This window comes from Benincasa hispida, chromosome 7, assembly GCF_027475165.1.
Source record: "Benincasa hispida cultivar pf3 chromosome 7, pf3_genome.v1.1, whole genome shotgun sequence".
Classification (NCBI taxonomy): Eukaryota; Viridiplantae; Streptophyta; class Magnoliopsida; order Cucurbitales; family Cucurbitaceae; genus Benincasa; species Benincasa hispida.
Genome location: NC_143484.1, coordinates 14,243,787 through 14,315,875, shown reverse-complemented (window position 1 = coordinate 14,315,875; position 72,089 = coordinate 14,243,787). Strand labels below are relative to the sequence as shown.

Sequence of the window (72,089 nt, the reverse complement as noted above, 5' to 3'; positions counted from 1 at the left end):
TAGCACATGTGCTGGACAGCTCCAAATCTTGAAGTGGCGTAAAATACCTTTACGACCTCTCCACAACTAAAAAGGTATTTCAAAAACACTTTTCGTGGGAACACTGTTTAGGATATTGCAGTCTCCACTGCAAAACCCCAAAATGAGTCTAGAAGATGAGCATAACTCATCATAGACCGAACCATGTCCAACAAGGTTCTGTTTCTCCTTTTTGATACACCATTTTACTGAGGTGTACTAGGGACCAAGAGTTGGGACGCAATACTATGTTCTATCATATAGTTCTGGAATTGGAGGTCCATATACTCTTCACCACGATCAGATCATAGTGTTTTTATCTTCTTGCCTAACAAGTTTTCAACTTCAGCCTTATACTCCTTGAACGTGTCAAGGGCTTCAGACTTACGTTGCATTAGGTAGAGATACCCGAACCTTGAATAATCATCTATGAAAGAGATGAAATATTCATACCCACCTCGAGCTCTAATATTCATCGTACCATAGAGGTCTGAATGTATAAGCTCTAAGGCTTCCTCGGCTCTATAACCTTTTCCAGTAAAAGGTCGTTTGGTCATCTTGCCTTCGAGGCATGATTCACATATCGACAAGGAGTTTTCTTCTAAACTCTTTAGAAGTCCATTTTTTATCAACTTCTCAATCCTATTAATGTTTATGCGACCTAATCTTAGATGCCAAATATGAGCGTTTAGGAGAAACCATTGGGCTTTTAGCTGTTGTGGCCATACTGAACATTTCAGTATTAAACAAGGCTTTTATGACTAACGGCCTTAGTACATATAAGTTAATTTCCATTGAATCATAACCTATCTCCATTCCATTCTTGAAAATAAATACTTTATTCTTAGAAAAGGAGATGGTATACCCTTGTTCAATGAGACAAGAGACTGAGATTAAGTTCCTCTTACTATGAGGAACTACGAAAACATTATCCAGTAATAGATAATGTTTCTTGTCAGCAAATAACTTCAGCCTGCCTACGGCAACAGCTGAAACAACCTCACCAGTACCGACTCGTAGAATCATCTCTCCCTTTGGTAACGTTTGTCAGGAACTAAATCCTTGGTAAGAGGAACTGACATGATTGGTAGCACCAGAATCACTATTCTTTACCAAACACGTCTCCAAGACCAATAAATCAGATTTTCTGTCTTTCTTCCCCTTTGGGAGAGTAGTGGGATTAATGTTAGAACAACTGACAATACTAGTTTCGTCATCCATCCCTGTATGCTTGAAAAGTAAGAACTGACGTTCAAACAAACCTTGTAACGAGTCCATGATCTCGCGTTCAATGACCATGTTCTCAACCCTTTTGGCCAAAATATCAGGTATGTTAGCCAAAATGTGAAGTCAGGCCAATGAATTAGCCTTCATCCACACCTCATATACATTGCGAACACTTCGCAGTGCATCAAGGGTCGAGACTTGAGGACATTCCTCAACCATGAAAAATTTGAGGTCGTTTGCCACGAAATACGTTTCACATAATTCTTTCCACTGTATGTAGTCGGTCATATTAAAAGTACTAAATGGAAATACTAATGAGTTGCTGAAAAGAAAAACACATTGACCTACGTTAGGTTTTTAAGCAAATACCCGATGTAAAACAAAACAACATTCAATAAGGTTTTAGCAAAACTAATATAAACCCCGTGTGACATCTAGTTTCGCAATGACACTTCAAAGGTTTAGGACAAAAACCATTGAAGGGAGGTCAATTATCCCTCCTCTGAATTGAGAAGTTCTCAACCAGTCATTAATATCAGAAAAACTCTTGCTCCTATAACAACTAGCCATCATTGATTTGGTCAAGAGATTATTAACTTACTTAACAATCTTCTGTAAGTGTAACCCGCCATTTTAGGCCCTAAAGATCTGCCCCAATCAGCCAATCTCAACGATCGTTTACCTTAGATTTAACATTAGAGTAAATGATTTACCCAATCGTTTAGCATTAGCTAAACCATAGAGTAAACGATTTACCCCATCGTTTAGTAAATACTACATGATCGTATAGAAAAATCTATACGATTGTTTAGATAAATCCCAACAATCATTTACCTTAGGCTACACGATACGACCAATGCTTGGTATTCTTTTTTGTTGAGAACCGCATCTCCATGCATCGAAACTTCATCACAAACGACCCGACGAACTCAAACTCTTTGAACTACAGACTCGATTACAAGTTAATTATGCCTAAAAAATATAGGGGCCCTTACAAATTAATACTTTGTAATTAAAGAAAGCTTTTACTAAAGGTAATTAAACCCGAAACATTCATCAACTCCAACCACAAATGCACTTAACAATAAAATACAAATGCAGAAACCCATCGAGACTGTAAGAGAAGTTCAAAACAGACTTGTAATTTAGAATATCAGAACAACCTAGCTCTGATACCAATTGAAGAAAATCGAACATGGGGATTTCCATGAGCAGTGGAAAGATCCTTCCAAATTATAATCATATATGAACTTTACAATTACAGTCATAAACAGAAACATATAGTTATGCATTCACTATAGAAATTATAACATGATACTACAAATGATCAAGGAGAAACTCTACACATATTTGCAGACTCATCGGCAAGCTCCTTGATCACGAACGCTTGAACACAGCACCACAACAACCACGAACGTTCATCCAACACGACCGCAACACAGCACGATCACCGCTCACTCGAACTCAACGATCGCCTCGATCACGAACACCCTAACAGCACGAACAGCCTCCACAGAACCTCGATAGTGTCGAGTTGAGTATGACACCACCAAGAAGGCTACCTTTGTATTCTTGATGTAAGAATCCAGAGGGTGAGCTCTGTGTGGACTTGGTTTTAGGCAGAAGGAGGAGGAAACTGCAATCGTGTAAATGATTGAACAAGTGGGAGATGGCTGAACCTATTGTATAGGTCAATACCCAATCGTTTAGCAAAAATTAAGTGATCGTCTAGCAAGAGCTATGAGATCGTTTAGCTTGCTCCATGTTGTTGCTTAGTAAATCCTATTTACTTGACAACTTCCATGAGATTATTTTTTGAGAGAGAAAATCTCAAAAAAAAATTTGCATCATTACTAAAATTAGGAAAATAATTTTTCTTTTATCTCACGGTTACCAGAAACCACCAATAACCTCTTACTCAATTGATTATTAAAGAAAAAGAGTTTATTATCCAATAATTAATATTATTATAAATATAAATGATAACTAACTTATCATACTATATTTATAATCTATAGTTTTAATATTTCGTCTCATGAAACATATAAACCATAGCTCTTTTTCTATTCCATGGAACTTAATGCAAATATCATTTACATTAATCCTTCATTTGATGTATATCATACACCATACTGATCATATCATATACAATCGAAATACATCTTGTCAATTTGAACATTTCAAATCAACACCAAGAACTGATCCTCAACTGAATCCATTGAGTTACCGAGGGGACCTTATGGACCTATAGCTCAAAGCTCCAACGGTACGTGAATAACTGAATAAACACTTTAGTCATGGAATCCACCATCCATTAACTGCCAGGCACTTCACTAAAGATCGACAGTTGAACTCTCCTTACCATAGATGTAATATATGTCCATCATAACCAATCAATAGTGCGACAACCCTTCACAGATCGCTCGTAGGTATAGCTCGACTAATAACCGTTATGACCCTGTAGTTACATCTAACTCTTTAAGTACCACTGAATCCTCTAATGAACATAATTCATAGTCCTACTATTATCGAGTCCTCTCTTCCTAAGAGAAGTTGTGACCGCTATATTCAAACCCCAGAATCAGCCTTTAAGGGAGCAATCTCTCTACTTATCCCTACTTCGGGAAAGGAGTGAATTTCATCTTGTGAATTGTGTTCCTAGCTCCCAGATCAGACAACTCCAAAAAATGGTAAGCATGTTGAGTTAGCAATCTAGCCACGCTCATCCATTCTAATTAAAAGACCACCTTCAAAGGCAGAAGTTCCCAAAACACTCAAGATTGAGGTCGTGTCACCTATGGTCGTTTAGGAGAGCTGTAAGTTTCTAGTATCAATGGCATTATATATAGAGTCTAGTCATCTCGTGGTCCGGTCTTATACAAACTCTTTGTATAGGACAGCCCCGCTCACATGTCTCCACATGAATGGTCAGGATCTACCATCTGTTGTAGTTTACAACACTTTGTAAACTTGTACAAAACGGGCCGCATCCGTAGTGTCACCAGGATCAGGTATCCCACATTAATCCTTATACTACAGACCTATTTATGTTATCACTTAAGGTATGATCCACTTGTATATCATATATACATACTTAAGTTTACATAAAATAACCATGAAGCTTTTTTTTTTTTGGATATGAGTAGATGCCTGAATGAAATAACATTTATTTTATTTATAAAACAATATGCATCCTTACAAACAACGAGACGTCGGGAGAATTAGGAAACCAATCCCAACACAGTTTTATACAAACTCCTTTGTATAGGATACCCTCACTCGCATGTCTTCACATAAATGATTAGGATCAGACCATTTATAGCACTTTACAACACTTGTAACATTTACAAAGTGGGCCATATCTGTAGTGTCACCAGGATAAGGTTTCCCTCCTTTATCCATATATATAGACCATTTAGGTTATCGCTCAAGGCATGATCCATTGTATGTCTCCACATCATGCTTAATTTACAACGATAACCAGGATCTTAGTTTACGGTTTATGATTAATGCAAATAAAATATCTCATATTTCTTAGACAGTAGTGAATAAAATATCTCAAATTATTACATCCCAAATGTTTGTCATACGCGTGTTTACAAACTAAAGGACCCTACAAGATTTAAGGCATTAACCTCAACAATAATGTTGTTAGAGGGAATTATTTCTAGCCAATCCCTGGCATGATCCTACAAGAAAAATGAAACAATCTTAATTTTGTAGCATAATTAGTGACTCCATTAACTTTTACTATCTTACAGATTTCAATGAAGGATCAAATATGTTTGGGTGGATCTTCAATAAGACGTCCTTTGAAAGCATTCTCCCTCGTCATTTGGATCAACCCTGACTTCATTCAAAATTGTTTACATTTATAGGAGCATGTACTACCTCGAGTTGAGCTATTAGGGAATGACAATTGGAAATACTCCCTAATTGCCTTTTTCACTTCTTCAGCAATCTCTTCACTTGCTTCTTCTCTACTCTTTAGATTTTTCTGAAAGTTCATTCAATCTCAAGATGAAAAGGCAAGAGATTAGAATCTACCATACGGAGCATGCCCAAGAGTAAATCCAATAGGTTTTTCCAACAAAAATAAAAATAAATAAAATATACCTTATCTATAATATCTCCAACTCTAGAAGTATTGACCAAAATCAGTTATTGACCAAGATATAGTATAGTAAAACGGTCTTAAGGGGCTGAGTATCGTCCTCAAGAATCAAACTCTACATATTTGTTCAACTATTTAAAATTTTGTTGTCTAAGGAATGGAAACTAAGTGACTGATTCAAACTTTAAAAGTAAAAATAAAGTTAGAAAACAAGATGAAAATATCAGAGGTTAAAAGCATCTAGGGTGTTAATTTCATTAATTTGTTCATTATGTCATGCTTATGTTTTCATGAAATCTTGTGCAAACAATATGTTTAAGCCCAAAAACTATTATCTAAATTATTTTCTCTAAAAAACAGTTCTTTCTCATGCAACTTAATTGATTACTAATATTTTGAAACCAAATAAGAAACATAGTATTAAGCGACATCATTAGCAACTTTCTTTAATAACTTAACTGTTAGGATTCAATGTCATAGATCCGATTAAATATACAATCTCTCAATTATACATCTGACCTAATTGTTAGGATTTATGACCTAAAGTCTTGTAATTAATCAATTGATTCATTTAGTTATTAAATATATAATATTAGATTATCCATTAACAGTTAAGAATCCAAGGTATTATATGTAGTCTAGAACGAGTATGTAGTTGACATCTAGGCAGATCATGTTCTAGTAACAACCTAAAGATCTATAGTCTATGGATAAGATTGGGTGTCTTATCCTAGTGACACAATGGATACGGCTCACTTTGTAATAGTTACAAATGATTTGATCCAAATCGTTCATATGAAGACATGTAAGTGAGGTATCCTATACAAAGAGTTTGTATAAGATCGGACTATGAAATAATTAATCTCTCTTTGTAAATCCATTAATTGATGAGATTAATATTTCAAAGAATGATCATGTGTGAGTCGATCTTAATCATGAGTCAGTTATGAATTCCTGTTTGTGAGGGCTCGTCCTTTGATTTGCACGAGTGAGAGTGGCCGAATCGCCAATACAATATGCTTACTATTTTGGGGAATTGCTTGAATAAGAAGTTGAGAACATAAATTCACAAGATGGAATTCACTCCTCATACAAGGTAAGTAGATAAGTAGTTCCCTTAAGTGCTGACTCTGGGATTTGAACAAGGGGCCCCATCCTTTCACTGGCTCGAAAGGGACTTAGTTTATGGTTGAGCCATAAACAATTTATTCATTAGAGGATAAGTGGTACTTAAGAAAAATAGATAATTATAAGTGGTAAAACAGATATTTGATCAAGCTGTAATTATGAATAACTCGTGAAAGATCGACTTGCTTATATTGATTATATCCATGGACACAACTTGTCCTACAGTGCATAAGAGTTCAACTATAGAACTATAGTGTTTTGCCCTGCAGTTAATGAATGAAGATTAATTAATTAAAGAGTTTAGTTAACTAATCTTGGATAATTTGTACTTATAATCTGTAGGTCCAAATATGTTGAAATTAAATTTAAAACATTCAAATTTATGAGGAAAAATATTAATTGTATTGGATACAATTAAAATATAATTTACCATAAAGTTTTATTTGAATAGGATTCAAATTATATCTATATAAATTGAGAATTAATTTATTTGAATGAGATTCGAATAAATAAATCATTTAATTTGATGAGAGTCGAATTAAATTGATAATGGGAGAATTAATAAATATTGAGTGTGATATAAATATCTAAATCATTTTATTATAAGATATTAAATTGGATAATTATAATCATCTTTTGATATGAGACATTAGTAGATAATTATAATTAAATAAAGAGTTATCCTAATTGAATTAGAAGTAACCCCATTGAGTTCTATATAAAGGGCCCTAAGGAGCGGGACACACAATAACATAATCTCTACAACCATTCTACAGAGACTATCTCTAGAAAAACTTTTCCCAATTTTAGAGAAAGGTTCTTTAAAATTATCCTTCCCTACTCCCTTCACATCATTCAAGAGAGATTTCCACAAAAGTCATAGAAAGGAAGATCTCAAAAAGAAAAATATCGGTTCAAGGAGAAAATTTTGCTGTAGTTGCATATTGAAAAAATCATGGTGCTTAACCCCCTTTATGTTTGTGTATTTTTAATTCCTTCAAGACATCAAAGAACACAATTCCATCGTTTCCATTGTGGGATCTAAGCTTTTAATCTCTTCACTGACATGCATTGTTGGCTAATCAACAAGAACATAAGCAAAATAACATTGAAAAACATATTATTCAACAATATCCATGAAAGTAATAAACAATTGACTCAAATTCATAAATAAATTCATCAACATCATAAAACTAAATAGTCTAGTGACTCATAGCTATCAAACACATATTTGCACACATTTTGAAAAACATTTACAACAAAGAGAATGAACAAAACAAGAAAACACTACTGTCGAAGTGATTTCCTGTCGTTGAAGTCTGTCAACCTCGCCTTGATTTGCACCTCAGGATCTCAAATAGCCTCCACACTCTTTTCCTCACACTTACTACTCTCTTTTGCAGCAAAACTCACTTTAAGGCTTCTGAATTTTATGTGAGGCCGCCAAAAAATATTAAGATTTATTGAGAAATTTTTCCTAAACTGCACCAATTTTCAAAAAAGGAAAGCTAGTGTCGTGACGCTCTAAGGAAGCGTCGCAATGCTACTGCATTCCAATGCTTTTGCCTCTTTGTCTACCACGTTACTATATCGTGCTATGATAGAGTGTCATGACGCTCTTGCATAGTATTGCAACACTATGCATTACGTTGCACACTTCTTCAAAATCTTAACTACTAGAAATCGCGTCGAGTTCAGCATGTGGCACTGCCCTGTTTTCTTGGCAATTTGATTTTTTCTCTCTTTTTCTTAGAAATTTGGTCTGGTTTGGTTCTCTTGACTCTTGAAACATTTTCCTTTGCTAAATCTTTTAAAAACACTAGCAAATCCATTAAATCCAAAAAAAAAAAAAAAAAAAAAAAAAACTCTAAATAAGAAGCAAAAAAAGCACTTTTGAGTGCTTTTCAATAGTGAGTGGGGTATCCTTACAAAAAATTTGTATAAGACTGAATCACGAAATATTTATTCTCTCTTTATAAATTTGTTAATGATACGTGAAAATGCATGCGTCAATTAATAATACAGTTCAAACGGTCAAGAGACAGAGTTAACAATAAACATTTATTGACAATTAATACCTATCATAGTATTGTTTTATATAACAATTTTTTTTATTGTCAATAATTGTTTAAAAAGTTGACTTTTTCTATCTATTAAACATTTGTCTTGACAAAATTAAAAATTTGTCACAAAAAAATTAATAACGACACATTTACAATGTTGATAATGTCTTGATTGTGACATTATATAAACATCATAGAAATGTTGACATTTATTTATAGTCATTGCAATCTGATTGATGGCAATATTCCAATGTCATATAATTACATCTCATGACATTCATCAATTATAAAAAATACTTTTAATGATGGATAACTATTTGTTTCATACCTATTGTTATACCTATGTTTCCTCTAATTTCGGCATCAAATATATATACAAACATAAATATGAACTTTCATATATAACAATAGAGTTTGTAACGCTCATACAAGGCAAACTATAAACAATGAAACTTGTAACGACCCGAGTTTAGAAGGGGGACATGAATGAACCGAGACCACATCCAAATGAGAGGGATCTTGAGGACATGAAAGTATTAAGAAAGACTTAAAAGAATTGAAGTTACTACCTATATCAACAAAGTGCACCTTTCTTTTCGGTGACTTAATTATAGGAACTTCAAAGTTAAGTATGCTTAGCTTGGAGCAATCCTATGTTGAGTAACCTCCTAGAAATTTTCTTAGGATACATGTGAGTGAGGATAAAGTATGCTGAAAGGACGAGTGTTGGTTTGTAGGGACTTCATGTGAATGAGGACAAAACATCCTGAAAGGACGAATGTTAGTTTGTGAGGATAGTCTTCAATCTTGGAAGTACAAGAAGATAATGTGTCAGGTTATAGATAATGGTGGGAATGTCAGGGTAAATAAGGTGTCGAATTATGATCTGAATTCTGGGCCTAGGGGCACTACAAAACTGGTAACCTAACTTTGGTTAAGTTATTTACAAATCTAGTAATTACTACTAAACTGTTTGAATTATCAAAAAAAAAAAAAAAAAAAAAAAAAAACATGTATGAATAATTTGCTTGGTGGGGTTTCTTACTTCAACAGGCATGTGTAAATACTTATGTAATAAAACATTCATTTTAGAATTAACTCAGTACATAAATGTTAATAATAATAATAACAATATTAAGCTTGATCTTAATATTCACATTCTCTTTGTCATTTCGTTGACTACATTTATACTTAAAACCTCACTTTAATCATATAACTAAGCTTCAAATCAAACTTTAAAATAGAAACGATACATAGAGTCACAATATGACCACATGAATAGGCTCCAAATCAAACTTTATTAATATAAATAACCACCAATTTTTAAATCATTCTTTTTAACATTCCATCTTGACATAAAAACCATATAAGAATAAGATTAAATGAAACCTATTCGTTTGAAGGGGGAGGGGTTAACAAGTGAAACATATACTTGTTGAATATAAAAAGAGGTTTATCTCATAAAAAATCTTCTAAAACTCAAGCATATTAATCCAATATAGGCTTCCAAGTACAAAATTTAAATACTCACTGTAGTCTTACTATTTAGATATTAGGTCTATCAAAGTAAATCAATGCAAATAAGTATTTGAAAGATATTCTCATCATTATAAAAAAATTAATTCTACCGATATAAACTAATTCAAATAAACATGTAGTTCTAAGTTATATGATATATCTCGTATAAAAAAAAATAAAAAAGAAAAAAAAAAAGAGATTAGCTTCAAAAACTTGTACAAAAACTTTATAACTTGAGAGTGAGATCGAACTAACATCCAAAAACTTATATAACCCCAAGCTATTTGATTTATCTATCAGTTTGTATAAGTACCTATAATATTAATTAAACATTATATATTAATAAGTGTACATTTTTAATGCTACAAAAGTGTTATATCAACATCACTTGCAACATATATGCAGCAAGACAAGGACTGCATATTGGGCACATATGACAAAAATCTCGTAATACGTCAATCAAAATACTTCCACTGGTACAAATTATTCGAATTGGTGACTCGACATGTTCCAGCTCACGAAGTAAACAACGTAAAGCAATTAGTGAACTTTGAATGTGTCAATGACGAAAATCCAAAACCTTTGTTTGACATTTTATCATCCTTCTATCAACAAGTATCATGACATTAGAAATAATGTATCAATACAAAAGAAGTTGAAAAAATACTACCTTTTCGTTGTCAACTATTACAAGGTATCGTGGCCATAACAAGTGTGAACCTACTTCCTATGATAGAGTGTTGTCTTCTTCCTTTATTGGTACATGAATAGAACAATCACCATCCACAACTACGTCAATTGACACTCTCACATTGTCACCATTCATATCATAATCCAATACGGTCTCAATTGTGACGACATTAATTTCAAACCCAACTGTTGTAAACGATAGACGTTGCCAAGAGACTAAACGATAGAGGCAGGAGTCTACACGAAAGAGATGAGAGTGTAGACGATAGAGGCAGAAGACTACACGATAGAGTTGAGAGATAAAGGCAAGAAACTACATGACAGAGTCGAGAGAGTAAACGACAGAAGAAAGGAAAGAAATTTACTAAACGGTAGGCCTTCCGTGATGAATAGCGCCCATCGTGTAGTAGCTATTTATTAACGTATATATTGCCACATGACATAATAACACTGGTTTAATATAACAATCATGAGAGAGAAAAGAGAAAATAACAACCAAAATAGTGGAAAATGAATTATTGAAGGAAGGCAGAGGAAAATGAAGAGAAAAAGTTTGTTGTAATTAGCAGATGTGAGCGACTCTTTTATCATCCCCCCGCAAGCGAACGAGGAGCTACCGCGACTGTTAGCTTGGTCTTCATACTAAGAAAACGAGGACTTGGTAAAGCTTTTGTCATGATGTCAGCCAGTTGATCTTCGGAGGGAAGGAATCTGACTGAAAGTTGTTTGGAAGCAATCTTTTCTCTGAGAAAATGAAAATCAATCTCAAGATGTTTCGTCCGGTTGTGAAGCACATGATTGGCGGCCATGTATGTGGCGCTGAGGTTATCACAGAACAGTAGAGGGGTGGAGATGCGATTCATACCAATTTTAGTTAGGACTGATTGGATCCAGAGGACCTCAATGGCAGCATTAGACAGACCACGATATTCTGATTCAGCACTGGATCGAGAGACTACCTTTTGCTTGGAGGAGCTCCATGAGACAAGGTTGGAACCAAGAAAGACACAGAATCCACTTGTGTTTCGTCTGTCATCCGGGCAGCTGGCTCAATCGGCATCTGTATAGCAAGTTAAAGACAAAACAGAGGATTTGGTTAGAAGAATACTATGATTGACCATGCCTTTAAGGTACCGAAGGAGGCGTTTTGCTGCTTGAAGGTGTGAAGTTGTTGGGACGTGCATGAACTGACAGAGCTTATTGACACTGAAATTGATGTCTGATCTGGTCAGCGTACAATATTGGAGGGCTCCGACTAAACTTCTGTATTCAGAGGGGTTGTCCAATATTTGTCCATCATTGAGGGACAAGGAGGTGCCAACGGCCATTGAAGAGTAAATGGGCTTGCAATCAGTGAGTTGTGCACAATTAAGTAGGCTGTAGATGTACTTAGACTGAGATAAATGTAAATGATCTGATGAGTGAGCTACCTGAATACCAAGGAAAAAGGATAGATCACCGAGATCTTTAAGTGCAAATTGAGTGTTTAAATAGGTAATGAAGTTTTGGATGGTTGCATAACTATTTCCAGTTACAATAATGTCATCAACATAAATGAGCAAGATGATTAAAGTGTGTGAGTTGTAGAAAATGAACATGGACGTATCAGATTTCGCATTTCAGAAGCCCCATTGCATCAGACAAGTACTGCGCTTTGAAAACCATGCGCGAGGACTCTGTTTGAGACCATACAAAGCCTTGTGTAGAAGTAAGACATGATCGGGATGTTGGTCACTTATGAAACCAAGTGGTTGCTTGATATATACTTCCTTAGATAAGTCACCTTTGAGGAAGACATTGTGTACATCAACTTGCCGAATGATCCAATTATGAGATAAAGCAATGGATAGCACAAGTTGAATGGTAGTAGGCTTGACCACTGGATTGAAAGTCTCAAAGTAATCGATGCCATAATCTTGGTTGAATCCTTGAGCAACCAAACGAGCCTTGAAGCGAGCAATCTCACTTGATGGAGTCTATTTGAGTCTGAACACCCACTTACTGGCAATTACCTTGCGATCCTAAGGCAGAGGTGTGAGACACCATGTATTATTTCGTATGAGGGCTTCATATTCCTCAAGCATTGCTTGCTTCCATCTTGGATGAAGAAGAGCTTTCTTGTATGATCTTGGTTCTGTTTTGTCCAAGACAGTGACCACGGATAACCAAGCCTTTGGTTTAAAAATGTCCATTTTTTATCGTGTAATCATGGGATGGTTATTGGTTGTGAGAATGAGGGATTTTGGTAGGTCTGAAGTGGTGGGAAGGGTCAGGTGTGGGGAAGCAGAGGGAGTTGGGAAGGCAGAGTTGAGTGATGGTGAAGAAGAGGGAATGATGGAAGTTGGTGGACTTGTTGAGGATACAGGTAATTGAGGGAGATGGGTAGTAGGTTGGCTGGATGGTGTAGGTTGGGAGGATGGAGATGGGATGGAAGAAGGTAGAGGGGGGAATCATGGTGATGAACAATGTTGCTTTGAGAATTGGCAGCGGCCTTATGTATGGAGGAAGGGCTGAGGGGACTAATGGGACTAGGAATGGAAATGACAGGATAAGAAGAAGGTGGAGAAGAAGTGATTGGTTGATAGTTATCTAGGAAAGGAAAGGCAGTTTCATTAAATACTACATGCCTAGAAACATAAATGCGACCTGTTGTGCGAAGAAGACAGAGATATCCTTTGTGCAAAGAGGTATAGCCTAAAAAGATGCATTCATGAGTCCCGTATTAAAGTTTATGGTCATTAAACGGCCGAAGAAAGGGAAAACAGGTGCAGCCAAACACTTTAAGAAGCTGATAATCAGGAGATTTATAGTATAAGGTTTCATAGGGGGATTTGTTTGCAAGGAGAGGTGTGGGTAGCTGATTGATAAAGTAAGTGGCTGTGTGGAAGGCGAAAGGCCAGAAGGTTTGTGGAACAGAGGAATGGGCAAGCATGGCTAAACCGACTTCAACGACATGTCTGTTCTTTCGTTCGACAGTGTCGTTTTGTTGAGGTGTATAGGAACAAGATAGACGATGGATTATGTCAAGTTTGTCTAGAATAGGTGAGAGAGCTTTGAACTCTCTTCCTCTATCAGTTTGGATTGATTTAATAGTGGTGGAAAACTAATTTGATACCATTGTTTGAAACTTGAGGAAATGGGGAGAACTTCGAATTTCACTTTTATGGTATACATCTAAGTAAAATGCGAGAAAGCATCGATAAACCTAAAAAGTATTTGTCTCCATTTACTAAATTGATAGGGGAAGGACCCCATACATCGACATAAACAATATCAAAGGGAAAGGTTGGACGAGAATTTGAAGACTGAAAAGGAAAACGATGGATCTTTGCCATTTGACAGTGCATGCAGACTGATACATTTGTATTATTTTTGTACTTCAGTTTTCATTTTGAGAAAATAGATTGAACTACTGGAAGGGAGGGATGTCCTAAGTAACGATGCCATAAGGAAAAATCTTTGAGAGCTGAGATGAAGGCAGTTGGATGAGAGGAGGAAGTGGATAAGCGTGGAGTAAGTGGAGTGACAGAAAGCTTGTATAGGCCACGATCAAGTTTGCCCCGAAGGAGTGGACTCTTGGTTTGAAGATCCTTCACAACAAAGGAGTCATGGAAAAACTCAACATAAGCGTGATTATCATAACATAAACGAACGATGCTAATTAGATTCCGAGAGATTGAAGGTGTGTGAAGGACAGAGTGAAGATGAATTGAAGTATTAGATATAAAGGATTGAAAAGACGAAGAACTAGTGTGAAAGATGGGAAGAGACATACCATTTCCTATGACAACTTGTTCACCACCATAATATGGAGTAGGTTGTTGGATGTTGGGTAGGTCAGGTGTCATGTGATGCGTAGCTCCGGAGTTCATATACCAGCCTTCATCTGGATGATTTGATTTTGGAGTAGGCGAAGCAATGACATAGGATAAAGGTTGATTTGGGGTTGGTGTGGTTTGAGCAAAATGAGCTTAGGGAGGGTGAATGGTTTTGTATTTGGGGTTATCAATATTGTAGCAGGATAGGGCTATATGGCCAACTTTATTGCAAATTTGACATTATGGCCGATTGGAGGAGTGTGATGGTTGATGGGGGAGGGGGAGGGGTGGTCGTTGAGCTCGGGTAGGGGATCTTTGAAATGTATGATCAGTAGCATTCATACCAGAGAAAGGAAGGTTGGGAAGAATACCTGGAAGAGATGGAGGAGGTCTGATGGGTGATCTGGTAGTGTGTGGCCAGTGAGGACGTCAATGTTTTAGAGAGAGATAGGCAACATTGGCTTGGATTTGTTGAAGTTGATCCATGGCAGATTGTGTTTCCAGTCGAGAGTCATATGCAATGAGCAAAATGCGGACATCAGCGATGGAGGGGCGATCAGTTCTGTTCTGAATGGAAGTCACAAAGGGGTTGTACTCATTACTGAGACCTTCGAGAATGTATGCAAGATGATCACGGTAAGACAGAGCTTCCTCAATAGCAGCAAACTTATCCACAATGTCTTTAATCTTAGTGAGGTACTGAGACTGATGCCATCCTTTCTTATCTTTCGAAGTTGAGAGTGCAGTCCCAAAATCCGAGCTGTTGAAGATGATTCATAAACCGTTCGAAGCACTTCTCAAATCTCTAATGCTGATTCGTACCCGACTATTTCACCCATTTTATCTTCGTTGAGAGAAGAGTAAAAACAGCTCATAATAGTATGATTACACTTCTGCCAATAAGAGAAATGAGGATTGAATTGAGTCTGCTAAGGATCGAGGTATTTTGGTGGGTGGGGATAGGTTCCATCAATGAAACTTTCAAGGCCATAGCCCATGATTAGGTTGAGAAGCTGATATTTCCATAAAAGATAGTTTGAATCATTTAGCTTGATAGTAAGAGATTGAGACATATGAGGGAAGTTTGCTACGGGAGATTGCGGGGATGGGAGTTTGGAAAAAGGGTTGATCGGTACCTGATTTTGAAAGGAATGATGGGTGGAAAAACCAGCATACTGAGGGTGAAGGGGCGGTGGTGGAGGGCCATATTGAGGAGGGTAAAATGGGTTTCAAGTAGGGGGAGGGACACGTTGATTAGCAGGTGGGGTAAACGACGGAGATGATATAGAAATGTTGGTTGGAGGTGGAACAGTTGAATTAATACCTGGGTTTGATGTCACTGGTAGAGTGGAATTTTCTTCAGATGTTCCCGAGCTCGACCCCATGGAAAAGAACGTGATTCTTTAAATCTCTGATACCATGTAAACAATAGAGAGACGAAGGCTAAACAATCATTGCCGAGAGAGTAAACGACAGAGGCAGGAGTCTACACGACATAGATGAGAGTGTAGATGATAGAGGCAGAAGACTACACGATAGAGTCGAGAGTGTAAACGATAGAGGCAGGAGATTACACGATAAAGTTGAGAGAGTAAACGATAGAAGAAAAGAAAGAAATTTACTAAACAATCGGCCTTCTGCGATGAATAGTGCCCATCGTGTAGTAGCTATTTATTAACGTATATATTGCCATATGGCATAATAACACTGGTTTAATATAACAACCATGATAGAGAAAAGAGAAAATAACAACCAAAATAGTGGAAAATGAATTACTGAAGGAAGGCAGAGGAAAACGAAGGAAAAAGTTTGTTGTAATCAACAGACATGAGCGACTCTTTTATCAACTACCAACAAACAAGAAATTCTATCCTATTTTGAAGTTGTTGCAACACAAGGAAATCATTACTAAAATATATTGAGAAATATAAAATCAAAGACATGCAAACATCCTCTTTTTCTTCTTTTAATTTAACTTCTTCAAAATTCTTTTTTTGTTTCAATATTTTTTTTGCCTTCACTTAGAATAAAAAAATTGTTTCACAACACATTGTGGAAAACTAAGTAAAGATGAGTTGAACCACATTATTACCTTCTCATTTTTCCTTGCCATCCTCTCCTTATTTCATTTATTTTAGAGCAACATCACTTTTTTAAAGGAGTCCAAAACTTTGGAAAGAGGGGTATCGATGTGAGTGATAATTGGGACATGTTATCTATCTTGATTCATTTTAATGATATATTAATTAACAAAAAATAAAATAAAATATATGTAAACCTTAATCTCAATCAAGATCCATCCATCAACAATAAGATCCTCAAGCTTTATATATCGCATAGACATCTAAAGAAAGCTCTAACTTGTTGTAAACCAAATAAGACAATACATAGAACTAAGAATTTAAAACATGTTAATATCATAATCTTTTAAAATAATATTTAAATTTGAACTACACAATAATAAAAAAAATATATTTGTAAACAAATAAGATCACAAAGCAAAATCAATATGTAAAATTAGGGTATAATAACATTTGAAGTAAAAAACTCATATATGCAAAAACATGTCAATCTCTATCTATATATTTGATGCTATAACTTTGAAATTCGATACTTAGGACAGATTGAAAAGAGATTAGCACATTGATAGAGAAGAGAGATCAGAGACCGCAAAATGTTGTAAATAGAACAAAATTCTAATGACAAAATAAAATTTTTTAATCTAAAGATAAAATGTATAGCAATTTAGAAGTAAAAAAGGAAAAGAAAAGAAAAACAATTTTACCCATCTCTACCTCAAAGTACTTCATTATACAGGTAGATGGAAATCTTGCTGATCTTCTTCTTCATTGTAAAGGTCTTCTCTATCTCTAACTCAAAAATGAATTTAATTTTTCTTTGATATTTAAGAAATACACAATCTACACAAAAAAAGAAGAGTAAATAAACCATTACCAAAGAAAAGTAAATGTATTTAATTTGGATTTAATTTCTTAAATTAACTTAAAATTTGAAATAAATCCAAATCCTCCTTAATTTAAATTAAAATCTCCCAATATTCATCGAAACCAAATAGAATTTCAAATGCTAATTTTCTACTGAACTTAATTGGTGGTGTGTTCGACATTTACTTAGTTTGGTCGTCTTTGCCTATAAATAGGAGATGTGACCCCATATGTGAAGTAAGCAAAGAGAGGAAGAAAGAAAAGCTAGAGAGCTAGTAAAAAAGAAATTGAGCGAGTATCTTGAGAGTGAGAGTAATCTTTAAGGGTCATCCTTGTACATTTTAAATAAAAGTTTCTTTCTTCAAAAGAGATTGTTTCTCTTCCTTTTGTGCCAATTTCTTCAACAGGTGATATCAGTGCCAAGCTAGCATAGCTTGCTACGGTGGAGCTTTTGAAGGTAAAGTACAATTTGGCAATGTGAAGCTTATTGTCTGGGACATAACTACTCATAGAGTGCATTCATCACTACAAGATGATTGATGACCTTCAAGTTGTTGGAGGAATCAAGAAGCTCAACACTCAGAACTACATGCATGAACATGAAGTGGTATCTTCAAGGCCAAAACTTTTGGGATGTTGTTGGAGGCACAAAAGTCAGTCCTCTTGAGGATGCTGCCACTTTGATGAAATGGAATATCAAGGAAAGTAAGGCCACATTTGCAATTAAAACTACAGTTGATAAATAAATGTTGGAGCACATTAGTACAACAGAGATACCAAAGAGAGCATGGAATACGTTTGCCTCATTTTTCTCAAAGAAAAATGATGCAAGATTGTAGTTTCTAGAGAATAAGCACTTGTTAGTTACTCAAAGGGAGATGACTATCAACTAGTACTTCACCAAAGTAAGAACTTTATGTTGTGAAATCTCTAAATTAGATCCTACTTCTACTATTTCAGAATCAAGGACAAGGAGAATTATTATTCATGGACTTAAACCTGAATATAGAAGCTTTATTGTTGCTATTCAAGATTGGGCAGTCCAATCTTTTCTGATTGACCTAGAAAATATGCTTGCTAGTATAGAAGCATTGGCTAAGAAAACGTCGGAGGTCACAATAAAAAGCAATAATGAAGAAACACTCTTTATTGGCCAAAGAAAAGGTCAATCAAAATATCAAAAGAAAGTAAAATGAAAATGAGGTGAAGAAACTCCAAAACGCTCTTAAGTAGCGAGAGCTAGTAAAACTAATCAAAATCACAATTATAGAGAAAATGGTGAATGTTATATCTGTGGAAACAAAGATCATTATGTCAGAGAATATCGTCGAGAGGAAAAAACAGCAAAAAGCAACGCAGTCACCTTCCATGCTGAAAGCATTAGTGAAGAAGGATAGGATGGAGAGACATGCTTTGCAACAACAGATCCCAACCCTTAGTCTACACTAAATGTGGTGGAGAATGAAGTGTTGGCTCTCTATGCAGAAGAGGTAAATTATTAAAATGAGTGGATTATTCATTCAGGTTGATCTAACATCATGACAGAAGATAAGAAGAAGCTGCAAAACACATCAGAGTACAAAGGAAGCCGAGTTGTTGTAATTGCAAACAACTCAAAGTTGCCAATAGTCCACGTTGGCAAAATAATGATCATGTCTTGTTCCAATTCCAATCAAGCAGAGCTGGAGAGCGTATTTATGTGCCTAGAATGAAGAAGAATTTGATGTCATTATCTCAATTGATATCAACAGATAACTTCATCGTGTTTAGACCTGACGGTGTCAAGGTATATCGAGTTTTGGAAATCAATAGTATGCTATTGATGGAAGAACAAGTAATGAACTCTGTCTATGTCATGTTAGTAGAAAGCATCTACGTGAATGGTCAAGGCACCTAAGAACAAAGTGCATTGATTTTGTTAGTGAACAATTCTATAAATCAAGAAATATTACATTTTATGAAGCATCATCATGGTAGGCACCCGAATCATAAAAGACACCTAAGGATGAGAGGTCTTTCAAAGAAGGATCAAAAGAAGCGATAAGCCAAGTGCAACAAGCTCTAATAGAAAGATAAGAAGAAACAATGAAGGCGAAGAAGACCAATTAAGGACACAAAGTCATTGGAAAAGTGGAGTACACAATCAAGAGCCACAATTACGGAGATCAACCAGACAAAGAAAACAAAATTCCAGGTATGTGAATGCGTCATTAACAACATTTGAAAAGTTAGCAACATGCGAAGAAGTGTAAGAACATGACCAATGGAGAAAGGCCATGGAAGAAAAGGTGGATACACTGAGTAGACATCAAAGTTGGGACATAGTGCTGGAAGGCTAAGAGCATCCAAGCATGCAAGAGTTCCAACAAAAACTTGAGAGGATGGAGAGCTAGAATAATTACCGTTAAGGTGGAGTGTTGAAGTAAAAGCAACACTAACTATTCTAAAAGGTTCTTAAAGTATCAATCATATGACATAAATATGTAAATTAGACTTTTCTAGAATTATGCTAAAGTATGTAAATTAAATTATCAAATAAAAGATCTAGAAATATCCTAGGCTTTTCTTTCGGCTCAAAGGAATTCGAGAATTCCTTTAGATAAGGATAACCCAAGCAATTTAAACTTATAGAATTCAAAAAGAACTTAGAGGCTGTTTAGGGTGCTAAGTTGAGATAAGATGTCTGGAGTTCATACATCTGTGGAATTCATATATCTATGAAGTTCATATATATGTAAAGTTCATATGTTTGTGTTTCGGGTACAGAGTTATTTGGTCTAAGTTTATATGTTTGTGTTTGGGTGCAGAGTTGAGTTCATATGTCGGGGGTATCTGATGCAGTTTTATGCACTCTAAATAATCTGCTTTTATGATTATGTTGGGATTGGTATCTTAATTCTCCCGGAGTCTCGTAGTTTGTAAATAGTCTGTGCACATTGTTATTAATAAAATAAGAGTTATTTTATTTGCATTTACTCATATTCAATAAACTAAGATCCATGGTTATTTCAAGTAAACTTAAGCATGTATATGATGAAGGAACTCTTATCAAACAGAATCTATGAGCAGAAGCAAGATCGTTCAAAATTCATTGTGGTGGATTTCAAGCATTCACAAACATATAAACAGGTTATGCATTTTCTAACAAATTACAACATGCTTTCAAAATAAATAAAAAGGAACGAGAGACATACCTTTTGAAGAACTTTTCTTCTAACCTTCTCTCGCTCTCGTGGAAATTGGACCAGCACCTATCGTTGTTGCTTATAACACCAATCCAATCGTCTACAAAAATCTCTCGTTGTCGCTTAGCACACGAACAGTATTTTCCACAAACAAATAGCCTCTCGAACACCACCACTCAATGACCTTGATATTTGCGGAGTGAGAATCCAGAAGGTGTAGGCTCTATTGGATTTGGTAGAGGGAAGGAGGAAACCACGATCGTATTGAACGTCCAAGCAAGTGGGAGAAGGAAAGTGTCTATCATATAAACTTGTGCTTGATCATTTAGTAAAGGTACATGGTCATTTAGAAATTAGGTTTGATCGTTTAGAGAAGCTCGCTTAGGGACGCGATTGCTTAGTAAAAGCTATACAATCGTTTAGACAAATGCGTGTGTACACGATCATTTAGACAAACACTTTGAGCTATCGTGTAGTCTCTCGTGAGCTAAACGATAGGTAGTGTACTCTTATGAAGCGATGCAATGATTCTTTTCCAAAATGAAAACATTTTTCATTTTATCCTTTAGTTATGACAACTGAATACAACCTCCCACTATCACACACGGTTAAGGAGAAACAACAACCAATTATCTTATAATTGTTTTAATTATAAATAAATATAATAACTAACTTATCGTATTATATTTATAACCTATAGTTTGAAACCATAGTCTTCTTCTCCTTTTCTTGATATAAATCATATTATATCATTTTCCTCTAATTAATATATCTCATACATCATGTTAATTTTATCATATATAACTGAACAAGTTTAATGATATCATATAAAATCAAACTCCCTCTTGTCAATTTTAACACTTTAAACTGACCCAAAAACTGATTCTCAACTTGAATCCATCGAGCTACCAAGGGGACCTTATGGACCTGTAGCTTGAAGCTCCAACGGTACATGAATAGTTGACTAAACTTTTTAGTCATGAGATCCACCATCCGTTAACTGCTGGGCACTCCACTAAAGACCGACAGCTGCACTCTTCTCATCACAGATATATTTCTGTGTCCATCAGATATAACCAGTTAACAGTGCGATAACCCTTCGCAGATGCTCGTAAGTACAGCTAGGTCAATTTACCATTTTGCCCCTGTAGTTACATCAAACTTCTTAAGTACCACTGATCCCTCTAATGAACAATACATCATAGTCCTACTATTAGTGGACACATATCAAACCATGAGAAGGTGTGTGGCGCCAAATCGTTCAAGCCCCAGAATCAGCACTTAAGAAATAATCTATCTACTTACCCCTACATCGGGGAAGAAGTTAATTCCATCTTGTGTAGCTGAGTTTTCAACACTCCAATTAGACGAATCCCGAAAGTGGTAGGTTTGAGTCGGTGATCTGGCCACTCGCATCCATGTAAAGCAAAGAACCGCCTTCAAAGGCAAGAGTTCCAAACTCACTTAGGATTAAGGTCATGTTACCCACGGTCATTCTAGTAAAGTGAAGTCTCTGTCATAAACGATGTTATATAACAAAACTATACAATTCGTGGTCCGGTCTTATACAAAATCCTTTGTATAGAACACCCTCGCTCGTATGTCTCTATATGAATGATCAGGACAAGACCATCTGTACCACATCTCAACACTTGTAACTATCTACAAAATGAGCTGCATTCGTAGTGTCACAAGGATAATGTTTCCCTCCTATATCCATATACTACAGACCATTTTGGTTATCACTTAAGACATGATCCACCTGTATGTCTCCACATACATATTTAAGTTACAACAACAACCAAGAATCTTAGTTTATTGGTTTGTGGTAAAGCAAATAAAACATCTTATATTTCAACAGTGAAGAAAATATATTATATTATTACATCACAAGCGTTTGTTCAATACATGTGTTTACAAACTACAGGACCCAACGAGAGTTTAGGGTATCAATCCCAACAATCTCCCACTTGTCCTAAAGCGAGTGGGGTGTACATAATAACAAGTACAAAATAATGAACTAGGGCACTAAGGCCTAGTACAAAAAATCTTCCACTTGCCTTAGTCCAGCCACGGGCGGTCCCGTAGACCCATGCTTTGAAGGTGACGCTAAAAAACTATAGCCGTGAAAGCCTTCATAAATGTCAACAACGTTATGCTCCAAAGCGATCTTCTTGACTATCACGTTCCCTCGATGAACTATCTCGTGGATGAGATGATACTTTCGTTCTATATGTTTGCCACACTTGTGACTTCTAGGCTCCCTAGAGTTCACCACAGCACCACTATTATCACAATAAAGGGTGAAGGGCCTAGATATGTCTGGAACAACTTCCAGATCAATCAGGAACTTCCTGAGCCAAACGGCCTTCTTAGCAGCTTCACAAGCTGCTAATACTCGGCCTCCATCGTGGAGTCAATGATGCACCCCTTCTTAGTGCTTCGCCACACTACAGTTCCTCTGTTAAGAGTGAACACTGAGCCTAAAATGGATTTCCAAGAATCCTTATCAGTCTAAAAGTCAGGGTCTATGTGTCCAGTAATGATCAAATCCTTAGATCTATACACGAGCATGTAGTCCCTCATTCTCCGAAGATACTTGAGGATGTTCTTGACTGAGGTCTAGTGATTCTATCCTGGATTAGACTGATACCTACTGACAATCCCCACAGCGTAGCAGATATCTGATCTAGTACACAACATCACATACATCAAACTGCCAATGGCAGATGCATAGCGGACTCGTTTCATCTCCTCAACCTCTTGAGGTGTCTTAGGACACATTTCCTTAGACAATGTAACTCCATGCCTGAAAGGAAGTAGGCCCCTTTTGGAGTTTTGCATCGAGTACTTGAGCAACATCTTGTCAATGTACGATGCCTGAGACAACGCTAGCACTTTGTTCTTTCGATCTCAAAAGATCTGAAAACCAAGAACAAACTGAGCCTCTCCCAAATCTTTCATTTGGAAATAGGCCGCTAGCCAGTTCTTAACTAATGTCAGTAGACCTACATCATTCCCAATGAGTAGGATATCGTCTACATACAACACTAGGAAAACTAATGAACTTTTTATGATTTTCTTGTAGACACGAGGCTCATCAATGTTTTGGTCAAAGTAGTACGATTTGATCGCAATATCAAATTGAATGTTCCACGATCGAGACTCCTGTTTCAGCCCATAAATGGACAGACTAAGTTTGCAAACCTTTTACTCTTGACATTTGGCTATGAATCCCCCGGGCTGCACCATATAAATTGTCTTGATGTCCATTTGCAATATCTCATAGTCAAAATATGAGGCAATGGATAGGAGGACACAGATAGACTTCAACATGGCAATAGACAAGAAAGTCTCCCCATAGTCAACTCCCTCCACTTGGGTATAACCCTTTGTCACAAGTCTAGCTTTGAAGGTTTGCACCTTTCTATCGGCACCCTGTTTCCTCTTATAGATCCATTTGCAACCTATAGGTTTGCCCTGGTTGATCTACAAGATCCATATTGAGTTGAAGTACATCGACTCCATCTCGAGATCCATGACTTTGGCCCATTCATCCCGGTCAACATCCTCCACTGCCTTCTAATAAGACAACGGATCCTCAACCTCGCCATCGGCTACCATAGCCAGGATTTCAGTGAAACCCATATAGCGAACAGGTGGGTTGCAACCCTCCCACTATGTCGAGGTTCCTTCAACTCTTGAGGTAGAATAGACCTACTAGATGAACTTCCATCAACAACTCTTACTGATGGAGCAGAACCTTCAACAACTCTTGTTGAAGTTTCAATAGTTTCGATGGAAAGTTCACACAACACGATCTTACTACGTGGACTATGCTCCCTTATATGATCCTCTTCCAGGAGGTAGCGTTCGTAGACACAAACACTCTGTTATCCTTAGGATCATAAAACTAACCCCCTCATGTACCTTTGAGGTAGCCTACAAAAAGGCACAACCTCGAACGTGGTTCCAATTTCTTTGGATTAGCCTCAAGCATATGGGCTAGGCAACCCCATATGCAGAAGTGACGCAAAGTAGCTTTACGCCCATTCCACAACTCCAAAGGCGTTCTCACAACACTCTTGGAAGGAACACAGTTGAGGATATAAACTGTAATCTCCACTGTAAAACCCTAAAATGAGTTCGGTAAGGAAGCGTAACTCATCATCGACCGAACCATGTCCAAAAAGGTTCTGTTTCTCCTCTCCGCTACACCATTCTGCTGAGGTGTACCCAGCACTGAGAGTTGGGAAACAATTCCATATTTTATCATATAGTTATGGAACTCCGAATCCAAAAACTCTCCACCCTGATCCGATCAAAGTGTTTTAATCCATCTATCCAATGGGTTTTCAACTTCAGCCTCGAATTCTTTGAATTTTTCAAAGGATTCAACTTCTGTTGCATCAAATAAACATACCCATACCGAGAGTAACCACTAGTAAAAGTGATGAAATACTCATAGCCTCCCCTGGATCGCATATTCATCAGACCACAAAGGTCAGAATGCATTAACTCTAGAGGCTTTTTGGCTCGATAACCGTTTCCAGTAAAAGGCCTTTTAGCCACTTGCCTTCAAGGTAAGATTCGCACACTAGTAAAGAATTTTCCTCTAACTCATTTAGAAGTCCATTCTTCACTAACCTCTCAATCCTATTGAGATTGATGTGCCCTAATCGAAGGTGCCCAAGTTTGTAATTTTCTTTTGGAGAAACCTTTTGTCGTTTATTTTGAGTTACGACAGCTTTAAACATCTCTATGTTATGGAGAGAACTTGTTGCTAATGGTCTTAGCACATCCAAGTTGTTTTCCAGTTTTGCTGAACAAATCTCAACACTATCTTTATGAATAAACACTTTATTCAAATCAAAATGTAGAGTATATTTACATTGAATTAGAGACTTTATAGAAATTAAGTTCCACTTTAACTCGGGAACTACATAAACATCATTCAAAATGATAAACTTCTTCTGTAAAGTCAACTGAAGTCCTCCCACTACCATAGCTGAAACGATGTGGCCGGTGCCTACTCGCATCGTCATCTCTCCAGCCTCAAGCTGCCGCCAGGATCTAATTCCCAGAAAAGAAGAACAAACATGATTAGTGGCCCTAGAGTCAATAATCTAGGTAGAATCATAATTTTCCACTAAATAAGTTTCCAAAACTAGTAAATCATATTTACCTTGTTTTTCCTTGGCCTTAGCCTTCTTCTTCTCCTTAATCCAGCAAGGACAATTCCACTTCCAGTGCCCATCCTGGTTACAATGGAAACACTTTCCTTTGTCAACCGGCGCTAGTCGCTTACCCCACTGTATGACAGGCAGTGGGTTAGCAGGTGCCTTCCCTTTCCCCTTACCACCCTTCTTCTTCTTCCTCTTGGAAGTGTTAGAAGTAGAAGGTGCAGATTTAGTTCTTGAGGTCGAACCTTTATGGAACTTCTTTGATGATGAAGCAACATTTGCCTCACCAACCTTCTTCTCCTTACTTTTCAGTAAGGATTGAAATGTCTGCAATTCGTTAAGGAGAGTTGTAAGGGTCTAGTCCACTTTGTTCAGTATCACATTACTAACAAAGTGTAGAAAGCTATTTGGCAACAAGTGCAGAATGATGCTAACCTGGTTTCCCTCATCGATGCGTGACCCATTCATCTCCGCCACATTGAAGTGAACTATCATGTTCAGCACATGTTCACGAACAAAGGTGCCTTCCTCCATTTTGGAGTTGAAGATGCATTTGAGAGCTTCATGCTTGAGCTGTCCAGACGGTTGTCCAAACATTCCCCACAACTACATAAACCCATATATTTATGGGTTCCATTTCCATATAATCCTGTACCGTTGTAAAATAAAGGACTCCATGATCTCACGCACTGAGACCGTAGGCTCATGCTTCTTGGCCAAAACATCATTAAGACTAGCCAAGATGTAAGCTTGGGCCTTCTCATTTGCCTGTGTTCAACGATCATAAGCCTCTCGAACATTTTGAGTGGCGTTCTGAGGTGGAATAGGAGGACACTCCTTCGTAAGGACAAACCTCAGATCATCGATGATTAAAATAGTAGTGATTGTATGTTTCCAACTAGCATAATTCTTGCTAGTCAGTTTATCAGCACTTATAGACCTAATGTGGCTATAGCCATTCTAACGTTGCTGAAAAACAAACAAACTTAATGAGTCTATGCAATACCACATTTTAACACCAATTTTTAGTTTTAGCAAAATAGTTTCCATGCACCTTTAGTGAAAAGACATCTATTTTGCAATGATGCTCCACAGGACAAACGTCACCAGTGGGGCAATCAGATGCCCCTTCACTGGGATGCGACACTCTCAACCATTAGGCAAAAATAACTCTTGTAACTGACCTTAATAGTCACCATTTTTCGATCCAGAACTATTAACCTTTAACAATTCCTCGTAAGTGTAACCCCTCATCTTCAGCCCTAGAGTCCCACCTTAATGCGCCCACCCTAAGGAGAAAGCAAATTAGGACAAGAGACTAAAGCAACCTTATCTACATAGGAGATCAGATAAAGAGTCGTGCAAAACTGGCATACTATAGAGGGACACTCCCAGAGTGCCTCGAAGCGATGCACAGAAACATTATCCAACCTAATGAGAGAGACTATGGGATATGTTGTCGCACGTCCCGCTCCTACTTACTATGAACATTCTTTCCATTCACATTAGCATTGATCTACCCAAACACCATCCTTTAGAGGGACACTCCCAAGGTACCACGAGGCCGAGAATAGGTCTTATGGTGTGAACATAAAGGGAGAAACGTGAAGAGGTTTAAATGAAGTATCATACACCCCAAGTACCTCCCACTGAATGTTCTACCTAGGGATTCATTAACATAGATCATTCGGCTACTAATTTTATCTAAGTCAGTTTAATTTGCTAAAAAACAACTCTTTTCTTTGAAATTAAACAAGTTCAAGTCAAGTCCTCAAATTTGCATGCATACATCAAATCTATCTAATTCACCTTTTCAGGTAGGTTCCCAGGTAGGGATGTTCCATTTCCGTTAACTTAGGTACCCTAGCCTAGACCCAATTCACCTTAGACAAAAGGTCCTTATAGATAGATTTGCTACATATTTAATCTTTTATTAGTCCATAATCCTATTAAATTGATTAAAAGATTAAACCTTAGGTTGCTAATCTCATTAGAACCGTGATCTTAGGTTTATCGCCACCAAGTTTTAAAACTCTTTTAAAACCATGATTCAAGCCTCAGTTCGCATGCATGTATGTCTTATTGATTTTAGTTCTAATTTCCCTTATAACACTTATAAAAGAAACAACCAAAACCCATTCACATTGCCATGCACAACTAGGTATTTATAACTCTTATAAATTTAACCTATGTGTCATGCTTCATGCAATGTTCATTAATTACTATATATAACTCTTATATACTTGGTAATGAACTAAGCAAACATGCTTCCATACACTGTACTATAACACTTATAATATAAAGATGATGCATGTCTATACTTAATTCATGCATAAATATAACTTTTATATTATATGATGCATGAGCATGCTCTTCTGTAATTTAAATCATACAAACTACTATATCATAACACTTACAATATAGAGATGATGCATGACCAATGCATAACCTAAGGTGGGATTTCAACTATATGGCATAACATATGACATATAATAAAACATACATCTTATGTACATTCACCAAAGACTAATGGACCGGGATGATTAGACTAAAAAACCAGAAAATAAATTCTATCTATTACATAAATCCATCGAGCAAACCGGTTCACAAGCGAACCGGGCCTTGAAACGCCTGGGCAAAGCCTCCCTGATCATTTAGTAAACTGTCCGAGTAACCATTTACAATTCAATGAAGCATGAGGCTACTCGATCGTTTAGCGCACTAATATTAAATGCGCAAGTCTAAACGATCGCTTATACGATGATGTTACTGTGAAGCACGATCATCTAGACAATCATAGAGCAAGTGCTTAAGTAACTTTTACTACGCGATCGTGTAGTCAGTGACTAAGCGATGAAGCTTGCTGGGCTACATAATTGTTTAGTGTGCGTGCATCTACCTTGCTGCCGAGTATCACATACTCAACGATCGCTTATCCCATGGTTTACATAATCTGACCAACATTTGGTCTTCTTCTTTCTTCAAGTACAGTGCAACTCCTTGCCTTGAAGTTTCATCACGAGCGACTCACAATGACTCAAACACTTTGAATTATAGACTCGATAGCAAGTTAATATACCTAAAAACATCGGGGTCCTTACAATTAAATTTTAAATGTAAAAGAATTAAATAACCAGAGGCAACCATCCTAGAAAACTCCATTAATCCACATCAACAAACATATTACACACTTAAACAGAATGTAGATATGCTTTCACCCACCAAGAATATAAATATCGTTCTATACATTAATGGATTTGGAATATCAGAACCTGGCTCTAATGCCGATTGAAGGAACTCTTACCAAAGAGAACCTATGAGTGGAAGCATTACAAGCAATCATAAACACACAAACAAGTTATGCATTTTCTAACAAATTACGGCATCCTTTCAAAATATATATAAAGGAACGAGAGTTATACTTATGAAGAACTCTTCTTCTAACCTTCTCTCGCTTTCGTCGAAATTGGACCAGCACCTCTCATTGTCGCTAAGAACACCAATCTAATCGTCTACCCAAATCTTTCATAGTCGCTTAGCATACAAACAGTCTTCTCCACGAACAAGCAGCCTCTCGGACACCACCACTCAGTGACCTTGGTATTCTTGGAGTGAGAATCCAAGAGATGTGGGCTCTGTTGGATTTGGTAGATGGAAGGAGGAAACAACAATCACATTGAATAACCAAGCAAGTGGGAGAAGGAAAGTGTCTATCATGTAGACTTATGCTTGATTGTTTAGTAAAGGTACATGGTCATTTAGGAAATCAGGTTTGATCGTTTAGACGATTGTTTAGAGAAGCTCGCTTAGGCCCGCGATTGCTTAATAAAAGCTATACGATCGTTTAGAGAAATGTGTGTATACACGATCGTTTAGACAAACACTTTGAGCTATCGTGTAGTCTCTCCTAAGCTAAACGATAGGTAGTGTACTCTTATGAAGCAATGCAATGATTCCTTTCCAAAATGAAATATTTTTCATTTTATCCTTCAGTTATGAAAACTGAATACAACCTCCCACTATCACGCACGGTTGAGAAGAAACCACCAATAATTATCTCAATTGTTTTAATTATAAATAAATATAATAAACTTATCATATTATATTTATAACCTATAGTTTGAAAGCATAGTCCTTTTCTCCTTTACTTGATATAAATCATACTTATATCATTTTTCTCCAATTAATGTATCTCATACATCATATCAATTATATCATATATAACTGAACCAGTTTAATCATATCATATATAATCAAACTGCCTCTTGTCAATTTTAACACTTTAAACTTACCCAAAAATTGATTCTCATCTTGAATCCATTGAGCTATCAAGGGGACCTTATAGACCTATAGCTTGAAGCCCCAACAGTACGTGAATAGCTAACTAAATTCTTTAATCACGAGATTCACATCCATTAATTGTTGGGCACTTCACTATAGACAGACAGTTGCACTCTTCTCACCATAGATATATTTCTGTGGCCATCAGATATATCCAGTCAACAGTACAATAACCCTTCACAGATGCTCGTATACAGCTGGGCAAATTGACCTTTTTTTCCTGTAGTTATATCTAATTCCTTAAGTACCACTGATCCCTCTAATTAACATTACATCATAGTCCTAATATGAGTAGACACCTCTCGGAACTATGATGAATTAAGACATCTCCTATCCTTAAGTACCACTGATTCCTTAAGTACCACTGGTGCCACATTGTTTAAGTCCCGGAATCAGCCCTAAGGGAGCAACCTATCTACTTACCCCTGCATCAAGGAATGAGTGAATTTCATCTTGTGTAGATGAGTTCCCAACTCCCCAATAAGAGAATCCCCAAAGTAGTAGGTTTGAGTCGGCGACTTGGCCACTTTCACTTATGCAAATCAAAGGACCACCCTCAAAGGCAAGAGTTCTCAACTCACTCTGGCTTAAGGTCATGTTACCTATGGTCATCCTAGTGAAGTGAAGTCTCTGTCATGAACGACGTTATATAATGAGACTATACACTTCGTGGTCTGGTCTTATACAAACTCCTTTGTATAGGACATCTCCACCCGCATATCTCTACGTGAATGGTCAGGATCAGACCATCTGTAGCATGTCATAACACTTGTAACTATCTACAAAGTGGGCCGCATCCGTAGTGTCATAAGGATAATGTTTCCCTCCTATATCTATATACTATGGACCATTTTGGTTATCACTTAAGGCATGATCCACCTATATATCTCCACATACATGTTTAAAATACAACGAAAATTAGGGATCGTAGTTTACTAGTTTGTGGTAAAGCAAATAAAACAACTCATTTTTCATAGACAACCGTGAAGAAAATATGTCATATTATTACATCACAAGCGTTTGTTCAATACAAGTGTTTACAAACTATAGAACCCAACGAGAGTTTAGGGTATCAACCCCAATATTTGAGACATATAAGTGGATCATGCCTTAAGTAATAATCTAAATGATTTGTAGTATAAGGATAAATGAGGGATACCTTATCCTGGTAACACTACGGATACGACCCACTTTGTAGATATTTACAAGTGTTGTAAAGTGCTACAGATGGTCTGATCCTGACCATTCATGTGGAGACATGTGAGCGAGGATGTCCTATACAAAGAGTTTATATAAGATCGGACCACGAGATGATTAGTCTCTTTATATAATGCCGTTGATAATTGAGACTTACATTTCACTAAAATGACCATAGGTGACATGACCTTAATCCTTAGTGTTTTGGGAATTTCTGCCTATGAGGGTGGTCTTTTGATTAGTATGGGTGAGAGTGGCAAGATTTCCAACTCAACAAGTCTACCTTTTGGGGGTCTTTTGATTATTCCATTAAAAGTTGTAGTTCTTGAAACCCTTTCTCTGAAAATTTTGTTTCAATGCTTGTTTTAAACTCAAATTAAGTGTAATTAGAGTGCTTAATGATTTTGATTTCTTCCAATGTATGTTAGTTTACTCTATCAAAATTTTGCCAGAATTTGTAGTCAGAGGTGGTTATCGGAGCCCAAAGTTAACAAAGTTGGTATTAGAATTGGTTGTTGGAGTTTGTAGTTGGAGGTGGTTGTCGAAGCCACGAGTTGGTCGTTTGAGTTGCTCTCTCAAAGGTGGTCATCAAAGGTGATTTTCATCGTAGTTTGTAGTCGGAGGCGGTTGTCAAAGCATACAAAAATGGTTTTCGGAGTTAGTTATTGAAGTTAGTTATCGAAGTTTGTTGTCGAAGCCTAACATTGGTCGTCGAAGTTGGGTCATCGAAGGTGGTTGCTGGTGCTCGAAATTGGTTGTTAGAGTTGGTTGCGCAAAAGTTGTCCCAGCTCAGAGTTGGTCGCCAGAGATGTCATCGGAAGTGGTTATCGGAGCCGAATTTCGTGGTCAGAGTTGTCATTCGAGATGGTTGTTGGAGTTGGGAGTTGGTTGTCGGAGTTTTCATCAGAAGTGGTTGTCAAAGCTCGGAGTTAGTTCCACAGTGTCACAGTAGTCGATGGGTGGACCATTGAAAACATTGGAAGAAGGGACAGTTAGGGTGAATTGGTAAAATATATCAACTCAACTTGAATATTTAAAATTGGTGGGCCAAACAATGAGTTGGTATATTATATACCAACTCAACTCAACTCATGTTGGTGAGACAAATACCTCTTATAGAGATTTTTTACTTGGGCTCCAAAGATCTCATGCCTATAAATAGGAGATGTAACCCCATATGTAAAGCAGAGAAAGAGAGGAAGAAAGAAAAACTAGAGAGCAAGTAAAGAAAAGTGAGTGAGTGTCCTGAGAGTAATAGTAATCTAAGTTTCATCCTTGTACATTCTAAATAAAAGTTTTTTTCTTCAAAAGAGATTATCTCTCATCCTTTTGTGTCAATTTTTTCAATACATTCGGATGCCAATTGAATTATGCTCGGTTTGACTTCTTAGAAGTTATTACCTTATTAATTTATTGAAATTATTAACTGAGAACTTAAGGGCAAGCCGAGAACGAGAAAATTAAATTAGTAATGTAGAGAGGCATTAATTTATGACGTATTAATTTATAAGTTCAACTTATACATATATATCTCGTAAAAAATGACATTTTGATGGAAGCAATTTAGTATTGTTGGAATCATCAATTAATTTTGTTTGTTATTATATAAATTGAAACCAAAACCACCACCATTATTTGTTTTTGTTTCTTATCATTTAAATTTAAACAAATTTTGTCTACATGCCAATAATTTTCAACTTCTATCAAACATTACGATCTACAAAAAGCCATATTTGAAAACTTCAAACCTAAATTTAATTTATCCTAAGCTTGACTACTTCAAATTTATTCCATTTTTTAAACTTCTCTCTTTCTTGAAAAAATCATTAACTAAATTTGATATTTATTTTTAATTCTTGGCCTACCTAAAATGTTAAACTTTTCTTCAACTTTATTTATAAAAAAAAATTATTGAATTTCAAAGTAATTTATGTTTTTGGTTAAAATACCATGGTCTCCTATTTACTAATGGTTCACTTTTAGTCTTCATACTATTTTTATAGAAATTGGTTAAATAATATCAATAATTTTTAGTAAAAAAATACAATATATGAATATGTTTCCAAAATTTAAAGAAAAATATTTATAAATATATATTTTTTTGTAAAAAGCAACAATAAAGTAGTAGGACTAAGTTTAAGATTTATTTAATCTACATGGATCAATATTGAACATTTAAAAAATAAAGACTAAAATTAAATAAATTCAAAGTACAATACTAAAATAGTATTTTAACTTTTATATTGTTGAGTAGAATAATGTAATATTGTTGTAACTTTAATTTGTAGGTATTTTAACATTTTATCTTGTTTTTCTTATATATCATACCCTTGATGTAATGTTGAGTAGAATAATAAAATATTTTTCTTACTTTGTTGATCACATATGTATCTCTGACTTTAAGGGGACGTTCAAGATATTACTTATCAGTTGGATCATGTGCATTCATATTTAAAAATGGTTTTGTCGAACCGAATATAACTCAATTGGTATTCGAGTATGTTGCTAAGCATGAAATTTTTTGCTCGAATCTCCCCACTCTAGTTACATATATATATATATATATATTCAAATATGACTTTAATATTTATTTAAATAGAGCAAAATTTTGTTTTACTTTAATTTGTATTTTCACTTTCCTATTTATTTATATAATGGAATAAATCATTGCTAATGTTTTAAAATTAAATCTTTTGTTTTCATTTGTTTTTACCGATCTTTTGTTTTAATGTTTGTACCTCTCATCATAGAGCAAAAAAGTAAAATATTTCTATATATTGTTCATATGAATTAGTCAACTCTCTCCATTATATCTACAGCGCTTTTAACTAAAAAAAAAATAAATGGAAAAATCAATTCATATACCGATAAACTTTCAAATTGTATCACTAGAGAAGTTTTAAACCACTTTTATATATGAATCAGTTTAGATATTTAGATTCCAAATTTTAATAATCAAATAAATAATTTTCACGTGTATGTTTATTATATATTAGAATTAACATGCGTTTTAACCTTTATTTTCCCTACCTATGAAGAACTTAAGAATTTATATATATATATATATATATATATATATATATAATATATATATATATATATATATATTTGCTACTTTGTAATATTTTGATAAGAGTTTGGGGCACAATAATTTGGTTGAGGTGATTTTAGGTTGATTCTAAATTAAATAATGGAAGAATAGTTATAAATAACTTAGGAATAGTCGTTTAAATTGATTCATTTAAAAAAATTTAAAAATTAATAATTAAATTTATAATTTAAAATTTAATTAAGGAAAATTATTTTAAATGGTAAAACTGTTGAAAACTTACAAGATATAACAAAATGTTAGAAATTGACGTTGATAGACACTAATAGACTTCTATCAATGTCTATCAATGTCATAGCATCTATCATTGATAGTTATAAATTTTTGCTATATTTAGTAAATATTTTGATCCATTTTTCTATATTTAAAAGCAATCCTTTAATTAATTCAATTTTAAAATTTAGAGATATATAGGCCCGACGGATAACATTTTCCCGTTTTCGTTTCCTTTTTCTAAACTTTAGAAAACGTTTCTAAAAAGGAGTTAAATTTAAGAAACTACCAAAAAAAAAAAGTAGTAACATCCTAAGTTATCAAATTAACTATTGTTCTTTCAGTAAGGGTATGTTTGATGCATGATAAAAGTAGAGAGTTGAGTTGAGTTGAGTTGATAATTATTGTCTGGAGAGTTAAATTATCTGAGGAGTTAAATTATCTGTGTTTGTTTGCAGAGTTGAGTTGATAATTATTGTCTGTGTTTGTTGTGCAAAGTTGAGTTGGGGGATCTGATGCAATTTTTTGTGAATGAAATTAGTTCTATTTTTTTCTGTTTGTTTTTTATTTCATTCTTTTATTTTTTTAGTTTTATGTTTTTCTATTGTTGATTAATTTTCAAATATACACGTATTTTCTCAAATCATTTATGACATAAACGGGATAATCTCAATTTTTTTCTCAATTTGTAGAACATAATAGATTATTTTTCATATATTTTTTTCAAAAATTGTAATAATTCTAATTCTCTTCAATCTGTAAAACATACCAACAAAATATATTTCATATTGTTGCTCATTTAATTGGTATATTGTATATTGTAGGTATATATATTGAAGGTAATTATTCCAATTACTAATTGATATATTGTATGTATATATATTGAATCTTGCTAACTTAACATTATTATTTCACATATCATACCGTTTATTTTTATATAATATGGATGATATATTTGGAATTGAAATTGTACATAGGATAATTAACTTTCATTTGATTATGATGGTGAGAATGTGATATGATGTAGTATAGTAACATTTTTCATAAGATCACAAAAATAATATGAATCGACCAAACATGTGGCCGTTTCCAAAAAATTTCACAAAATATATGTTTTTTTCGATACTTATAATATCCATATCATAATATAAACATAAAAATTACATGTCATGACGTATGCAAAAATTATCATTTTTTTGACGATTAAAAAAAGAAAAAAATCAAATCTGTGGAGAATCCAAACGACGAACATGAGGGAATTCCCTGGTTTTTAGGGTTAGTTTTGAGTGAATAAAAAATGTGGTTTTAATAACCCACCGTTTCTCTTAATGGATTTAATAAACATGGTAATAAATACTCACTCAACCCAACAACTCATACCCATTTATCAAATAATTAGTGAAGTCAACCAAACCAAAGTGATTGTTAACTGATTAATCGAATATTGTAGGTTTCCCTACAGTCCAATAAATACCGGTCATAGACATACTTTTATTAATAGTTTTGTTTATTCATCATCAATAAATCAATATCAACTACTTCATTTCATGAGAATATCAATACAATAATTTATTCTAATACTTCCTTAGAGACTGAGTATATAAAGTCAGCTAAATATTCCAATGGAAATTACAGATTATAAGCTTTGTATTAAGCTAAGGGAGGGTGTGAAGAGGAGGCTTTACCAACATAGTATAGTAAAAATGGGAGTGGTTCCAATGGCGACTTTGAGCAATGGCCAGTCGATACCCGTTATCGGGATGGGGACGATGTCGATGGTCGGACCAGAGGCGACGAAAGTTGCCGTGGTGGAGGCGATCAGAGTCGGATACCGACATTTTGATACGTCGTATTCGTACGGATCGGAGAAGGCTCTTGGGGAAGGGATTAGTGAGGCTTTGGGAGTAGGGCTTATAAAATCAAGAGATGAACTCTTTGTGACCTCTAAGTTGGCTTCTGGTTTTGCTGATCCTTCACTTGTTCTTCATGGGATTAAGGCCACTCTCAGGTACCATTTTATATATTATTTATTATTTATTTTCTCTTTCTCAACAATTTTTTGGAAGGTTAATTTAAAGAACAAATTTTTGCAGTCCAAAATAAGTTTGTTAAACCAAAACAAATCATATTTTAGAATTAATTTTAGTGAACTAAATATGAACAAACAGATACCAACAAACTCAACATAATTTAAAGGGAAAAAATAATTCGTTTTTACCTTTAAACTTGTCAATTTGTACCAATTTTCGTTAGAAACCACAAGTGTTACAATTTTTACCTAGAAAATCACTCATTTCAATAAATTACCCTTTCTTTTACTTTTTCGAATTTACCTACGAATTTTAACAAAATATAATATTAAAATCTCCAAAAACTAACTAATTTAAATAAAATCGAGTTTTGAAATAAATTAAATTTAACCAATATGCAAATATTAGTTACCAACTTTGTCAAAATTCAAAACTTTCAACAAAAAATTGGCTTTGAAGTCATTTTTCTCTGAAATCTAAATAACTTAATAAAAGAAAAGTATTTTAAATGATAAAATTATTAAAAATATTTAGAAATAATAGTAAATATTACAGTCTGCGATAGACTGCGGTAAACTACTCTCCGTTTCTATTTTGATATAGATAGACAGTAGTATATCGTAGTCTATTGCAGATAGACAACGAAATTTTGCTATATTTATAAATATTTTTGTTCATTTTCTTATATTTGAAAACAACTCTTAATAAAATTCTATCCCCCAAATTTCATTGTCTTTATTATTTTAACGCTTTTTTAAAAAACAAAACTCAACTAAAAGGTTAAAATAATTGTCAAAACATTTGAAAGTTAGCAATTAAGTTTGAAGTACGATTTGATAAATTAAAAGTTTTAGACAAACCTACAACAACTGATAGGATCTAATGGCAACACTAGAGAGTTGAATAAGGTTATCTACAAATTTTAACATTATGAAACTTTAATCAGTCCAAAGTTGAAAACTAAATATTGGGTGTATTTGGTTTAACGTTTAATTTTGAAAATAAGACATTTTAAAAATTATTGAAGTATTTGATAACCATTCAAAATAGTTTTTAAAATAATTTGAAACTATTTTTATCAAAAGAGTTTAAATAACAATGATTTTTTTTTATAAAAACATTTTTTTCTCTAGTTATACAAAACAGACCTTAAACTTTAATTTAAAAAAAAACACAAATTAATAATTCAAGTTAATAGCTAAATGCAAATTATATGTAAAGTAATAAATCGAACCTAACATGCAGTCTAAAAGTTAGAAATGAAATTAAGTACAGAAATAAAAGAAGTTAAAAGAAAAAAGAAAACACTGAAATTTATAGTGGTTCGACAATTTGTCTACTTCATTCAACATGATCCCTTCTTAAGTATTTTACTGAAAAATTGTCTTACATGTGAGAAATGACCTTTTTTTTTCACCTAGACTAAAAAGAAATCCATATCATGTGCACAGCACGCTTTAATACAAAACCCAATAAAAAGCTAAAATTAAAACAATCAATTTCTCGATCTATAGTAAACTGAATTAATGATTGAGATTAAATGGAGAGAGAAAATGGTGTAGATTACATTTAGGAAGAAAAAAAATTGAGAATGAGATTTTGGTATGAAGACTACATTACTCCCTTTTTTAATTCAAAGATTCTGGATACCACATGTTACAATCTCATTCGATTATACATGATCTTATCTTTCTCATCTTCTTTTTCTTTTTCTTTTTCCTTTTCTTTTCATCTCTCTTCAACAACTGGCCACGGTTGGTCCATGCTTGCCACATCATCGACTACATCGAATTTTGTTTTCAATCTTCTTTTATTCATATCTTTTTCGTTTGAACTTCAATTCGAACGATTGACGATGCAATGAAATCATCTATTTAAACTCTACAAGAAAAAAAAACTTTCAAACACTAAAAAGTAATCAGTACAATAACTTGAGTTTGCCATCATCATCATACTTGATTTGATGAAAGCCCTAAAACTAAGACCTTTTACATCTCAAATTATTTGAGTGATGTTTATCGAGGCCATTTCTTTTTACAAAATATACATTAATTAATTGTCAAATAAAAAAAAAATGAACAGGAACTTGGGAATGGAATATGTTGATATGTACTTGATCCACATTCCATTGAAGTTGAATCCTGAAGTATGTAAAGTCCCAGTTGCAAAGGATGACATTTCTGCAATTGATCTCAAAGGAGTTTGGGACAAAATGGAAGAATGCCAAAACCTTTCTCTCACCAAAGCCATTGGTGTCAGTAATTTCTCTCCCAAAAGGCTTCAACAACTTCTTTCCTTTGCAAAAATACCCCCAATACTCAATCAGGTAATAATGCCTCTTTTTAGTTTTTAATTGTTCTATTTAATTTCTTTTTACAAACTTATTTCATAAAATCATTTAATAATACTTTTAATTTAATATAGGTTGAGATGAGCCCACTTTGGCATCAAAATAAACTAAGAGAGTTTTGTAAAGCAAAAGGGATTCATGTAACGGCCTATTCTCCTCTAGGTGCAGTTGGGACTCATTGGGGCCACGATAAAGTTGTGAGCTCTGATGTTATTGCTCAAATTGCCAAGGCCAAAGGCAAAACAACTGCTCAGGTATAAATCATTTCAATTTTACTTTTAGTTTCGAAACTTTCATGTTTGTATCAAATAAATTACACTTTTAGATTCTTGAATTTTATTTTAAAGAACCTAATTGATAAATATCTCTAAACGTGTGAGAGCGCTTCAATCTTTCAATTATAGATTGCATTGAGATGGGTGTATGAGCAAGGGGTGAGCATAGTGGCAAAGAGCTTTGACAAAGAGAGAATGAGAGAAAACATTGACATTTTTGATTGGTCATTGAGTGAAGAGGAATCAGCTAAGATTGGCCAACTTCCTCAGCACAAAGCTGTTGTTTTTGCCAATATTTATGGCCAACATGATGTGGTTCTTCACCTTGATGCTGAGCTTTGACTCTCTTTTCCTCTTATTGTTCTTTGCTTTCATAAACATACTATGCTCTTTTCTATCGCTAAATTTGTACAATAGAAAAGTTATGGATTATTATGTATGTGTCTTAATCTATCTTATCTTTTGTATTGTTTTGTAGACAAAAATATGGTTGAATTACAAATTCAATCTCCAAATTTGATGATTGTTTCTATCTTAAGCCATGAGTTTACTTCTTTGCATTTCTTGTGATTAAATTTGCATGCTAGTCACATTCATGTAGTTTTTAATATTCGCCGATTTGGGCACAACCAAGAAGATGATGAACTGCTATTTCTTGGTGAAGGAGCAAATCTCGTACAAAATAAATGTCTAACTCCACATGTTTGGTGTGAGAATGAAGAATAAAATTGGCACTGAGGTGAACAGCTCCTATGTTTTCACACGAGTTGAAGGAGAGGAAAAAGGTATTCCAAGTTTAGTAAGAAGAGATTTAACCTAGAGAAGCTCCATCGTAGCATTTGCAAGACAATGAAACTCTACTTCACAACTTGATCAAGATATAATGGAAAGCACCTTGCGAGTATGTAAAACCCAATTTCAAACATCAAAACAATATGGGTAGGCCAAAACTTAAACGAAATTTCATGGATATTGCCAATATGAAACTTGAGGAACTCATGGGATCTCTACTTACTTTTGAGATGTATTTTGATAGGACACGTGTCAAGAAAAACCAAGGTATTGCCCTACAATCCTCGGTAAATTATCAGTTTGAAGGTAAATTTGTAGAATAAGAAGAATCTCTTGTTGACTCAATATCTTTTCTACATGAACAATTTTGCAAGGTTCTAAAGCATTTTGAAAATAAATCTGGGAATTATGTGCCTATGCATGATAAAGAAAGTGGAAGCACATATTCAAATCCATATAGATCTCAGAATCAGAAGTAGAATGTTGATAATTCACAAAATAAAAGAAAATCCTTCTGGTGCAGGGAATGTGAAGGATATGGTCATTATCAATCTTAATGTCCAAATTTTCTCAAAAGAAAGAGTAAGAGTTATGTGTTAACTTTGTTTGATAAATATTCTGAAGATATTGGTGATTCTGAAGAAGATATCAAAGCCCTTTGTTAGTAACATTTCTGAGGATATTTATAGGGACAAAAATCAAGAAAAGTTGTGTAAGGACATTACTAACGAAGAAGATGAAGATTCTCGTGAATCGATTGAAACTTCTTATCGTACTTTACACCAATAATGCTTAAAGGATGTAAAATTCATGGATATTCATAAAGAAAGAATTGAGTCGCTTATTTCTAATAATCATAAACTGATGACCACTGTCTCTGTTCTTAAACGTGAGCTAAATCAAGTCAAGACTGAGCTGGAATCTATATATAAATGTATAAAGATGTTGAACTCAGAAACAAATGATCTTGATAAGATATCGCATCAAGAGAAGAAAGTTGGTGATTTAAAAGGTCTTGAAACTTTAAAACAAAGAGAAGAGTTCATGATCAATCATTTCTAGAGGAAACAAAACATTACTGGTGGATGTAATTAGAAGCAGATGTCGACACATGTGTCCTCAACATCTGCTTCGACATCTTCTCCGTAGTTTGTAAAACATTCCAAGAGGGTGTTGATATACCATCATTGGGGTAAAAAAAGGTCATATTAGACCTTATTATTTTAAATTAAATGGTTTTAGTGTCAATTTATCTTGGTTATCCTCTATACAGGTTAGCAAAAGTAATGACCGAAAGCTCTTTGCTCCTATGCTAAAATAGAAGTAGCGTGGAAAAGCAAAAGTTTGATACAATATGGTACTTATATCTTTTAGATTGTCCACAAAAGATGATTGGTACTTTGACAGTGGATGTTCTAGGCATATGACTTGTGAGAAGTATTTTGTGACAAATCTCAAATTTATGAAATTTGGCCAAGTGAATTTTGGTGTTGGTGCAACTAGAAAAATCTTGGAAAAGGGAATATGCAATATCCTAGTTCTCCCACCACTAGAAGATGCAATGTTTGTTGAAGGGCTCACTACTAACCTTATCAACATAAGTCAGTTATATGATCAGAGACTGCATGCTAACTTCACTGAAGATAAATGTCTTGCTACAGATGATATCAAAGCTCTTTTCTTGACAGGTATGCACTCTTCTAACAACTGTTATCTTTGGTCTCCTATTGTTACTAATGTTGTTTGCGATATGTCTAAACAAACTAAAATTGTATTTGGCATAAATGTCTTGGTCAATATTAGATCTGTTAAAAAAGTGTTAGGAAAGAATGTTATTGTTGGTTTACCCTATTTTCATGGTGTTCGCGAAGTCTTTTATGGGAACCGTCAAGCTAAAAAGCATATTAAAGCCTCTCACAAACAGGTTCCTCAAACTAACACTAACAGAGTTTTGTAGCTTCTGCACATGGATCTTAGGGGTCAAAAGCAATTTATTAGTTTTGGTGGAAAGTGCTATACCCTTATGTGTGTGGATGAATTTTCGAGGTACACTTGGGTTTGATTTGTTAGAGAAAAGTCTAACACTTTTTCTGCTTGTCAAACTTTGTATACTCAACTTCAGAGAGAAAAATACTTGAAGATTCTTCGCATCTATAGTGTCCATGACAAAGAATTTGAAAATATGTAGTTCGTTAAATTTTGTTCTTTTGAAGGAATACATCATAAGTTTTGAGGTCTTATTATTTTCCAATCAAATGGTGTGATTAAACATGAAAATAGGATCTTCTAAGAGATGGTTTGTGTTATGTTACATACCAAAAATCTTCCTCTTCAGTTCTAGGCTAAAGTTCCCAACATTGCACGTCATATTCTCAACTGAATTGCTCTTTTCCCATGTACGGTCTGCATAAATTATGAAGTTTGTAGGGGGAGAAAGACAAATATCCAATGTTTTTATATTTTTGACAATTCATGTTATATTCTAATAGATCGAAAACCTAGGCGAATATGGGATTTAAATCGTGACGAAGGTATTTTCTTAGGGTACTCTATAAATAGCAAGGCTTATAGAGTATTTAATAAACAAACTCGAAATGTAACAAGTCAATCAATGTTGTGATTAATGATGCTGCAGGTCCATTAGTTTCTACTATTGAGGAAGAAAAGATTCCAATATGCTTCCACTTGTCAATACAGATGTCCCTAACATCTCCCACTAACATGTTATCTAGCATGAATTTTAAAACATCAATGGAGAATAACCAGCCAACTTCTGAACAGGCTGAAACAAGTAACAAGCACCCATCCAGCAGAGTTCGTAAAAATCATCTCCCTAGTAACATCATTGGTAATCTTGATATAGGAGTGACTACTACAAATAAGGATAGGGTTGACTATCTCCAAATGATTAACAATAGTTGTTTTACATCTCCAATTGAAATTAAGAGTGTTAATGAAGCTCTATGGATTACTCTGGGCTTGTGCAAGATTGAATTATAGCAATTAACGAAAATTTTGATTTGGGTCATTTGATGCTTAGAGCCATAACCATAGTTGTTGGTGTGTATGCCTTAATTGAGAAAATCAATCTTCCTTGTGCAGGATATGCTAATTTGTCTGTTGTGATCCTTAAAAATGTCATTGTATCTGTCTTTGGCTCTGCTGGTGATGTTTCTGAAGTTAGCTCTATTAAGTTTGATGTTATATGGCAGAATCTTAAAGGTTGTGTTGTGCTTGAAATGTCTGTTATTTTTCCAGATAGTCATATGATGGCCAAATGTCTGGTGCTGGAAATATTATTTGTCTGATTTCAACCATTCCTAAAATCATGATTTCTGATTTTGTTGAAGTTGGCTTTGGTTATTTTGTAAGTCAAACAAAAGGGGGAGAATGAGTTTGGTTTAGCATGCTAGTCTTACAACTTCTTATCTGATCTGGTTTGTTTGGTGTTCTTATGCTGACGTGCTTTGTTGTTTGGTTTGTTTTGCCTTAAAAAATATCAACCAAGATGGGAGCTTGTTGGAGATTTGATTGGTTGGCTTGATATTTCTTTAAGGCATTAGTTTCTGCAGTTGTCTCAAATAAAGTCTTAACATTTGTTTTAAGCAATAGTTTATTTTCTTGCATAATATTTTTTCCATATTGAAAAATTCAGGCTAATTCATTCCGCACAATATTTTCCTTTATTGAAACACCGTTTATCTTTTTCAAATGTGAACATGTTTCCTTTCTTGGATTCGATTATTAAGAAAGAATTATGTCAACCATTTTGGGTTGCTACTTTTGTTAATTGAGTAAGAAGTTTTCAATTCTGTGGTCGATATGTGATCATTGTGTTCATGCTCTTTGCTCACTATATTCCGCTGTGCAAGTTCTTCATCTGTTGAGTGCAACATGTTGATGTTAATCATGGTCTTAGGGGGAGCCTAAGACTCAACTTCAGACAAGGAGTTCTCTATCTGAGGAGGATTCTAAGATTCATCAGTGAAGGGAGTTCGCTGACTTGAGGGGAAAATAACATCGTTGAAAGGAGTCTCACACACTGTCGGAAGTCGAAATGTTCAATATTAATATTATCAAACTTAGAGGAAGTCTAAGTACATTTGAGAGGGAGTCTGACATCTTGCAAGAGCCTAGGTGATCAATGAGTTGAGCTCTACGTATGTCGTTGTAGTAGTCGTGTATTGCAGATAAGTATTGCGTTGTAAATTACTTAACTCTTTAATATTAATGGATTATCTTTCCCGGGCACACTGCCCCCAGATGTAGGTGGATTTCACCGAAATGGGTTACCAACTTCTATGTCTCTTTAACTGCTTACTTGTTGTTGGTATTTTGTTGTTACATTGGTAGCCAGTTCTTTCCTTTTAACATTTGTGTTTGTGTGACGAGTCATCTCAACACTTTTTCACTAGAAATTGTGAATTTTGAGGTGGAGCATCTTTCTAACTCAAATAGAACTACTAAAAATAAGTACCGAAGTTCCTGAAACTAGTGAACAACAACCTATAGAAATAGAAGATAATAAACCTCAAGAGGAAAAAGATCTTATAGGTTATTTTCACACCTAGAGATTAACGAAGAATAACAATTACTCCTCTAGCTAGATACAATGAAGTAGATTATGTGAGTGTAGCTCTAAGTGTTATGGCTAAAATACATAAAGCACAATCACTTTCGTTCAATGATTCATTGAGTTGCAACAATGCAAGTTGGATAAATGCCATGAATGAAGAAACACTACAAGAAAAATTACCTTTCTAGATATTTGCAATTTTAAATACTTGACGTTTTTATGAAAAATAATGTCAAGAAATAGGTGATTTTGAAGAAAAAAACGTCAAGAATTGTTTTTAAAAAGTGGAGGTTTCCTGAAAATATTGTACTTAACGTTTTTAAAAATGTCAAGTTGAATTAATGGTTTCTTGACATTTTTAAAACTTCAAAATATTAGAATATACAGGGTTGCATTTCAATGCTTAAAAGTAGTGTTGCAATGCTACGAATTTTGACGAAAAAATGAAAAACGCACGCCTCACGCAAACAGCGTTGCAACGCTATGGATTTTGACGAAAAAATAGCATGCTTGCAAACAACATTGCAATGCTCTCAATAGCATTGCAACGCTATAAGACAGATTTAAAAGAAATTTCATAGTCGAACTGCTCATTTTTCTTTCTTCTCCTTGTAAAATTTCTACAATTCTTCTTAGTTTTTCACTTCTCTTTGATACATCTTTTTATTCCATCAATCTTGAAGAGATTCTTTATTGAGGTAAGTAGATTTAGTTTAGATTAGGTTTAATTCTTGATTTTCTTTGTTTAGGCATGAACTTCCAAAGTTAGGGTTTGATTTTTTTTTTTTTTTTTTTTTTTTGAGGCTTGAACTTTCAAAGTTAGGGTTTAATCTCTCATATATATTCTTGAATCTCATAATAAGTTCTTCTTTCATATTGTTCTTGGTTTAAGGCATGAACTTTCAAAGTTAGGGTTTGATTTTATTCCATCAATCTTAACGAGAGTCTTCATTGAAGTATGTAGATTTAGTTTAGATTAGGTTTAATTCTTGATGTTCTTGGTTTGAGGCATGAACTTTCAAAGTTAAGGCTTGATTTTTTTGGTTTGAGGCTTAACTTTCAAAATTAGGGCTTAATCTCTCATGTATATTCTTGAATCTCATAATAAATTCTTCTTTAATATTGTTCTTGGTTCGAGGCATGAATTTTCAAAGTTAGGACTTGATTTTATTCCATCAATCTTGAAGAGATTCTTCATTGAGGTAAATCTATATTTAGTTTAGATTAGGTTTGATTCTTGATTTTCTTGGTTTGAGGCATGAACTTTCAAAGTTAAGGATTGGTTTTCTTGATTTGAGGCTTGAACTTTCAAACTTAGGGCTTAATCTCTCGTGAATATTCTTGATCTATATGTGATATTATAACTTTCAAAGTTATTGACATTGCTATTGGTATCTTGCATACATTTTGTCTAGAAAGTCACACATTTAAATATGGCTTGATTAATATTTCAAAAGTTGATTTACCTCCTTGGTTTAAATGCAACTTTGGTTTAAATGCATCTTTCTTGCTTTATTTGAAGCCATCTGTACTTTCCCTTTTGTAGGATATTTTACATTGATCTTGATGTGTTGAGTAAAGTGGGGATATTTGTTTGAAACTTTAAGTTTGTATCATTTGTAGGATATTTTATACGAAGTGGTTCTTTATTGACGTCAAGGTGTTGCTATGAGAAAAGTTCTAGCTTCATAAAAAGTAATTTGTGGACGTTTGAGCCATTAGCCTTTATTTTATTATGTCTAGTTGCTTTTCCTTCAAGAGGTATGATCTAAAATTAGGTACCATAATACAATGTCAAAGATAGTTTTGGATTAGTACATGTGATAGTTGTTATGTGGGTAGATGGATAGTTTTGATAGAATGTTTGGAAATGTATGTTTTGAAACTGTTTATATTTGGTTGACTGTAAGAGTTATGTTCCTTATATTGTTTTAGAAGTGCCCATATGGGTCTGTCCATATTCTTTTAATTAACTTACAAAATCCTTCATGGAGTTGTAAAGTTTCAGTCTATACGTTGTAGTTTTTGTATATTATTTCATTGATCTAGGTGCTTAAAGTGACGAGTTAAAGGTAGGCTACGTTATTTTTGTGGAGGTAGGAGCATAGTGAGCGAGATTTGGCTAGGATTACTTCAAACGGATTGATAGGTGTAATTTTTTTAATTGTTCTTAGAGGGGATGAGATTGTTGATTGTATAATAGGAAATGTGTTCATATGAGGGTTGATAGTTGTTATACTTTTGAAATTGTTCATATGGGGTTGATTGTAATATTGGAATTGTTCATATGGAGTTTTCCATATTCTTTTAACTTAGAAATACTTTATGAGGTTGTAATATTGATAATGTTAAAGAAATGAAGTTTTTATAACGAGATATTGGTGGAATTTTGGTCTATATATAAGATTGAAAATGTGTGTATCGTTTATTTGATTGGTGAATGTATGTCATATATATACCAAATGTAGTTGTTGGATCAAAATACATGAGTAATTATAGGTAAAAACGTCTACATTACAGATTTTTTTAAAAAAATCACAAGTAAATTTCTTGATGTTTTTTCCTTGTCAAGATTAGAGATATTCTTGACATTTTTTTCCTTGTCAAGAACGCTCATATTCTTGACATTTCAAACATGTCAAGTGTCAGTATTTCTTGACATTTTTAAAACGTCAAGAAAATCGGCATTCTTGACACTAGCTTCATTGACATTTTTTAAAACGTCAAGAAAACTAATTCTTGACATTTAAAAAACGCCAAGAAACACTGATTTCGTAGTAGTAAAATAACCTCCCAAACAGTAAATAGAACATGGGAAACTCTAAACCTTACATGCAAAGAAACGCCTAAGGTTCGTTTTTAAAAAGTCAAATTATTACATAAACAGTTATGTTTGTTTTACATAAGTTGGAGAATATATTAGCTTATAAATAGAAGTATACATCTCATAAAAATATATAAAAAGTATGAGAAAGCAATGAGGAAACTTATCTTTGAGAGATCTTGTACTTTTTCGTTATATTGTTCTTGATATGTAAACTGTTTCCAGCATACAGTGGATGTAGGTCTCCTATGACCAAACCACTTTAAAAACTCTATCTTCTTCTTCCCTTTTCATCCTTTATTTTGTCAATTTTTCTTTTATGTATTTCTGAAGATTTCAATTGCGGGCATCTCCATCATTTCACTTCCTTCTTTGCATGTCTAGAAGTAAAACTAAGAAAGAAAAATAAAGTTGAGCTTAGTAACTAACAACCTGTAAATCCAGGTGTTTACTCTAGCTTGAGAATTTTAGACTTTTCACTTAGATTTTGCTATATTTACAAATAATTTTAAGTTTTGCTATTTTTATCATTAATTTAGCTCATTTTATGATATAAGCAACCATCCCTTTAATTTATAGATACCCTACCTACTTAAAATTTATTTCATATCTAAAATTTAGAGCTGTTTCTTGAAGAAATTAATCATTGACCAACTGATATTTAATGTAAATTCTAAACCAAACTAAAATGTTAACTTTTCTTCAACTTTGTTTAATAAGAAAAAAAAAAATCATTTACTGTCAAAGTTGTTTATGTTTTGGTTAAAAATACCATTTTGATTTTTAGTTTGCTCATTTTTATACTTTTAAATGTCCGATTTTAGTCATTTTACTTTCAGTAAATCTCTAATTTATTCTTTCAATATTATTTTTATGATTGAAATTAGTTAAATAATACTAATAAGTTTTTAAGTTTCTCTTTTCAGTTGCGATATAAATTTAAACTAAATCGATTAATAGTTGCATCTGAATACACAAGGGAATTCTCCCCCACAGCAGCCTCGGTCTGTTTTCTCCCCTTGCTCTGTTGGTTCAGCTTCCTCTTCAAGGCATAGCAGTCCTTCTTCATATGTTCCATTTTGTGGCAAAAATGGTACTTAATCTTGGACTTGTCACCACCATTCTGTTTCCCCTTCCCGTTGTTCTTTGTTTTCCCCTTTGAAAACAAGCATTCACCTCCTTGTTGTTCTTTCTTGCTCATTTGTAACTCTAATTCTCTAACTCTTACTGCTGATATGATTGCTTCTGTGGTGATTCTTTCTCTACCATACTTCATGGTTGTCTTGACATCTTTGAATGATTCTGGTAGAGAGTTTAGTAATATGAAAGTCTCATTCTCCTCCCCAATATTGTCTCCTATTGATCTTAGACAGCCTCTTGAACTCGTTCAAATTATCCGTGAGGGACTTTACAGCATCCATCCTTTAAGTGAAAAATCTTTCCCTCAAGAAAGTTTTGTTAGGCAGGTCTTTGTTGAGATAAATCTTGTTCAATTTTTTCCAGAGGGCATAGGTAGTAGGCTGGTCAACAATCTGCCTCAAAACACTATATGTGACATTCAAGACAATGGTTCCATAAGCATTTACCTCTAGCGTCTCTTTCTCTGCATCAGTGAGTGTTTCAGAGTATTTTGCAGGGTCTGTAATGGTCAGTAGTGTCTTCTGATGTCCCAAGACTGCTTTAATCTTCGCTTTCCATAGTTCAAAGTCTGTCTTACCATCGAACTTCTCAATTTCATATCTAGTTGTTGCCATTCATGATCTTCAAGATTGACTTATCTTATTCGAAGTATGCAAGAATTCAAATCTTGGATCTGTCTTGAACTTTCACTGAGCTCTGATACCACTTGTTGACTCAAATAACTAAGATCTTCTCATTTGCAATCACAAATTATTCAGAACTAACAGTCAAGTACAATTTAAGAGTCAGGGGAGGTGTATGCTTGGGGCGTCAAAACTCTTCTATTGTTTACCTGATGGCAGCTCAATCGTGTAGACAAAATTCCAAGAACTAAACGATAGTTCAATAATGTAAATGATAGAATGAAATGTTAGACGATTGTGTAGACAACAGTTGATTAGAGCTAAACGATCGTATAGACGACAACTGGAAGAGCTAAATGATCGTACAGACGATTGGATGTGGAGCTAAACGATCGTGTACACGATGCAGACAGGAATTACACAATCGTGTAAATGATACTTAAGTAAATGTTAAACCATCGTTGAGTAAGGAAGAAAGAACACAAGAGTTTAAGTGGTTCAGCCAAAGGCCTACGTCCACTATGCAAATCGAGAGGGTCTCTTTTATTACTTATTCTTCAAAATTATTACGGAATGAATGTCTTGCTCTCTTTTTCTCTCTTCCGTTATTCTCACATTCATTTTTCTTTATATATACAAGCACAATGGTCAACAATGAAGCTCTTGTGGTTACAACACATAACAGAAAGAAGACGACAACGTTTCAACTACCTGCAATCTTGTTTTCTTGTCTTCAGTTCTTTCTGTAATTCTAATAACGTGTAAATCTAGGTGTTTACTCTAGCTTGCTACACGTGTTAAAACTCAATAGGGGAATTTTAGACTTTTCACTTAGATTTTGCTATATTTACAAATAAGTTTTGCTAATTTTACCATTAATTCAGCTCATTTTATGATATAAACAACCTTCCATTTAATTTATAGATATCCTACCTACTTAAAATTTATTACATTTCTAAAATTTAGAGATCTTTCGTGAAGAAATTAATCATTGACTAAAACTGATATTTAATGTAAATTCTAAATCAAACTAAAATGTTAACTTTTCTTCAACTTTGTTTAATGATAAAAAGATCATTTATTGTCAAAATGATTTATGTTTTGGTTAAAAATACCATTTTGATTTTTTGGTTTGCTCACTTTTAGATTTTATAGTTTCAAATCTCTGATTTTAGTCATTAGTAAATCTCTAATTTATTCCTTCAATATTATTTTTATTATTAAAATTAATTAAATAATACTAATAAGTTTCTCTTTTCAGTTGCGATAGAAATTTAAACTAAACCGATTAATAGATAAATAAATAACAATGATATAAGTTGGGATATTAAAAAATTGTGTTTGAATTTCAACTAAAAAAAATGTTTTAAATTAAACAAAATAATAGCAACTTCTCAAACTATCGTTTCACCTATATTTTCTCACATTGTTGAAGAAAAATTAAGTGATGGTTTTTTTTTATTTATTTTCTCAACTTCTCAAACACTCCAATAAATACCGATAATAGCCATAGGCTTCATTAATACATTTCTTATTCATCAACCTCTTCAATTTATGGAGATATCAATACAATAATCAAAATATTTGAATGCAAACTAGAGATTGTGAACTTTATATAAGAGAGGATGTGAAGAGGAGGCTTTAACAACATAACCTAACTAAAAATGGGAGTGATTCCGATAACGACTTTGAGCAACGGCCAGTCGATACCAGTGGTCGGGATGGGGACAATGTCGATGGCCGGAGCTGAGGCAACAAAAGTTGCGGTGGTGGAAGCAATCAGAGCTGGATACCGCCATTTCGATACGTCATATTCATACCGATCTGAGCAGCCTCTTGGGGAAGGGATTAGGGAGGCTTTGGAACTTGGCCTTATAGAATCAAGAGATGAGTTGTTCATAACTTCTAAGTTGGATTGTCGTTTTGTTGATCCTCCTCTTGTTCTTGATGGGATTAAGGCCACTCTCAAGTATCATATTTTTCTTCTTCCCTTTATTTTATTTATTTTTTTTGTTCCTCTCTCAACAATTTTTTGGAAGATCAATTTAAACACAACAATTCTTTGCATCCAAAATAAGTTTGTTAAAAACAAAATAAATCATATTTTAGAATTGATTTTAGTCAACTAAATAAATATAAATTTCATCAAATAAGGTTGACAAGTGTTTTTATTATTTCTACCTAGAAAATCACTAATTTCAATAAATTATTACACTCTTTCATTTTTGTAAATTTTACCCTCCCAATCCCATGCTTACTTCAATTATGTGTAGAGTATATCTCCTCCAAATTAGATTTGGTTGGAATTTGATTACTAATTATTTATTTTTAAATATTATAGACAATCTAAAAATTAATTTTTTTTTTTTTTTAAAAAAAAGAAAACTTCTTGGATAAATTCCTAGTTTGCCTTACACCAGTAACCTCAATCGTTTGTCGTCGTTAATTTAGAAACTTAGAAATTTTAAGAGATTTTTTATCCGATAGTGAAGATTATAAGATATTCTGTTTTTTAATTTATTAGATTTGTTTAAATCGCGTCATAATTGTAGGGATTGGACAACAAGGATATATTTGTTCGTTTTTGGATTCTAAAAAATAGAAGATTTAGTTGGTTGGTCATTTTTCTAAACTGAAATGGTTTTGATCATTTTTTTTTAAATATCATTCTATTTTGACCATTTATCCAATTAATCCTAGAAAATAAAACACTAAGATTTCCAAAATGTCATTGATTTAAATATAATCAAGTTTCAAACTAAATTAAATTTGACCAATATAGACATTAATTGTACCAACGAATAACATCATAAAATTTAAGAAAATTTTTGCTTTAAAGTCATTTTTTTCTAAAATCTAAAGAGTGGATTTGAGAGTTAACAAAAATCAATCGTGAACTATTTTTTTAACGAAATTACTCAAAAGGTTAAAAATTGGCGAAACTTTCGAAAGTTAGCACTTAAGTTTTTGAGGTAAGATTTGACGAAATTGAAAGTTTTGAACAAACCTACGATCTCTTACATCTCAAATTATTTGAGTGATGTTTATCGAGGCCGTTTCTTTTTACAAAATATACATTAGTTAATTGTCAAATAAAAAAAATGAACAGGAACTTGGGAATGGAATATGTTGATATGTACTTGATCCACATTCCATTGAAGGTGAATCCTAAAGTGTGTAAAGTCCCAGTTGATAAAGAGGACATTTCTGCAATTGATCTCAAAGGAGTTTGGGAGAAAATGGAAGAATGCCAAAACCTTTGTCTAACCAAAGCCATTGGTGTCAGTAATTTCTCTCCCAAAAGACTTCAAGAACTTCTCTCCTTTGCAAAAATACCCCCAATACTCAATCAAGTAATTGCTTATCTATATGCCTCTTTTTAGTTTTTAATTGTTCTATATTTGTTTACAAACTTATTTCATAAAATCATTTAATAATACTTCTAATTTAATATAGGTTGAGATGAGTCCACTTTGGCATCAGAATAAACTAAGAGAGTTTTGTAAAGCAATGGGGATTCACGTTACTGCCTATTCTCCTCTAGGTGCAGTTGGGACTTATTGGGGCCACGATAAAGTTGTGAGCTCTGATGTTATTACTCAAATTGCCAAGGCCAAACGCAAAACAACTGCTCAGGTATAAATCATTTCAATTTTACTTTTAGTTTCGAAACTTTCATGTTTGTATCAAATAAATTACACTTTTAGATTCTTGAATTTTATTTTAAAGAACCTAGTTGATAAATATTTCTAAACGTGTGAGAGTGCTTCAATCTTTCAATTTACGTACATAATTGAATGTTTAGAAACAAAATAGACACAAATTTAAAAGTTTAAATATCGAATTTGTACTATGAATGAAGTTAACGAATATTAAACTTATTTATAACATTTTGAAATTTTATTAAATTATAGATTGCATTGAGATGGGTGTATGAGCAAGGGGTGAGCATAGTGGCAAAGAGCTTTGACAAAGAGAGAATGAGAGAAAACATTGACATTTTTGATTGGTCATTGAGTGAAGAGGAATCAGCTAAGATTGGCCAACTTCCTCAGCACAAAGCTGTTGTTTTTGCCAATATTTATGGCCAACATGATGTGGTTCTTCACCTTGATGCTGAGCTTTGACTCTCTTTTCCTCTTATTGTTCTTTGCTTTCATAAACATACTATGCACTTTTCTATCCCTAAATTTGTACAATAGAAAAGTTATGGATTATTATGTATGTGTTTCTTAATCTATCTTACCTTTTGTATTTGTACTGTTTTTATAAACAAAAATATGGTTCAATTACAAATTGAGTTTCCAACCTTGATGATTATTGTTTCTATCTTAAGCCATGAGTTTACTTCTTTGCATTTCTTGTAATTAAATTTGCATGCTAGTCGCATTCATGTAGTTTTTAATATTCGGCGATCTGGGCACAACTAGGAAGATGATGAACTACTATTTCTTGGTGAAGGACCAAATCTCATACAAAATAATTCACTACAAGAAATTTTAGCTTTGATGTTGGTTGGAAAAACTAAAAACGGATGTACAATGTCGGTTTCTTAAAAAAAAATTACGGATCTTTAATGTCGGTTTAGAACTGACATTGTAGGTGACCTTAATTTTTTAATCCCAAGACAATTTTTGAATCTTGATTTTTTGTTTCCTCCCACCCTTATTTTCATTTCCCCCTAATTTTATTTCTTTTTTAATTTAGGTCTTATTTTTTTTAGGAAAGAAAGTCTCCCACTCCCTCTCCTTTTCCCCTCTCTCTATCCCTCTCCTCCTCCCTCACGTTACCCCCACTAAACCCTTCCCCATTGCACGTTGCTACAGTCTGACTGGTACACCCACGACCTATAATGATCGACGGTGGTACATAAACCACCAGTGAGCACCGAGGACCGTGGTTCTCCGACGAATGCGAGTAGTACAAAAGTAGCCAAAAAGGTGGTTGGACAGCCAGAACTTTACCTTGAGGACAAGGTAAAGGTGGAGGGGAGAGGTAATGATAGGCCTCCAGTTATGTTACAATATCAAAATAGAAAGAATAGACGAGATAAAGGGAAGTCGGCGGCGGTTGAATCGGTTAAAGACTATTTTCAATTCTGTTAGGAGAAGTTGAGATTAAAAAAAAAAAAAAGGAAAGAAACTGAAAGAGGGAGTAGGGAAGTTTGAATATCTGGTGTGAGGAAGGAGAGCTCTCGAGAGTGGGAGTTCGGAAGTCTCTATCGTGTAGAATTTTTCGTAGTGTATCGCTCATCGTCTACCTCTTTTACTAAGAACTCGAGCAGCAGAGCCCAGCAGTCTTGTAGCATTTGATAAGCGATCGTATAACATTTGATGGGCGATCGTAGTATTTTGTAACCGATCGTGTAATATCTTGTAAGCGATTGAGTGTTTTGTAAGTTATCGTCTAGTATTACTCAACGATCGTGTAGAGACTATAAGTGATCGTATAGAGTTTTGTAAACGATCGTCTAGAGTTTGATAAGCGATCGTCTAGTCTTTGTTTGACTCATATCGTTTAATAAAGAGTTCGCTCATCGTTTAGTTGTTATTTCGGGAGATTGTACCAACTCGCTACGATAATAAAGTCTTTCAAGAATCAGTATCCTAATATACCCACTTCCTAAGGACTCTAAATATGTAGGATTAAGTGAGTTCTGACACCAACCAACGAGGTTTTGGATCGCTTTGGGTGAGATTCGGGAAGTCCTGCTTTAGATTTGGATCAAATCTGTGGTGGTGGATGATGGAGAAGAAATTCAGCATGCTATAATTTTAAAAGTTCATCCATGTTTTCATAACGAGTTTAGGAATTAACTTCTATAGCTGTATTTTATGATTGTTGAGTTTGTTCCATGGATTAGCTTTAATATCTTGTAATTTCCTCGATATTGCAGCTATACTTGCAAATGAGATGGGTCTAGGGAAAACAATACAAGTCAGTACTGAATATTTCAGTTAACAATTGTCATTTGAAAGACACAGCATGGTATTTGCTTTCTGTTTCTTTAAGTTAATTTTTGTTATGTGGCTTTGTACTAATTCTTATTCATTTTATCATTAAATGACCATTTTCTTTTTATCATGCAACAAAAGATCAACTAATAATTCTGTTCATTCTATGATTTTCTTTTTCCATGTTTTCTAGTGTGCTTTGAAGTGTGATAAGCATTTATCAATTGACTTTTTAGGTCTTAAATGACTTTGATAATGTTGAAACTCTGTGGTTTGCTAAATGTTTTTACAGATATTTACAAACATTTCTATGCCATGCGAAATAAAAAATGTACTAAAGGTATTAGCTCCAAAAATTTTGGTAGAATGCCTCCATTAGTAAGCTTGGATCGATTGTCTTTTGGTAGAAATACCTCCACTAGTAAGCTTGGTAGAAATCAAAAATAGCTTGAATCATTTTTTGTAGAAATACTTTCATTAGTAAAAAGAATTAGTGCATTTCCTCTAATGCTAGTATTCAATATCTCTTGCAATACGATGAAGGAAGTGTTTGTGGATCCATCTTAGATGAAAGCTTGATCTAGGGGTATTCAAAAAATTCGATGACCAAAAAAACTGATCAACCCAACCCAATCCGTGCAATTTGGGTTGGGTTATCAACTCATTTGGGTTGGGTTGAATTCAAATAAATAAAAATTTTATGGGTTGGGCTGGTTAATGGGTTCAACTAATATAACCCAAACCAACCGAACTAACCCGAATTTATCATTAAATTTAAAATATATATATTTTTTATAACTTATAACACAATTATTTATACATATATTGATTTTAATTTTATTTAATTTCAATGTTTTTTAAATAATTACTCTTCAACAACTCTTAAAAGTAGTTTCTTTGCACTTTAGAAAGAAAATTTTCACTATATAAATTGAAATTGAATCGGTAATCATAATTCAATATATGAAAATAATTAAGTAGATTTTTACATATTTACGTTTTGCTTCTTTTTAGAACAAAATTTTAAATAAATAACCCGATTAACCCAAACCAACCAAACCCAAATATTTCAAAGTTGGGTTGGGTTGAGTTCATTTTTTAATAAGGATTATTTGGGTTGAAGAAATTTACCACCCGAACAATTGGGTTGAGTCTAAAAAGTCTTTCAACCCAACCCATGAACACCCCTAACTGGATCTTTGAGCTTTTCAATTTTATGTACAATGTTGGAGACAATGGAAGTGTTGTCTGGGAGATTTACAAGTTTTTTTTCTACGGTTTCAAAGTAAGGTTCTTTTGAAAATTAGTCGAATTAGAATTTGAGAGCTAACTCATTTGTGCAATAATGGATGACTTTGAGTGAAATTTTTCATTGATGTGTAAGGCTAAATTTTGATTCTTAAGGATTTGGAAGTAAGATAGGAAGATTGCATTGGACATGTTTTAAAAAGATTGACAAGTGGAAAAGTTTCATCTAATACAAAAGGGACTTCATAACAACATTAATAACAAGTATAAGGTAATATTTATAAGACGATTATCTTAAAAGTCTATTTGTTCTAAAATTTTGGATTAAATTCAGTGTTAGATTGCTATGACTATCCTACAGTTATGGTAATCATAGCTTAGTTGTTTACGACTTCCATTGAGTGGATTATGGTAGTGGAACTTCTTAGGCATCCTTTAGCAGTTTATGTTTATGCATTATTTGTCTAAATGAATCCGGTTGCATTATGGTAGTTTGTGGGTTATTAATGCATTGTGGGTTAGGTTAAATCTACATTATCATTATCGAATCTTTTGTCATCTCTTGTTTAACCATTTATTGTACTTCTTCGTCAATTTGAATCGAATTCGTCATTTGAATCTTATTTGGATAATCTAGGATTGACTATCTTCATGTCAAAGATTGACCCTTGATAGCATCTTTTAGTTGGAGATGTTTTTTGTGGTTTCATTTGATTGAAGTCTTGTATCCGTTTGGTGTGCTTTTTAGTTGCTTGAAGTTCTTATGTTACTTCAAGGGGCTTTTTACTTTTCAGTTATATGGATAATGTACAAATTAAAACTCTTTGATTTCATCTTTTGGAGTGCTTGCTCGAGGTGCAAAAAGGCTAAGATATTTTGAATGTTTTAGTTTGTATGATCTTATTGGTATCTGGAGATTTTTTATTTCCCTCACCCTTATCGTAGTTCTGTTGAGAAGAACTAGTTGTGGAATATTATTGGGAGTGTGTTGCTTTGAACAGGTTCGAGGTAAATTTTTGGTCTTCTTATGGTAGCGTTGTTATGCTGCGTAAAATTTTCTATCGTCTTCATCGCTCACCTCCAGGTAATCGAGCTTCTCTTCTTTAAGATCTTGAAAAATGAAGATTCTCTCAACTACTCATATAATACTTATGCAAAAGAAAGCTACTTGCTTCTTTCTTTTCTTTACATTTCTCTTTTTCTTTCTATCTTTTGCTCTCTCTTGTGGGTGTGTTGAGCTTGTTGTTAATACAATATTCTGCAACAAGGTCTATCTTTGATTTTTTTAGGGCTTAGAAATTGGGTCTATATTTTTCTTATGGGTTGTCTTCCATTTATTCAACTATTGAGCTTTCTTGTTTTGCAGGTGCAACAAAGGAGTAAAGATTTGGTATCGCAACCTCTTTATGCTTTTCCTTGGAGAACTCTAGATCCAACACGTTATGTATTTGAGCTTTGTGGTTTTTTTTTTTTTTTTTAGATCTCAAATGGAGATACTTTTTCTTTTTTCCTTCTTTAGATGTCAAACTATAGTTTTGATCCTTAAAAAATCTCTGACTTATGAAAGGTTTTTAGTTGTAAATTTGGACCCTCCAAAGAAGACAATCAGCTTTCTCGAACTTTAGATTTTCGAGCTCTATGTATCGACACCAATGTAACTTGTTGATGAAATACTTAGTTAAACAATTTATCATTTTCTTTGTTGTGAATTAGTTAATTTTGTTTATTGAAAGCTAAGTTGTATACATACAAGCAATTAAGATTATATTTTTGTGTATGTAAAGAAAAAAGAGAAATACTATTGATTTGCACGTGTGCAAGAAATTTTTTTTTTTTTATGGAACACGAGACATACGCAGCGAAATTAGGACTTAATTACACTCTAATTGTTTCTAAACAAAAGGAAATAAGCATGCAAATTGAAGTTGATAGGATATTTGAAACCTTACCTTTGAAGCTCTCGAAACTCGCTTTTCCTCACTGAATCTCGACCCGAACTCTTCCGAACCACCACTAGAATTGACCTACTATCCTCCGGACTCAGAACCGGATTGTGGGACCCGGTGGATGAAGAAACCCGAGAGAGAGAAAAGAGATGGAAAATAAGATGGATCTTTGGGATGGGTTTTGGGTTATGAATTTTTCTCAAAGAAAATAGTATTTTTTTAGCCCAAATTTGAAAAAAAAAAAATTGGCAAAATGGGCAAAAGTTTTTCAACCAAATTGAAAAGCCCCCATGCAACAATTGCATGAACCAAATCCATAAAAACTCAACACCTATAATCCACTATCTTAGTGGGCTTAATGTCTCCACTATAAGCCAACACCTAGCCCACTATTTTGTTAGTGGAATTATCCAACAAAAGTTTGGATTTTTTCCCTAACTTTAGTCAAAAGGCAAAATAGTCATTTTGTCAAAGTCAAACTTTGACCAAAAAGTCAACATTTTGACTTTTTATGATTTTTTTCTGTGTTGGCTAATTTTGACCTCCCAAGCATAAATCCACATTCATTTTCTCAAAATTCAAATATATTTGAATATAAGGTCGGTCAAAGTTTGACTTTTCGAAATCAAAAGTCAACTCTTTGACTTTTTATATCTTTGACCATTTCCATTATTTTCGAGCTTCCGAATATGACCGTATTCATATTCTTGATATTTAAATCACATTTAAATATTAAAGTTGTATCTCTAATCTGAAAGCCCCACCACTATATCACATAAACTTGTCGGTTTCTCTTTCTTCACCTAATTCGAACAATTCGAATTATTCTATCATACTGTTCTAAGTTTATTCCATATGAGCTAATAGGGGAACCTAATGGACCTATAGATCATGGGCTCCAACGATCCGAGATTAGCTGGCTAAACTCTTTAGACAGAGCTAATCAACATTCGTTAACTAACGGGTCATTCCACTATAGTCCCGTAGTTGCACTCCCCTCACTATAGATATATTTGTATTCATTTGATATAACCATGATTAGTAAGCTAGTCCTTCACAGGTTGTTCATAATCTCGGTTGGGTCATAAAAACCGTTTTACCCCCAAGACTACATTTTATTCCTTAAGTTCCACTGATCCTCTAATGAACAATTGGTTTAAAGTCCAACCTATAAACCGAACCTCTCTCAGGCCAAGGAGAGGGTGGGGCCCCTTGTTCAAGACTTAGATTCAATACTAAAGGGAACAACCTATAAGAGTAGGAGTAGTGTGTAAATCCATTAAACTTCTTTTTAAATTTTTTTATTCATCACCTCAAACGCATTGCTTCACAAGCATTATTGAGTGACAAGTCCCTGTGTTCGACCTCGGATTACCAGAGAAACTTGCGTTCACATTATACTTGGTGCAAGCGTAAGAAAACTTGTGATAGGAACGCGTGGTCATTGCATACTAGATTAACGCATCTTCATTCTGACGCATGACCTCAGATGCATGGGTGCAAACACATAAGCCATGTCCAATGCATGATTGCATGTACAATCCCATCCGTCCTTAATAATAATAAACAATTTTCCTATTAATTATAGGGATAGTGGAGTGCAAGACAGAATTCCTCCTATCCATTATAGGGATAGTAGATAGGTTGTTCCCTTTAGTACTGAATCCAGGTCTTGAACAAGGGACCCCACCCTCTCCTTGGCCCGAGAGTGGTTTGGTTTATAGAGACATCTCCACCATTCATCCATGGCACTACCAGCAGCCTTGATGTAGAGTCCTTCATTTCTCTTCTAATCTCTGTATTGTATTACATTTGTGCTTAAGATATTAAGACATTTTGTGATCAATGCAAATCTTGACTCCTTCATTGTCATCTTCTTCATCATCTTCATCTCTATCATAGTTTATCTTCAGCATTTATTTATCAACAGAAATCGCATGCTTAATCGTGTAGCCTAGAGATAGGACGCATGTAGCAACACACCGAGAGGTGTGCGTTGTGTGAGTATAGTGAATTAATCCTCTTTGCTTGGTGAAAGGCTGTAGCAACGCTTGTCTATGGGATGTTGCATTGCTTGTCTATAAGTTAAATAGCCGCGTCTAACTGCCTGAGAAGGTAAGAGATGGAATGCACTAAAGCAAAGTTCACATTGTTCCTAGAGATAGGCACAATCTTATGCTCGACGGAACCATGCACTATAGAGATATAGTCATGCAGCTGACCACCGAGAGGTGTGCTATGCGTTAGTGCAATGAGCTGGGATTACTCGGGCGATTTAAGATAATAAACATTACTATGCATTGATGGTTGTTGTGTCTCTACCTATTCTCATCGCAAGTCTTCTATTGCTCAATCTGTATAGTTAGAAGTAGGAGTAGTGTGTAAATCAATTAAACTTCTTTTTAAATTTTTTTATTCATCACCTCAAACGCATTGCTTCACAAGCATTATTGAGTGACAAGTCCCTGTGTTCGACCTCGGATTACCTGAGAAACTTGCGTTCACATTTTACTTGGCGCAAGCGTAAGAAAACTTGTGATAGGAACGCGTGGTCATTGCATACTAGATTAACGTATCTTCATTCTAACGCATGACCTCAGATGCATGGGTGCAAACACATAAGCCATGTCCAATGCATGATTGCATGTACAATCCCATCCGTCCTTAATAATAATAAACAATTTTCCTATTAATTATAGGGAAGTGGAGTGCAAGACGGAATTCCTCCTATCCATTATAGGGATAGTAGATAGGTTGTTCCCTTTAGTACTGAATCCAGGTCTTGAACAAGGGGCCCCACCCTCTCCTTGGCCCAAGAGTGGTTCGGTTTATAGGTTGGACCTTAAACCATGTGCTCATTAGAAGATCATGGAACTTAAGGAACAAGATGTAGTCTTGGGGGTAAAACGGTTTTTATGACCCAACCGAGATTATGAAAAAACTATGAAGGATTAGCTTACTAATCATAGTTATATTAAATGGACACAAATATATCTATAGTGAGGGGAGTGCAACTACGGGACTATAGTGGAATGACCCGTTAGTTAACGAATGTTGATTAGCTCCATCTAAAAGAGTTTTGCCAACTAATCTTGGATCGTTGGAGCCCATGATCTATAAGTCCGTTAGGTTCCCCTACTAGCTCATATGGAATAAACTTAGAACAGTATGATAGAATAATTCAAATTGTTTGAATTAGGTGAAGAGAGAGAAACCGACAAGTATATGTGATATAGTGGTCGGTTTTTCAGTTTAGAGATATAGCTTTAATATTTAAATGTGATTTAAACATCAAGAATATGAATGCGTTCATATTCGGAAGCTCGGAAATAATGGAAATAGTCAAAAATGTAAAAAGTCAAAGAGTTGACTTTTGATTTTGAAAAATCAAATTTTGACCGACCTTATATTCAAATGTGATTTGAATTTCGAGAAAATGAATTCATGCTCAGGAGGTCAAAATTAGTCAACACGGAAAAAATCATAAAAAGTCAAAATATTGACTTTTTTTGTCAAAGTTTGACTTTGACAAAATGACTATTTTGCCCTTTGACTAAAGTTAGTGGGGGAAATCCAAACTTTTGTTGGATAATTCTACTAACAAAATAGTGGGCTAGGTGTTGGCTTATAGTGGAGATATTAAGCTCACTTAGATAGTGGATTCTAGGTATTGGGTTTTTATGGATTTATTTCATACAATTGTTGCATGGTTTTTTTTCTATAAATTAAGCTTTCAATTTGAATGAAAAAAAATTTTCCATTTTGCCAAAATTGTTTTCAAATTTGGGTTTGAAAAAAACACTATTTTGAGGAAAATTCATAACCCAAAACTCAACCCAGAAATCTATCTTTTATTTTCTATCTTTTTCTCTCTCTCGGTTTTCTTCATCCATTGGGTCCCACAACCCGGTTCTGAGTCCAGAGGATAGTAGATCAACTCTAGTGGTGGTCTGAAAGAGTTCAGGTCAAGATTCAACGAGGAAAAACGTTTTTCGGGAGCTTCAAAAGTTGTATACTATCCATATTAATTTACTGTTTTTCCTTCATTTGCATGCTTATTTCCTTTTAGTTAAAAGCAATTAGAGTGTAATTAGATCCTTAATCCGTTGCGTATGTCTCATGTTCCATCAGTTTGATGTCGATTGTCAACTGGAATTGTATCCCTATAATATCAATTTTAAACCGACATTAAAGCCTAGTTTTGTAGTAGTGAAATGTCTAACTCTACATGTTTGGTTCAAGAATGAAGAACATAATTGCAATGAGGTGAACAACTCCTATGTTATCACGCCAAAAAGTTGAAGGAGAGGAAAAAGTTATTCCAAATTTAATAAGAAGAGATTTAACCCAGAGAAACTCTATCGCAGCATTTGAAAGACAATGAAACTCTACTTCACAGATTGAACGAGGTTATAACTTCTTGTTTCTTAGCTCCCTGAGTGATTAAATCATTGCCAAGGAAGACACAATGCCTCATAGTTGATTTCCTATCATTGGGATCGGAAGCCTAATAAGCATTTGTGAATCCCTATGAACAAAGATTATCGTGACAAAATAAGTAAAAATAAAAAGCCTAATTGTACCTTTAAGATATCGCAGAATGCGTTTGACGACTTGCTAGTGACTAAGATTTGGATAATGCATAAATTGACAAATCTTATTGACAGAGTAAGCAAGATCAGGTCTAGTAATTGTAAGATATTTATGACCTTCTACAATTGTTCTATATAACTTAGGATCAAAGAACGATTCTCCTCCTTATGCTGATAAAATCAGAGAGCTTACCATTAAAGTTGATATAGAATTTGCTTCAACAAGATTAGAATGATCAAGGAGCTCCCTTATATAATTACTCGACACAGAAAAAGTCATCTTTCGACAGTGTGTTGAACTTCAACACCAAAGAAGCAGTTTAAAAAACCAAGATCTTTTAGAGAAAATGTATTGTATAGAAGAGAAATTAAAGCATTTATTTCAACAGTATAAGAGCCTAGAATTATCATATCATCTACATAAACAAGGATATAAAAACATGAGGTCATTGAAGTTTTTATAAACAAAGAGGGCAAGCTTTGAACTAGAAAAACCAACTGAATGTAAGAAAGTTAATAAACGATCATACCAAGCCTGAGGACCCTATTTAAGGCCATACAATTCTTTCTTAAGTTTGAAAACTAGAGGAATTGAAGAAGATGGATGGGAGAGAAACGAAGAGGTTGTTCCATAAATACCTCCTCAGTTAGAACCCCATGAAGAGAAGCATTATTTGTTGGGATTTATACCCCAAAACCTCATAGTTAATTAGCGATTTGACATAATAATTGATTATTTTAAAAATGTAATAATGAGTTATCCATTAGAGTAAAAATCTAAGGTTATTTAATGAAACTTTAATAGTATGTAGTTAACATAAAAGTGGACAATGTTCAAGTAATAAGCTAAAGGTAGTGTGACTTATCCTGGTAATGCTATGGATATGGTCTACTTTGTAAATGTTACAAACGATGTGATCCGAATCATTTGTTTGGAGACATGTGAGTAAGGATATCCCATATAATGAGGTTGTATGAGACCAGACCATGAAATCATTAATCTCTCTTTGTAATGTTGTTGACTAAAGAGATTAACATTTCATAGGATAATCATAAGTAACTCAATCTCAATCCGGAGTGAGTTTTGGGCGAGAGTGACCCAAGTCAATGACTCAATAAGCCTACTATTTTGGGGACGAGATTAAGTGAGGAGTTGGGAACATAACATTTGAGTTGAATCAATTGTAGATATGGGAAAGAATGTAATAGAATATTTTTTAACATTTGAGCTGGAGTTTCTAGTTAGCAAAAGGAAAAGTAAACTCATCAAAAGTGTAGGGATAAAAGTCTTAATGCAGCTGAATTAATCAGGACCATTTCTCGAAAGTAATATAGAAATCGAAATACCCAGTGCACTGGAAAAATCAGAAAAAAAATCACAGAGATTTAACAAAAACAAAACATACTGTAAAATTCCTAGGTTAAACATGCATTGTAAAATTAGGAAATCAATCCTACAATCCTACAGAGAAAAGGAAATAGATATTCACTTTCTTTGAAGACTCGAATGTCAATTCTCCTTGGGATTTCTTGAATACTACCAATATGGAAACCCTCCTATTCTTTGAGAATTTGTGGTATTCGTTTTATGTGAACCAAATGAATAATATGAAGTAGGAAAAGAATTTTTGGGAGAGGATTTTCTACAACCGTTTCTGTAAAAACTCAAGCAAACACATTTTGGTTCTCCAATTTTTTTTGCAGGTTTTTCAACCAATGGAGAAAGTGGGAAAGATGAAACGTGGGAGCTATCCCACATTTTAGATAGCTACCCCTACGTGAGAGTTATTTGATTTAATAAAAATCAAATAACTTAATTTAATTAATTAATTCTTATTAAATTAATTATTCCATTTAAATCATATTTAAATTAAATATCTTTCACATAACTTATAGTTTTAATTCAATTAATTTAATTTATCAAATTAAATTAAATTAATAATGAATTAATTCTACAATTAATTAATTATCAAATTAAATATCAAATATTTAATTTAACCTATAAATGAATCATATTCAATTATATTTCTCCTATAACCTATAGTTTTAATGTGCATCAAATACTCATTAATTCTAACCTATAGGTTTCATATGAATCAAATTCATATTAAATTAATATTTGAAATCTTTCATAAATTTAATTCTATCATAAATTAATTTTGAAACATATACAAAATTAAATTTATATTATAAAATTTAATTAAAATATAAATTTTATATTAAAATGTATTTATATTATAATGTATCAATATACATAATACTACTTCCCTAAGTGAATTTGAACATTTCAAACTCTATTCAAGACATAAACCTCAATTCTCTTTATGAGCTAGGAAGGGGATCTCATGGACCCATAGATCAAAAACTCTAATGATATGAGATTAATTGACTAAATTCATTAACCACATTAATCAATATTTGTTAACTGTGGGTATACTCTACTAAAGACCCACAACTACACTTTTCTCACTACAAATATATTTCTATATCCACGGATATAGACCAATAACAATAAGTTAGTCCTTCACGAGTGTTTGGAACACCAGCTGGGTCAAAAATATCGTTTTACCCCTGGGTTACTTCTTTTATCCTTAAGTACCAATGCTCGTCTACTAAACAACTTGTTTATGGTCCAACCATTAAACAAAAATCCCTTTCGGGCCAGTGAGAGAGTAAGGCTCTTTGTTAAAGTCCTGGAGACACCATTTAAGGGAACACTCATTTACTTACACTAAAGTTGGGAATAAATGAAATTCATCTTGCATTATTATGTTCTTAGCTCCCCACTTAGTCTTATCCCAAAATGGTAAACATAATGAGTCGGCAAACTGACCACTCTCACTCATACAAATTAAAGGACAATCCCTCGTGAATAGGAGTTTATAATAAACTCATGATTAAGACTAAGTTGCCTAAGTAATCCTATTGAAATAGAAACCTAACTAGTCAACAAACTTACATCTAGTGGTTACTACTCTGCAGTCCAGTCTTATACAAACTCATTGCATAAGATACCCCACTCGCATGTCACCTATACAAATGTGTTGGATCATAGCGTTTGTATCAAATACAATGTGGGTCATATCCATAGTGTCACCAAGATAAGGTACCATCTTTATCCCTATATTATAGACCATTTAGGTTGTATCTTGAACATTGATCCCTGCACGTCTCCACATATAGTTCAAGACTCATAAGAGAACCTAGAATGTTAATTTATTGGATTTAGGGTTATTAAGACAAAATGCATACAACACAATCAATAATACTTATTGAAATAACATTGATAACTCTTTGTTGGTGATAGTCAATTATTTACACTTACTATCTACGAGTTTGAGAGTATAAAACCCATAAAAAAACATGACTAGAGATGTAATTAAATATGATTTGAAGCTAAATCAAGACATTTATAAGCTCTATGTTGATTAGAGTCTATAAAGCACTGACACTCCTAAAATAGCAATGTGTCAGTGTCGGACACCGACACGTCCCTGACATGCTAGCTGGTGTGTCCATTAGTTTATTATTAATTTTTTTTATTTTCGACACGGTAGGACATTTTATGGACACGGCAGGACATGCCTAGGACATGGGAGCTGTAAATTTAAAAAAAAAAAATTAAAAAAATTAAAAAAATTAAAAAAAAATTAAAACCAATTATGGGCATTTTAAGCCCAGGCCCAATCCAACTTTTTTAAATCTTTAAATTTGTTTTGCCACAGACTTGCTGACTTACACACTTGCTGAAGAGTCTCCCATGCCCGCCCACCCATGATTCCTCCGGCATCAGGCCCCAACGACTTGAAGACCACCCACACCAGCGATTTAAAGACCCTCCATGCCGGCGACTTGAAAACCCTTCTGATACAAAAAGAACCGAAGATAAAAGAAGTAGAAGGCAGTTTATCGTTGTCGATTTTTTTCTATTTTATTTGTTGTAATCATCCGAGCTTCTTCCGTTGAAAATGAGAATCGGTATAAAAGGTGAAAAAATGAGAGAGTAAATAAGAGAGAGCAAGAGCATTCATTCTATAAAGAATTTGAAAAGAAGAAACAATAAAAAATACAATCGTCTAACTTTTTCTTAAGTATCGTTTATACGATCGTTTAGTTCATTTTGTATCATCTAAACGATAGTCTAGCTCCACTTTACATTGTCTATACGATTGTTTAGCTCTTCAATTATTGTCTAAACGATCGTCTAGTCCCACTCAACTATCATCTATATGATGGTCAAAAAATAATTAATAGTAAAAAATATTTGATTGAAGATGTAAATACCCATGAAGAAATCCTCGACATGACTAGTGATGAAGGTGAAATACCTAAAGATAATAATGAGATTTCAATAAACTATATCATGAAGGAAAAATATGGAATCTAACTAATGTAATTATTGACAGAATTTTTGCATATAATATTGCTCTTCATATAATATCTAAAAATGAGGATCCTGAACCAAAATCTGTTGAAGAATGTCCGCATAGAAAAGATTGGCTTCAGTGGAAAGAAGCAATCGAGGTTGAATTAAATTCACTTCCAATTGAGGCTGAATTAAATTCACTTCCAAAACGGCAGATTTTTGAACCAGTAGTCCAAACACCAGAAGTTGTCAAACCTGTAGGATACAAATGGATATTTGTGAGAAAAAGAAATGAAAATAATGAGGTCACAAGAAAAAAACAAGACTAGTTGTACAAGGTTTTTCACAAAGACCTAGTATTGATTATAAGGAGACATGTTCTCCAGTGATGGAAGCAATTACACTAAGATATTTAATTGACTTGATTGTGTATGAAAGTTTGGATATGTAGTCACAACATATTTATATGGATCTCTTGATAATGACATTTATATGAGAATCCCATAAGGATATAAGGTAACTGAAATGTATACGTCAAATTCTCGGGATTGGTATTCAATAAAGTTACAAAGATCAATATGAATTGAAACAATTAGAACGAATGTGGTACAATCGCCTGAGTGGATATTTATTGAAGGAAGGATATCAAAATAATCTAATATGTTCATGTGTTTTTATAAAAAAATCACAATCAAGATTTGTTATTATAACTATATATTGATGACTTAAATATATATAGTTGGAACTCCTGAAGAGCTTTTAAAAGAAATAGAAGAAATAATTTGAGATAAAAGATCTTGAAAAAACAAAATTGTCTTGGTTTGTAAATTGAGCATTTAGCAGATTAAATATTTATTCATTGGAGGAAAAATTTTGAAAAGATTTTATATGGACAAAGTACATCCATTATATATTCCAATGGAAGTCTGTTCATTGGATATAAAGAAAGATATATTTCGACCTCGAGAAGATAATAAAGAACTTCCTGGTTCTAAAGTACCGCATCTTAGTGTAATTGGTGCACTTATGTATTTTGCTAATAATACAATACCAGATATTGCATTTTCAGTAAATTTATTAGCTAGATATAGTTCTTCTCCTACAAAAAAAAAAAAAAATATATTAGAACAGAATTAAGCATATACTTCGTTATCTTCGAAGAACAATCGATATGAATTTGTTTTATTCAAATAAATTAAATTTTGATCTAGTTGGTTATGCAGAATCTAGATATTTATCTAATCCACACAAAGTTATATCTCAAATAGGTTATCTATTCAGTTCACATGTGGAGGAATTGCTATACGATGAAATAAACCATAACGATCACTTCCTCAAATCATGCTGAAATTCTTGCAATTCACAAGGTTAGTCGAGAATGTGTATGGCTAAGGTCAATGACTCAGCACATTCGTGAAGCGTGTGGCTTGTCTTCTAATAAAAATCTTTCAAAAATATTATATGAAGACAACACAGTTTGCATAGCCCAAACTAAAGAAAGATATATTAAATGAGATAGAACAAAGCATATTTCACCGAAACTTTTTCTACACTCATGATCTTGAAGAAAATGGCAACATCACTGTACAACAAAATTGTTCAAAAGATAATCTGACAGACTTATTTACAAAGGCATTACCAACCACAACATTGGAATGTGGTGACTCAAAGATCTTAAATTATGTTTTCATGAGAGAGAGTAAATATATTGTATTCTTTTAAGAGTATGTATTATATGAAATATGTGTTCTTTTTCCTTCACTATAGTTTTTTTCCTATTGGGTTATTCCTAGTAAGGTTTTAACGAGACATATTTCATATATATATATGGGCATTTGAGGGGGATTATTATAAAATAGATGTCCAATATTTAGTGTCCTAAAAATCACGTGTCATTTTTCATATTTTTCATGTGTCTAGTAATTATTCATGCTTTGTGTACATGTATCCTACTTGTCACTTTGCCTATAAATAGTGACATTTGGTAGATTTTAAAATTATACATATTGGTGAGAATAAAAAAGAAAATTTCCTATATTTCATATTTCCATAAAATTATAATTTTAGTTATTTTTAATTTAGTTTTTTATAAGATTAGTTATATTTTATTATGTTATTATATTTATTTATATATATTATATTTTTTCCATATTCCTTGTGCATCATTGTCCTTCTCAATTTCACAATAATATATGGTTCCGTGGAAAATGAAAATTTTGGATTGGTACAAGAAACAAACTCACACAAATTAAAATTTTCTAGATCTCCTAAAAAACATCAGTTTAAGAAAATAATATTTCAATTATATATCAATACGATGAATACTATATATTGAAATGTCGACTTGAAAATTTCTCACCTAAAGAAAATAAAAATTTAACCCTACATCGATATGTTTTAATATATTGAAATGAAATGTGGAGACAGATTTGCAGAGGTTGTTTAAAATTTAAAAAAGAAATGCATTTGCAAATAGAAAAGAAAAATAGTGAGTAAGGTGGGATTACATCTTACAAGTGTGAGAGTAGGAGAGCAATTGCGAGAGAAATTAATGAAAACAAAACTGAAGAAACTTCAAAGAAGTTTTCTTTTTCACATCGGTTAGTTTTGCAAGAGATAGAAGAAAAGAAACTTTGCCTATTAATTGCGCGTTTATTACGGGCTTTTACAATCGACCTCTATAGTTTTTTTTTTTTTGAAATTTGGTCGTAGTTTTGAAATAATCATCGATATTAAGGGAAAATTGACTTTCACTTAACGTTTGCAGGTCGAGATGATCGACATAACGAAATGTCAATCAAAATTTTGACATTTTGTTTGAATTTTTATACTATGATTGGGTGGTAAATTAAGATTAGAACTTAGTAAGCATGTCTCGGACTTTTTAAATTTTGTAAATATGGCAAATTATTCGATCTCTCAAATCGCGTCCCACCTTCACACCAGGCCCTTTTCAACCCTCTCTCATTCTCACGTTCCAATATCCAAATCGTCTGACCAAACGACCGCTACCTGCTTTTGTCGTACCATTGATCGTCAGCCACGCCGCTCGCCAATCACCGGTTGCGGTTGTTGGTAAGCTTCCTCTCTGCAAGTTTCTCTCTTTCTCTCTCCTCTCTCTCTCATGGCTGTAGAATCAAGTTTTTCTCTCTAGATGCGTGTTTGATTTACGTGACAACCCTCCCTTTTTTTCAACTTAAAATGAAATATAAATGAGCCCTAATTAAATGGAGATCCATTTAATTACAAAAACTACCACAAGCCTATATTTATTTAAATGCCTTTAAATTTAAAGTACTTAAACAACTTGTCATTTTCAACTGTGTATCAAATGTCCATCAGTAGGGTATCAAGTGTATATCAATAGTGTATCAAAGATATCAAAAATATCAAATGTATATCACTAGTGTATTAAGGGTATCAAGAATATCAAGTATATATCACTAATGTATCCAATGTATCAAGGACATCAAGTATATCAAAAGTATATCAATAGTAGGTAGGTGAAACGTGGGCTAGACTTGTTTTTTTTTTTTTTATCATTTTTGTAAAAATAATAAATTCGGGTTATGAGCCTAATTTTTTAAATTTATTTTGCCAAATATCATAGAAGGCCTATTATTAAACTTGTATAATTAAGTTATCTTTTTAAATTTTACAAAATACGTGTAGCACACTTAGTATCAAACTAATATAATATTAACAACAATAATTCGTACATTTTATCTCAAATAATTGGTATTTAGAATTCACTTGAAGTTGAAAGTATAAGTTGGTCTAAAAATGATATCTTTTTTTAGAGATATTTGCTATTTAATAAAATATTAGTATGAATATTAATTTGCAAAATTGAGCATAGCCAAATTCGCATATACACTTGTATAACTCAATTGACATAAGAATGTAATAGAAACCACCAGATTTGTGGCTCAAATCCTCATATCCTCAATTATATTAAAAAAACCTCAAAGTCTTCCCTAAATTTGCCAAAATATATAAAAACGACATATAGGGATAGACACGGATAAACATCTATCAATTTCTAATAAATGTTTATCAATGTCTGTAACTGATAAACAATAACATTTTGCTAAGTAAGTTGATTTATTTTCCTATATTTGAGAATTTTTATTTTAAAAATAAGTTTAGAGCAAAGAGATAAATTTTAAAAATTATTTTTCTAATTTATAAGCTATAAAATTATTTAAAATAATGATAATAAATTATTTGAGGGACTTTTTAAATCTATTTAAGAAAAGACATGGACTAAAAAGGTTTTGAAAACTTAGGACCAAATGTATATATTCTTAAAAACTCGAGGACCAAAAATGTATATTTTGAAAACTTATAGACCAACACACCTATTCTTTAAACCTCAAGAACAAAAAAGGTATTTTTTTTTCAAAAAATATTAATGACTAAATTATACAAAATACTCCTAAACTTTGTACTTTATGTCTAAAATATCCTTGAACTTTTCAAAAGTTTTAAAACTACCCTTAAACTTCAAAATTGAGTTAAAAAAATATCCGTACCATTAGTTTTGGAAGAAAACGTTAGTATTTTTTGTGTCAAAAATACCACTTAACTTTCAAAAATTTTAAGAAATACCAAACTTAAAAAA

General features: G+C 33.7%; 2 protein-coding genes across 3 annotated transcripts; both read left to right on the top strand.

Moving 5' to 3' along the window:
• Positions 1-36,426: 36,426 nt before the first annotated feature.
• On the top strand, positions 36,427-39,934 carry LOC120082065 (D-galacturonate reductase-like). The gene is made up of 4 exons (XM_039037287.2): positions 36,427-36,757; positions 38,862-39,105; positions 39,204-39,383; positions 39,534-39,934. Exons 1-4 carry the CDS (start codon positions 36,453-36,455, stop codon positions 39,744-39,746), a joined length of 942 nt encoding a protein of 313 aa, XP_038893215.2. The 5' UTR covers positions 36,427-36,452; the 3' UTR covers positions 39,747-39,934.
• Positions 39,935-50,878: 10,944 nt separating this feature from the next.
• LOC120081878 (D-galacturonate reductase-like) lies at positions 50,879-55,367 on the top strand. 2 transcript variants are annotated; one of them, XM_090315142.1, is made up of 4 exons: positions 50,879-51,328; positions 52,469-52,712; positions 52,816-52,995; positions 53,274-53,667. In XM_090315142.1, exons 1-4 carry the CDS (start codon positions 51,024-51,026, stop codon positions 53,484-53,486), a joined length of 942 nt encoding a protein of 313 aa, XP_090171268.1. In that variant the 5' UTR covers positions 50,879-51,023; the 3' UTR covers positions 53,487-53,667. The 2 variants fall into 2 exon arrangements, with proteins under 2 accessions (XP_090171268.1, XP_090171269.1); XM_090315143.1 differs by lacking the exon at positions 53,274-53,667 and adding an exon at positions 55,256-55,367 and having other exon boundaries at positions 50,912-51,328.
• Positions 55,368-72,089: the final 16,722 nt, after the last annotated feature.

Bases quoted from the DNA above. Each gene is read 5' to 3' on its own strand.
- LOC120082065 (XM_039037287.2), top strand. From the start codon at position 36,453: ATGGGAGTGGTTCCAATGGCGACTTTGAGCAATGGCCAGTCGATACCC. The intron at 36,758-38,861 runs GTACCATTTTAT...AAAAATGAACAG, and splicing joins GGGATTAAGGCCACTCTCAG to GAACTTGGGAATGGAATATG. The intron at 39,384-39,533 runs GTATAAATCATT...TTTCAATTATAG, and splicing joins AAGGCAAAACAACTGCTCAG to ATTGCATTGAGATGGGTGTA.
- LOC120081878 (XM_090315142.1), top strand. From the start codon at position 51,024: ATGGGAGTGATTCCGATAACGACTTTGAGCAACGGCCAGTCGATACCA. The intron at 51,329-52,468 runs GTATCATATTTT...AAAAATGAACAG, and splicing joins GGGATTAAGGCCACTCTCAA to GAACTTGGGAATGGAATATG. The intron at 52,713-52,815 runs GTAATTGCTTAT...AATTTAATATAG, and splicing joins TACCCCCAATACTCAATCAA to GTTGAGATGAGTCCACTTTG.